This window comes from Rhopalosiphum padi, chromosome 4 (assembly GCF_020882245.1).
Source record: "Rhopalosiphum padi isolate XX-2018 chromosome 4, ASM2088224v1, whole genome shotgun sequence".
Taxonomy (NCBI): Eukaryota; Metazoa; Arthropoda; class Insecta; order Hemiptera; family Aphididae; genus Rhopalosiphum; species Rhopalosiphum padi.
This window is the reverse complement of record NC_083600.1, coordinates 44,697,014-44,769,102: the sequence shown is the minus strand read 5'-3', so window position 1 is coordinate 44,769,102 and position 72,089 is coordinate 44,697,014. Positions and strand designations below refer to the sequence as shown.

Below are 72,089 nucleotides of genomic sequence, written 5' to 3'. Positions count from 1 at the left end.
TTTTAAATTTAACTCAGTTTCATCCACATTTTTTGATTCATTTTCTAATGATAATTCTTGATTTAAGCTTTTTGTGGAAATTGGTGGCACAAATTCTTTAATATCAACTTTGACATTGTTTTCAGGTTGAAAATCAATTTTTGTATCATTTTCTATTTGTTCAAGAGCTTCAATAAATTTTTTAAATTTCTTTAATTTTCTTCGGGGCTTACCTAGTTTATACTTGTTTTCTTCATATAGAATGAGTACCTCTGATTTGCATTCACTGTAGTTACCAGTTCCATAAAAATATACATCATAAATTATTTGTGATTCACTGTTAGTTTTAATACCAGATATTAGAGCAGGCCAAGCAGGATATCCACGTCGTTTTACAAAGACTTTGTCTTTGACAGAAAATATTGTTTCTGAAGCCATTGAATATACCTAGAAAAAATAAATAAAAATGAATAAATTATTATTTATTTATTTACCTATGTACGGGTTTTAAAAAAAACCTGCTAACAAAAATCTTTTATCAAGAAATAGTTTTTGATACATTATTAGCATTATTATATATTGTAAATTTAAATTAAGTAAATAAATATTGTTTACATAATATTTAGAATACAGATTCAAACAATATAGAAGATAACAGGGTTAATAAAATAAAATAAATAGATTTATGTCTATTTCTATAGAGTATAAACGTAGTGCTATACAATTTTAAAGAATTCAATATTATATGTAGGTATAGAATATATATATATATATATTATATTATTATTCAGCTAATATGCTAAATACCTATATTTTATAGGTGTATATTCAAGGTTGTTTAGGTAGGTAGTAGGCATCTACCTATTTTAAAATAATTACAAATTATCAAAAAACGTAATTTAATAAGTTATCTAAAAATTAAATGAACCAATGATAATTGGTTAATTAGGAGTTCAACATTTATATTGAATGACATTTAATTGTCAATTAAATCGAAAAAATACATAGTATCTTACTTAAATAAGTATTAGAATGTATTAGGTATAGATAGATACAAATACTACAAATAATATATATTGTGCCCAAGTATTCGGTAATATATAAGAAGTATAATCATAAACTTATACTTTAATATTCTCCCATAACTGAGAGTGTCAAAACCAATAAATTATATCGATCCGGACTACGTCTGTGCATTAGATATAAATAATATTACCTATTTAAAGTAATAGTACCTACTTACTTAGTGTTTTAGTGCACGCGATCGTTCGCGAAAAACTTCGAACGTCAACGCTTTAAAAAGATGGTATTGACCGGTACGCGTTTACTTTGACAAAAATTGCGAAAACAATTTACGAGCGTCTATAATGGAACTACCAGAAAAGCGAATATCGGTCGATCGATTACGAAAACAAGTTGACAAAAATAAATAAGACGGAAAGTGAAGACTCAAAACAAGAACAACTTGTACATAATATTGTGTACAAAATTATTAAAGTCACGATAAGAATAACAAGTAAATTAAGCAAAACGACATCAAACAGATAATAATAACACTGTTGAGTGGAACTGAACTCTGACCCGAGTCTGGTCGACGAGTTCCCAACCAACACGACGGACAGGTCTAATTTTGTCCGTAAATCGTATTCAAAACACTCAAAACGGTACAGCGGCAGCGGGTCGCGGTAAACCCCAGTGTTGCCACATGGGTCATAGATGGGGAAAGATCCGTCAACTTACTGTTGTAGGCTGCACGAAATCACGACGATTATTGTTACCTGTTGGTGTCACATTGATAATTTATTTAGTTTTTTACAGATTTTTACAATAATTGATATTCTTACACAATATTGTTGTACCTACGGTCGAGACTCGAGACTTAAGACATCAATTTCACCCCTCAAATTTGAGTGATTAAAAAAAGTAATGCTTGTCTCATAGAAAAGTAACCCAACTGTACCTCAGGCATGGGCGGCAGCAGTAATATATGTATAGCACGTGACTCTGGTAGTCTTAGATTAAATTAATATAATAATATATACAGTGAAACCGACTTGGATCTAGACCATGAACATTAGAGATCTCTAATTTTCATGATCTAGACCCAATCGACACAGCATAGTCGGATACTCAGATGTACCAGAGCCCTCGCAATGACGGACCCAGTGCTTAATTTTGGGAGGGGCAAAAGTACAAAACAATTTACAACTAAACAACATCTACACAATATCCTGTAACTAAAATGCTCTGTTGCATTACAGTGGAAAGTACAGGGCAACTACGGTGTTTGGGGGGAGGACAAATGCCCCTTTTACCCACCACTAGATCAGCCACTGTTGTAGAGTTCAAAGCGCCTTCACGCCACACGCTGTCACATGCTCTTGTGTACTTATATTAAATTAATAAATAGCATTTTAAAAGTACCGTCGACTTTACACTTATTTCGAACCAACGACCGTAGCGACGGAAAGTAGGCACCCTACCAATAATATAATAATTTGTTGTTTGTGTGAGCGAGTGCATTTATATTTTATTACAATTCGTTATAACTTATAACATTAATGATTTTGTTATCGTTATTATGAACATGACATATTAAAAACCGCATCATTAACGCGAATGCAATATCATTTTTAGGAATACTATCGACCGATGTATTATTGTAAGTTATAATATAATTATATAATATTATATTGGCATGGCAAGTGGCAACAAACGATGTACACATCTGATAAGGACTTACGGTTAATAGTTAATACAGAGAAAACTCTTTATAACGAAACTCTACAGCGAAAAACTCTATATAACGTAAACATTATATAATAATGGTTGGTTTGCTTTATAAATATTTATAACCCACAATAGTCAATTCATTCTCTATAACGTATAGTCACTCTCAGTAACGAAACAATATTTTACGTTCCATAACACAATTTACCTGTTAAGTATTATAAATTATAAAAATAATCGGCAAAAATGCTGAAATTTCCAAGAACGATTACATTCTTTCATTATCTACTTTTATTATCGTAATAATACTATTAATTATTATTATCGATATCAAATACATTAATTTTATTATAGAGTATATAGACGTAATTTCTAACAAAAATTTTGTTTCTTTTAAACCTTCTCTATTACGAAAACTCTCTTTAACGAAAGAAATCTCTTGGTCCCTTCAGATTCGTTATAAAGAATCACTGTACTTAAAATATTTAAATTAATTTTGTACTATTGGCTATTTATAACACAAACATTGTAGCTATTATTTATAGTATTATATTATGTTATTATATAAACTCAACAACCGTTTTGTTTATTATGGATACGACGAAAATACGAAATAGATGTTATTTTGTCATAATATTTTGATATACGAGACACGAGTACACCTATACGACTAAAAATGTTTTGGATAATAATTATATTTATCGCTGATACGTGGAGGATTTACGGAGAAGCAGCGCCGGTGACCGCGGCAATCGCCGGACAACACGATCCGTCGTTCGAGATTTTTCTGGAAAAACGACTGGACGAAATAATGGCGGGCATGTCCACCGATCGGCCGGCCGTCGTCAGCACGTCCACGGGTCGGCCGCCCGCCGTCAGCACGCCCGACGCGTTGCCGAAAGCCGTGCCGTGGCATTTGTCCGACGGTTTTTTCGGCCATCACCGGCCGCAGCCGTATGCAGTTACGGCGAAAAAGCCCGCGGCTCGCCGTCGCGTCACGCAACGCCCGAAGGACGCGACCGGCGGCGAGTCGTCCACTGCCGGCGCCGCGGCCGCCCCCGTCATTTTCACCACCGAAGAAGAATGCGAGTCGGCCAATCCAGGACGGGCGTGCGTATGTCGCATGACCGATCTCCTGGATTTGGTCGTGCAACGGTTGGACGAGGCGGTGATGTCGGCGGCCGACGACGAAGAAGGCGGCGGCGAGACGGCCGCGCTGAAGTGTCGGTCGTTCAAGACCGTCCCGGCGGCGTTTGTGGTGTATCCCGCCACGGCGGCGGCCGACAGCGACGGGACGATTGCACCTGCCACGGACGTCCCGGTTGACGTGGTGGTCGAGCGAAACGGTGGCAAAACCGGCGGCCGTCTGAGCCGAGGCGGCAGTGGCGTCGGCGCCGCCGAGGACGCCGTCAAAGAAGCTCCCACGTGGAAACAAATTAATTTCAATGACGTCCTCAACTACCAACTGGAAAGGTCCTCGACAGACGGTAAGAGCTGCTGTGACCTTGAGGTGGAGTGAGGTGCCGGTCAATTTTTTTCTGACGAGCCCTCGGGATTTTATTTTATTTTATTAACGCGAGACCCGGGGACGAGACTAACGATGCAGAAATCAGAATTGTTTTATTTTTACAAAATTGATAATTTTACACATTTTCAAAGATATTATTATTATTATGTTATAGGTACCTATAACAATATGTACGTATGACTACATAATATATAAACTTGTAATAGGTCAATTATTTGAGGGTAAAAAGGGTGTCACCTCTTCTACCAGACCACCTCAATATATATTTTAAATACAAGAAATAATTAATATTTATTATATTTTTTATTGAAGAATTTCACTCTCGTACGCACACACCACACACGGCGCACATATCGATAATAATATAAAACTCACCATACGAAATTTACGGCAACTTATTGTTTTGAAAAAATTTCAGTCAGACGGAGTACTTGCCATTTTTAATTTTTAATGTTATTACAAAAAATATAATTTTATCAAATCCCTCTTTTTAAGTTACTATGTAGAGTTAAAAATTAAATAAGATTAAATTTCTTCGGTGTTTCATCGATTAGTGGACATTTTTCTGTTGTATATAAATCTTTTTTTCAGAATTAAATTCAAACACGTAACTTAACTTTAATTTTTTCAAAACTAAATCTATAATCTAATATTAATGTTATAATCAGCATTGTTAAATTATTATTATACAAGGCCTATAGGAATATCATAAATTATCCTTATTCTTTCCTCGTCGATTTCACTATTAATATTTTCATTCTCTGAAGAATAGGGGCTCTTGTAACTATATATATTATGTATCCATTATCCAACACGGTTTTTTTAGATCACTACGCAGTACAATATGGCCTAGTCGGAAGCGACGCCAAAGTCCAATGTGTGATCAACGGTAACGGAACAAAAATGAATTCGTTCAAATGGGACTTTAAACGGAGCAAACATAAAACTAGTAAATATGCGTAAACTATACAGTACTAATTTTAGGTGTTGAATGTTGATTAACTTACAGCCACTGCCCAATAGTCACTATACTCACTACTATATACATATTACAATATAGAATGTTTTGTTTTATAAGATTCTACGGTAACCGGCACAGATACGAATATCTTATTGATATTGGCCATGGAACCTGGAGATAGTAAAAATTATACTTGCTTGCCAAAAATAGATGTGGTCGGAGATTCTAAAAATGGCTCTTCCAACAAACAGTACAAGCATTACGTTATAGGTACATATTATGAATACGATTACGCCGTGAGGGTGATAATAATAATTATTATTATGAATATTATTGTTACAATAATAATAACACGAACTTATTTTTTCTACTTTAACTGAACACACATACTCAAAAAACAATTCTTTGGTCCTTCAAATAAATTTTTTATTAGGTAGGTATACTATTTAAGTTCTATAAATACATATAACGTGTTATATACGATATCAGGATGTAACAAAAAATAGCTGGCAAAGTGGCAACATTTATATAATTAATTATTTATACCTTTCTGGTTTGATTTTTTTCTTATATCCTGTACTATATTATATGTATTTACTCTGTACTCGTGATTTATTTGTCTAACAATTATGAAAAAGTAAAACATTGCGTAGTTGAATTAATGCGGCATCTTATAATGGCTACCGCGTATAGTCGTACATATATAGAGGGTATAATACATTGTAAAAACGTTCATCTTTTTCAATACTAATACATAACGTTTATAATTACATATAACATATATATGTAATATATTTACACAATTTTATAAAGCCGTTGAAAAAGCCATTTACGAGATCCGCGGATCAGCGATTTACAAGACTCGCGATGGCGGCGGTTGTACGCACGAGCTAACCGTTCGCGTACAAAAACAATTACCAAGTTCCATGCGTTCCGTACTGTGTCCAGAGGGTTCATCGCGCTACGCATGCAACGTCATCGTGGAAAACCCAAAGTGTGCCGAAGACGAAGTAATGCACTATTTATTATATTTATATACTAGGGTAATCACTAATCACTCATCTGATGTGTCCACCAAACAAATTTCTGGAAGGGATTAATTTCCTTGTTTACGTGATTGAGAGGGGAATATACTTAATATTGTACTTTCTTCTTTTAATACCAAAATATTATAACTGCACTTTTATAGCCACACTAGATAAAATCATATAAATATTATTTGTATTTCGTCACCACTTTTTATATTATATGAATATATAATATAATATAATATTATATATTATATTATATTATATTATATGATTTTATCTGTTATAATTTATAACCACGATTTAAGTCAATTGGGTTTATTTATACCCAGATACCCTCTTGGTTCTTGCATTGGAAATTCACACAAAGTATAATCATTGAATTATTATAAATATAATATATAAAGTATATGCCTTTAGTCTGTGGTTATTATTACAATTATAAACTTTTGTGCCATACAGATGCACATTAGATGTAAAGTTATAGGGAGTGCTAAAATAATGTATGCTACAATTCCTTAGAGGGTCCTAAAATCTTTCACATATTGAATTATTTTTTTATTAAATCAATAATACAGATAGTTAATCAATCATTCAAGATTAAGTTATTAAGTTTTTATTATATTTGAAAACAGAAATGTGTTGTAAAATTATTTATATTTTAAAGCGATTAAATAAAAAATTAAAAAATCCAAACCACCGTGAATATTTTTAAACCTAAATTACTCTATATGGCTATTCTAAATGGATAAAATAAAAATAAAACTACATATATTTTATTAAATAATGGCTAATTAGTAATTATACAATATATATTTGTCGCTATTTAATTATATATAATTAAATGTAATAGCTAATGAATAAATAAGTTCTAGGAGAGGTACTACACTTATAACACCTCTTCCCTCCACCAGAATATATAGAAGCCTATAAAATATTCATACATATTAAATATATACTGCATCGCTGTGTTAAACAAGTTTTGTAATTTTAAAATAGAGAACGATAGAAATAAAATATTTGGTAACGTTAAACGACAATTCTACGTATTTGGCTCGGATAAGAACGAACAAGAAAGGTCGAATCGCACTGCGCTACCAAAAACTATTGGCGAAAATATCGAGTGTCTTGGCTTCAAACCTTAATAAAACGATGACGGTTCCAAGTAAATATGAACTCTTTCTAACACATACTACATGAACAGAGGCATATTTAAGAGTGGCTAGAGAGTGCCGAGAGTGGGGCCAAGGGAAACTTTTTTAGTCGACCCTAGAACATAATAAATATTGAGTTAATCCAGATCATGTGATTAAAATATGTTCACTATAAAGGAGGTGTAGTACTGTATTTCTGTAAAAGCTCATAAAAAGAATAATACGAGTATTTTAACTGAAATATTACAAAATAGATTCGTAGAAATGGAGATTGTATACTCTATTGCCTCTGGGAGTTAAATTAATAAATAAATAATATTAATGAAGAATAAAAATTAAATATTACGACATATTTCGTACATTAAATGGATGCTACAACAGCATATTATGTGTTATCCATGTCTCCGTTTAACAAACGTAAAATATTTGCTTTAAGTATAAACTGTTTTTGTATCGTTAGGTTTAATATTAGAGAGAATTGACTTTTGATTAAAGGTAAGAACATTATCAATTATTTCTCGGCGGTTTTTTACGATATTTTTATTTATATACTCATATAGTTTATTTAAGTATACTATTTATGTTACATATTATTGTTATTGGAAAATATTAAATCAACTTATCATAATATTAAAAGTAAAATAAACGACTTTAATGGCTATATCAAAAAACATATAAAATAAACCGCCTCCGCTCAGAATCGTATTTTGCAGACAATATAATAATATATCGTTGAATTTAACTTAAACACGCCCATTTCAATGATCCACTTGACACCCTGCAATGTTACATCAAAGCGATACAGCATACTTGCCTACTTGTTTTTATCTTATCTATTCCCTTGCTATGTGCATTCCACATATTTTCAATATTTTTGTTTTTCAGTAATGTCCAAGTTGTCGTTGATCGAAACAAATTTTTCACCTGACCACATAAGTACAAACAATTTCATTTCTTGTTCACCGGGTTTCGGCATTCGGGAGGTGTTTTGCGCTGCTTGTCCGCCACAACATTACAGTCCGGACAAATCCATAAAATGTTTGAAATGTGCCAAAGGTTTTCATCAGCCGGTCGCCGGATCAGATAAATGCGTCAAGTGTACAAATATTTTTGCCAGTGGTTGTCACATGGTAAGTACCAGTACTACACTATTTAATAACGTAAAAGTAAAATCGGATCATTTTTATTAGATTGCTCATCTTTTTCCTACATAGTATGCAAATTATAGGATATAACTTTAGATTTTAGATTATATCTTTGTTATTACTAACTCGCGTAAAATATTAATATTTTTATTTAATTTCGTTTATAATAATAATAAAAGGGTTTGATGGTTTGAAAACGTTTTGGAAATATTATCGGATTATTAAATTAAATTAAAATTATAAAAGTTAAGAATGTTAAGATAAATAATAAATATGGAACAAATTAAATCTTTATGGTTTAATTAATATTCATAACAGTTACATTTTATATTGAAATGAATATGTATATAAATATATTTATATGTATCTAAAATTACGATGTTATATATTTTCATACTAAAACATTTATAATGTATTTGCAGAATGAAATTTCACCGACCGTGTATTATGTCATCTATCTAATTATTTTTTTGGTTCTTTTATTTATGGCTTGTTTCTGTGCGTTTTATGGCCGCGAAGATAAAGAAAAAAGTATGTTTGTATAACTAAATTATTATCTATATACAATATGCATACATTAGTTGTATAATAAGTATTCGTATATTATACTTTATACCACAGTATAATATTATAGTATAATTAAAATACTATATCAGTAACTTTTGTAACTTTTGTATCTTTAATATATTATTATATAATTAAACAAAAACAACATCATATTATACAATTTTAACAATTATACATTGTTTATTATGGTATTATATCATGAGCTTATCATAACACACGTTACACGTTTTACATAATATAATAAAAGAAAAAAAAAATGAAGTGTGTTGGATGACCGTTTGTCGCTAACAATGACGGTTACTAAATACGGTCCCTAATTCAAAATTTTCGTATAGTTTGAACAAGTCATTTTTATCCTTTCCTCATCAATAATAAAAATGCAAAAATATTTAGTCGAATACATTAATTTGTATGTGGCTGATTACACCAATTTAATTTTTATCTTTCAGGCATAAATGTGATACCGAGGAAAATTAGGAAAAGATTTAAAAAAAAGAAAAAGTACAGTTTGCTTTCCCAAACGGAAGATACAGCAACAACAGATAATAGCAGCGTTATAAGCAAAAACTATGGTAAATTAAAAAATCTATTAAAATTTAAGAAAAAGTCAAAACCTAAAATAATCAATCCAAAAATAACGTTTGATATCGTACACGAAAAATTTGGTCGACGAATTCAGAATAATCACGTTACCGAAGATAGTAGTACGACTAATTCAAACTTTTAATTTTCGTATAAAGTTTGTATATTTAATCAATGACCACACAAGCAGCAATCGACAACGGGTTCGCGACCAACCATTGACGATCGAACCATTACCCGCCGACTGGGGCGACAGGAATATTACGGGTTGTCTATTATACCGGAACACGGTCTATTGTACGACGAAGGCCGAACCACCGCACCACCTGTTATATCACCGGGAAAGCGTTTCACTGGAACGAATCGCCACGGGATGCTTTATCTCAATTTTTTTACGAAACTATCTAGGTACCACCTTTGGTGTAGACCAGAACTCTGACATAGATACTCGCGAAGAGTAAACTCGCGGATGATTCTGACCATATTAAAAAGTTATCGTGGTGAAATATCTTCAAGACACCAGTACACCACAGACAACCAGTACGAAGACAATTTCATTTGGACGGACATCTCCTCAATCAAAGGATGCGACATTGGACGACCAAGTCCTGGAATAACTATAGACTGTCCTTTTCATGACAATGGCGTACAAATCAAGTCCCCCCAAGCGCGCCTGAATAGGCCACGCTTTACCCGAACGGAGGTTGTGATTAGACCCAACTTATTTGAGCGGATCTAACTCAACCTTCCTGTTTCATATATTATTATACTGAATTATTATTTATTTGTGATATAATCCTTTTATATTGTAATACAATTTACGGAGTCTATGTTTACCGGACCACCAAAGTATGCTGCGCCCGACGACATAACTCCATCTCCAAATTCCAATTATTGTACATTATATAGAATAACTTTTATAGAAATAAACAACTTATATACAGCTTAAAACCAACGTGTTCATAATGTGTATACTTATAACAAATGGCAGCACTCTATTGTAACGTGTACCGTTTAAATTTGGGTAGAAGACAGTAAACTAAACTTTTTATTTTTTTAAAACCTTTTCCTAATATTTTCCTCGGAATTATCTTTATGCTTGAAATATGTGATAAAAATTTAAATGATGTAATCGGTCACATACAAATTATATTCTTGAACCGAACGCAGACACCGCCTGCCTATAATAGTTTTAACATTTTTGAGAAAATGTATATTGTAAGATTTAATTTAAATAACATTTATTGTTTTTATTGTTATTTTTAAAAAACAAAATCTATAATGGCCATCGATGATAATTTACGATAAATATCAAAAATAAATTATATTCGGTTATAAATATAAATTATAAATTAACTATAAATTTCTGTGTTTTAACAAAAAAAAATATTATTAGACGATATACATTTTATTATTGTACAAGATATTTTCTGCAGTTATATTTACTATTCATGGTTTTAAGAATTAAAATTATATACCATTAGTTTTTATTTTGCTTCCTGACAAAATAGCCATATATTTTTTTATTATTATATATTATTATTTAGGAATTTACCATTTCCTGTTATAATTTAACATTTTAGGGGGACGGGGTGGTCGAGCGGTTTAATTCGTCGGCTGCGGCGCAGCCGGCTCCGGTTCGATCCTCGGCCACTGGGTGGCATTTTTCTCCGGGCAAGTCACGGTGTCCGGAGAACAAGTGCTGCCATCCCCCCACCCCGGGGCATGGCAGAAACCTACGGGTGCCCCATTAAAAATTCTGCCAAATACACTCACGTGTAACACCCCTACTGTTTCAACCCTACTGTACCAACCCTACCAACCTACAGGCTAATGACCTAAGTTGTCGAAGCCTTAAAATAAAAAAAAAAAAAAAAAAAAAAAAAAAAAAATTTAACATTTTTTAATTAATTGAAAAACAATTTTCAAAAGTATAAATTGTTGGTATTTTTAACTAAAAAAATACGATTTTTGAAAAATCGAGAATTTTGAAGTTTTTTGGTCATTACTTCTAAGGTAATTTTGAGCGACTTTTTTGAAAGTACCATCAAAAAATACATTTTGATAAAAATATCCAAAATATCTCTTGGGAACACCTGCATTTATGCCACAATTCGTACATATTCATGATAATAAAATAATAAATTACCGGTACATATAAATCAGATCTTTTCAAAATGAATACGTTTTATTTATTATCTATATTATACTAAATTATATAATTTATTGTTTACTAATGCGATACCTAGTTGCGTATAATTATTGTTCAATCTTAATCCGCTTTTAAAATTGAAATGTATTTCAATGAATAATTGAAAGAAATTTAATTCATTTAAAATTCATTTAGATTGAAATCGTGTAAATTTGCTATCATCGTGTAATTTTGGGCCAATTTATTTATTTAAAATTTAAATACTAATATATTATCATTGATATATTATGCGATATACCTACATAAATATTATATTTAATTATTACTATTTTCTTCCGCCGATCCGCCAACGACCATACCACGTTGAAATGTTGAATACACCATTTCTTGTCCGATCACTGAAGTTAAGCAACGTCGGGCGTAGTTAGTACTTGGATTCTACAGCTGACATCTGTCGCGCCATGTCAACGTTTTTTCCGAAATATTGTCGCGAATCGTATCACGCGACGAGTCGTAAGTTTGTTGACGCATATATATACAATATACATGGTATTATAAATTATAATACGACACCCGGGCACAGATCTAGAACAAGTGGAGGGGTTTGATGAAAAAAATTACAAAAGTACATAAACGCATAGGTATAGAGTTTATATTTTAATAGTGAATAAAATATTCAACATTTATGCATATTAAACTCAAGTAATCTCAAGTAATGATAACACGCATTTAAATAGTACAACAAATATATAAATATATAGATTAATATTATGTCACACAATATTGTTATGGATATATATATAAATGATAATGTGTATCTTATACAGTTCTAAAAGCAACAAATTAAAAGCAGTTTTTATTAATATATTTTTAAAAGGCTCCTTCTTTAATAGCTGCCTTAGGGCCCCGAGACCCTAAGCTCGGCATTGTATGTTTAAAGTTTATACGTACGTATTTTTATATATCTGTGTATAGTACATAACGATTTCCAACGAAATTTATAGTATAGTATAAATCAACCAAAGACGTTCTATACAATAAAATGCAATTAATGCCTTATTCGTTGCACATATCGATTGTACGTCTTTTTTTCGTCTAATCTTTGAAATATTTCAAGTAGATACCTAAGGGCTTAGGAGAGGGGGGCTTCTGCAATATTATTCATACGAAAATTTAAAATGTCAAATATTATTTTATTTTTATTAATTTGATACCTAAATAATATATTAAACTGCTGTTTAGGTTAACCGAACCTAACCTAAAAAATAATTTATTTGATCATGAAAAAAATTGTTCATTAATAAGTTAGTTTGTGATAATTAGACATTTTTTTCAGATGAAATTTTATATTTTCAAATCATTTTTTAGTAGAATTTTCACGATTAAAATACATTTTTTTGTAGCATTATTGGTAATTTTTTAATTATTATTAATAAATAATATTACAATGATGTAGGTAGTAGGTATGTATTTTTTGTTGTTGTTTATATGTTTGTCATCAAGTTTAAAAACAATTATAATGTTTCTATCATCAATTCTTCAATTTTGAGTTTGCAAATCTCTAGTAAAAAATTTAATAAGTACTTTAGGAGAACATAAATTATAAATAGTTATTATTTTTGTAATAATTCAAGATAAACAAAAAAAAAAAAAATTAAGAAAAACTGGCAATATTTACGCAAAATCAATTTTTGAAAAAAAAATGAATATTGTTCGTTACTTCCATATTATAATTGTCAACATTAAATTCAATTTTCAATTTTATTTAATCACAAATTCACAAGTACATAATATATAACGATAAAAACCAAAAAAATACTAATATTTCAAATATCTATAAACAGCACGAGAAAAGCTAAAATGTTTCGAAATTTATATCGTGTCTGTATATAGAATGTCTAACTCTAATTTAAATACTTTGTAAAAATGTAAATCTGCTTTTTAAACAACAAGAAATATAAAATCATTCTCATTTTTTCTTACATTTTTGTTTGTTTATTTTTTATATAGCTAAGAAAAATACTGTCTATATTTACTCTTGACTTCCTAAAGTATACTTTGACTAGTTACTCCATAAAAATGTTTACGCTTATAGTTACCTTGTATTTTATATTATGAATTCAATGGTTACCTATGTCTATAATAGAATATTAAAGATTGATGTATGTTTTTAATACTTATAGATAAGTACCTATACCTACACCTATAGGTATATATTATAGTATGTAAAACGCCAGTGTGTTATTATGGAATTAGTTTACCTATAGCATTTATTTAGATTCTAATATTTTAAACTAAAGTCTGAAGGATACCTATATGATTTTCTATAGTCAATAAAATTACTCATACAAACATCGATGAAACAGCAAACGAGCACACGTACACCACACATGTTTAGCAAATATATCCACCTAAATAGACTAGGTAACAGGTAACAGCTTTATGATTGATTAATTCTCGTTTTGTTGTTTACCTATCTTTTTATATTATCGATGTATTGATAACAGCTGGGGCTTTCGAGCATAATTATATATAGGAGTATATGATCAATGTTTATTTAATAAATCATTTGGCAACTTGGCACTTGCGTTCATGTTTTACTTACCTGTTGATCAGTTTAGTTTTCTGAGTGTGACGCGTGTCCTATCTACCACTCACGTCACTATATGAAACATGGACTATGACACTATGTAGTTAGGAAAGATCAGAATGCAGAATATTTGTTTTTTTTTTTTTAATTTTAAAATTGAAATTTATATATTTCGTCATTATTACTCCAGGGTCCACTGAGTATAATAAATTGGATCCACTAGTTGAAACTGGTGAACATTTTCGAGCGTTTCGTTAATCACTTTACATTTTTATAGAGGTGGTTGATTTAATGTCATCGTCAAAATATAAGCATTATGTGGTAATTTTTCCAAATATTTTTGTTAAATAAAGCCAAGAGAGGTAGGTATAATAGTATAATACTCCTACATTTTAAAACGCACACGACAATAAAATAATCAACCTTGAAAATAGCTCAAAAATGATTGTAAACAATATAAGTCTAATATTCTACGCCTCAAATGTTTAATTTTATAACTTTATAAGGTTTAAAACTGATCTCGACGACAGAGTGTAATTAATGATTTTTCTTCCTTTTATTTATTGTGATCGCTTTGCTGATCTAAACCAGGGTTTGCAAATTTTTTCTATATAGGGTGTGTCCCGTAAGGATTTACCTATTGCGATATCTCCTGAAATAACAGAGATATCATAATTTTGATTTTTTAATAAGATTCACAGGGACCAGAAATAAAAAAATATTTAATTTTTTAATTTATTTTAATGTTTTTGGTAAAAAAGTTAAAAAATATATTTTTTTTATTAATTATTAAGAAAAAAATGAAGATACCCAATTTAAAGCATTTAATTTCATTAATCTCCTGATTTTTAATATTTTTTCTAGTTTCGAGTAAAGATGCTTATTATTGCGAGCCACACTGAAAACGTTCACCGGTCATACGAGCACATAGGCCACAAGTTTGCAGATACTCGTATATTACTATCGTATTAAATATTCGCAATTTTTTTCGAAACTAGAAAAAATATTAAAAATCAGGAGATTAATGAAATTAAAATGTTAAAACGTCAATATTTTCAGAAAAATTAACTCTACAATAATTACTATTGTCTTATTCTTGTGAATCTTATTAAGAAAACAGAATTATGATATTTCCATTATTTCAGGAGACATCGCAATGAGTGAATCCTCATGGGACACCCGGTATAGTGCCGAATAATAGTAATGATAATAAAAAAAAAATAGAGATGTGCCATAACAAATTAACACTTGTGTGTCAATGTGTCATTTATAATTATACATATTATAGTATTATATAATATATCTATTTCTTAACATTAATCATTTAGATTATTATTGCTATTTTACGTTTCATTTAAATTTAAATAATAGTACAATTGAGTTTAAAATGTATGAATTATGATAAATGTAACCCCCGTGTTAATGATTACCAAACAATAGATTTTTCAGAATTCCTAAAAATTAGGAATACCAAAAACCAGAGTTGGGCCTCATTTGAATTATTTAGATGATTATTTAGATAATATTTTATTCAAATAAGAAATAATTTGAATTAGAATTAGAAAACAATATTATTCGACTAATTTTCAGTAATTTTATCTTATAGTTATAACTTATAACATATGGTTGATATTTTGGAAATTAAAATATTTACGTATTAAAAAACAATAGTTAGTATTGTATTTTAAATGCACGGTTGTAAATCTTCTTTTTTTTTAAAAAAAAAGTAGAAAATATTATAAATGATACAAATCTAGAACTATCTAAAGAAGAAACTAGAGAGTAAAGAATTCGAATATATTTGTATTTTGTATTAGCACTATCTTTGAAAATAATTATTCAATTAGATTTTTATTCAAATAATTATCTAGATATTATTTTGCCCAACTCTGCCGAAAACCATAGGTTTATATTCTATATATTTTTATAGTAGGTATAACGAGCCGACTAGGAAATTAATAACTGTTGTAAAACTACTAAAACTATATGATAAAAAAATGTATTTGTACACTGATAACAGTGCAAAAGTTTTCACTTGTGTTTTTATTTTTAAATTTAAATGGTACAGTCATCCTTGTGGAAAATATATGTATGTACAAAGTGTAGCGAGACTCTTATATATCATAGATATAATAATATGTTATATACAAAAAAGGTATAACACGAAGAATCGTATATATTTATATAACGGACGAATATTAAAAATGTGACTAGAATGGTGAATCTTCGTATTATATTCTTTAAATTTTAAATGCTAATGGTCGTCGCCGTGCTGTCACGTGATTAGTATCATTGGTGGTAGCACCTTAAAGCTGGTAGTTTCGTCATCGATAGCGCGAGAAAGAAGAGTAAAACATTAATATACTTAGCTAAATGAAATATTCCACGTTTATTGTCTTCGTGGTTTGTATGATTTGTTCATCGATTGGCGACAACCTCGATGTACAAGCATAAGTGATCTTGTTCTCTTGACGACTCGAGTGTATTGCAAATGGATCGTAATCTGCCAGTCTTCGGTAAAAGTGTGAAATAATGTCATAAAACTGAAAACAATTTTAACTATGATAATATAATTATAGGCACGTATTGTGCAAAATTCAATCAAATCTGGATTTTAAAATAATGCCACTTGTCCAGGCCCTCCGCATGCATTTTCAACTACCCTACTAAATAACTCCAGGCTTATTGCAATTATTGTTTTATTTAATATAAATTCTAATATTGAATTTTTATTTTTAAAAAATAAACCTAAAATATTGATTACACGGCTTTTGTGGACTTGTTGTTATACACCTCTATAAAATGTCAGTTATTTTAGTTACCTTAAATAAATTTAAAAACACATACTTTTATTTGTAGTTTAATACATACAATTATACTTCTTTAAAAAGTATTTATGAATAATGATAAATAATGTAAATATTGTTCATTTCGATCTCATAAGATATAAAAATAATATACACATAGATTGTTACACAAAATTATGTAGTAAGAAATCAAACTATTTATATACCAATATTGATTATTGTATAAAGAAATATAAGATAATGATTGGAGTGACAAGAGTGTATGACTCATATTTTTCTAATTTAAATTAATAATATGAATATATTATGTTTTTTTTCTCGGGCTCCGAGCTAGAAAGCCCAGGTACCGGAACCACGGTACTAACTATCTCTCCCCCCTTTTGGGGGCTCTGCATGTGCCCATTTTGCTTATACAATGGTTGGTTTTAAAACCCCACTATCGTCCAACATTTATAGACCTCCTAATTGAATATTGTTTTTAGTTCGATAATTAAGAGGTTACGATAATTATTGAATAATTAAAAAAGCTTGTGATGAAAAAAAAATTGTTAGTTCTACTATACGGTACAACAATGAGTACTTTTGGTATTTTCTATTTTCTGGACTGAAATGATTCCTATAAAAAATCAAAATATTTGGTTTAAGCTTGAAAATCACTGATGAATTTATTATAATATTATTTTATATTATTTAATATTATTAATCAATAAGTCAATACCGACGGACTGTAGAATAGTTTGAATGGGTTCGTAATATTATAAATATAAATATTATAATATCGTTAATCAAAATGATAAATAGTTAATATTTTCAAAATTAAATTATGTATGGAAAATTAATAATTATTGATTAATTAATTATTGTATACCTACATAGATAAAATATTTACATAATAAATCAGTTGGCACCTATAGCGTCCTTAGTATATCATACGTACGTGTTGTTCTATATTTATCTTCGCTACCTATCACTACGAAACTCGTTTTCCAAAATATTCCAAGATTAGGAAATTTTTATATAATATTTTCAGACAGCCGATTCGCAATAATAATTATTGAAGGTAGCTGACTGGTGACAATCATAATGATTCACGCATATACAAACACGTCAAATAAATTAGTTAATACGAAAAAAAAGTTGTTTTTTTTGTAAACAAAATTGTACAATTAATAATATATAAAGTTGCTCTTCTGCGAATTGAAGTAGTTTTGTATCATAATTGTCAGGCCCATGTTGTGTATTTTCGACTGAATTATAAATGATGAGCATCTACCTTACAATACTCATGCTGTTTGGTATCCACATAGTTAAGGGTTTGTATGACTTTAGGATATTATGTTATATTACATAACTATTTAATCAGATGTTTATTCCATTATACCTACCTGTTTATTAGATAATTATTCAGAGATCAAATCACAGATATATATTACATAATACATAAATATATAATTAAGTTTTTCAAGGGAAACTTTTTTGAATTTTAGTTCATATAAAAGCATTCGATCAAGAAGATGAAAATACTGAATGAACTTGACAGTTCTGAACAAGAAGATATTAAACCACCCGAGTCTATCAATGAAGCCGACTTGAAGTTTCTCTATTCAAATTCGTATGTAATATTATTAGCCCATAGGTGAAATCGAGTAATAATTTTTAACAATATTTCTTAATTTAAATAAAATTTGATAAAGTAATAACGATATTACAAATATAATATTATATAGTATTAATAGTTAATAATATATACCATGTTATGTAGCCATGTATGTATAGTAAGCCAGTAATGAGTAAGGTATAGATTATTATTATTTTAATTTATAAGTACCATAATTAATATTCGTACAGAATTTAATTTAATTAAATTTTTCATAATATATAATAATATTATGTGTTAAAGTAAATGCTAAATTATAATTCAATTTTAGAAATTATTTGTATTGTGATTAATTGTTTTTCTGTGGTATAAATTACGAATATACAGTATTCATACCATTATTAAAATTATTTTTAAATTTTTGATAATGTTTTTTAATATGTTTAAATAGAGATCTTGGAAACAGTAAACGGATTCCAATCGCAAGTGGTAACGAATCAAGTATACTTGACTACTGGATACAAGATTTACCTTTAAAAGTTACTACTCACGGATGGCTTTCATCGGAGAAAAACAACAGTGGGGTGTTTGCCATTAACGCCGGTATGATATAACAAATAATATTATTCTGATAACTAAATAAAATACCTGTACAACATTTCGATTGATCTCAATAAATAATATTTTATTATTATATTCAATGTCAAACCATATTAGCATATGTTGACGTCGGCGGTTTCAATGTCATTTCGGTGGATTGGAGTTGTATTGCGGATGATCCTAAGTACCCAGTTCCTGCAGTTTTGACCAAAGCCGTTGGTTCTGCGATTGCTAATTTTTTGGACCATTTGGTTGATGTCACAGGAATAGACTCGTCGGATATACATTTAATAGGCCACAGTCTCGGCGCCCACGTTGTAGGATCGTGTGGTTATCATTTTAAATCGGGAAAAATCGGCAGGATTACCCGGTGAGCACTTTGAACGTACCAACATTTACGTTGAATACATGTCCTGTATACAATGCTTACATTAAATCATAATAATTAAAAAAATACAAAAAAATTATCTTTAACTATAACTGAAAAAATATCGGTTGTTCAGGGTTCAATTTTAAAAATAAACATTGTTTTTATATTTATACCTTTAGACTACTACTGGGATATATACTTCCCAAAAAGTTTCTATTAATCCAACGGTTATTTAACTTATTAAATCATAGGTAGCAGAACTTGTTTAACTAAAATGTATTATTTTTTTATGTAATAATTTTGTATTGCCAATTCGAAGAATTTAAAATTGGTATATTTAATGGGGTTAAAGTACCAATTTAAACTTACGAGTACGTTATTCAACCATTACTTTCATTTAAAGTTATTTTTTTTTATCTAACTTTATTATAATTTTAAAAATTATTTTAATTTTTCAGTATTTAACATAATTTAAAATATTCTTTATTTTCTATATTCTTTGTGTTTGTGGCAAATAACTTGCAATTTGTAATGAAGTGTTAGCTTAGGCATTTACCACTTTCAAAAGCGAAGCATTTTTCCAGTTAGGATGGACAATTATATAAAATCATATAATAATGTCCATATTGTGGCACGTGGTTATAAAATACTGTATTATGTAATATGTTCTATAGGTTTAGATCCAGCTGCACCCGGATACGAGACCATATCTGTTCATTTACCACACTTAAATAAAGAAGATGCCGAATTTGTCGACATTATTCACACTTCAGGAGGGACTATCGGCTTCTTTAAAAGTATAGGCCACGTTGACTTCTTTCCCAATTCCGGAACAGCACCCCAGCCGGGATGCTATTCATTATTCAAATTACTAGATTTCAGTAAGTATTCTGTCAATCTGGAAAAGTGATTTTAATTAGTAGGTATGAATTATATTGTTAATATTAAGTATATAGGTACTTATTATATATCAAACATCAGAGGATTTTTTGGGCGTGTACCAGTTGCCTTCAAAAGTACCTTTTTTTATACCAAATCCCCCAAACTACCTAGAGTAAAATGCACCAGTTGCCCTCATATGTTAATATAAACACGATTACAATATATAGCCCGTAAAATAAGGGAAGTAAATATACAAACAATAAATAAAATTATTTATAAAAATAATGTAAAATAGTATAAAATGATAGAATCAAATTTTGATATTTGCAATTATATGTATGATGTTGTATTTTGTAATAAATAACAAATATAATATAGTATACAAATAATATTATATTAAATTATTATATCTAATTATTTTTTTTTTTTTTGACAAATTATAACATTGAATGCCACATAATTATAATATTTAATATTTCATTGACTTTTTCATTTTATTTTGTTAGTAATATTATTAGCATATGTTTTTTTTCTATAATTGTATACTATTTTTTTGTTAACAAATTATCACATTTATTGCCACATAATTAAAATATTTATGATTTCATTGACTATTGTATTCATATTATTTTGTAAGTAATTATTAAAAAACACAATACTAGGTAGAGGTATACATAATTCCAAGCATATGCATTTTTTTCTTTCATTTTATACTATTTTACATTATTTTTATAAATAATTTTATTTATTGTTTGTACATTTACCTCCCCTATTTTACGAATTATATATTGTAATCGTGTATATAACATGTGAGGGCAACTGGTATATTCAGTTGGGGGCAACTGATACATTTGGTCGAGGGCAACTGGTATATTTTTAAAATCCCGATAACAGCCGTTGAGGACAACTGGTCAACACCCGATTTTTTTCGTATTATTTCCCGACAAAATTATTACCCGAAAAATCATTGAACCGTTGTATAACTATAATAAGTATTATTGTGGCATACAACTGCATTACAATTATTTTGAATTTGGAACATTTGAGTAGTGACTCGATCACATGTATCACATCATAATATAAAATGAATAACAATATTGTATCAATTATTTATATATGGTTATAAATTGTATAACTGATAATTCATATCCTGGCAGAGACCAATTACATTAGTATTATAATGATCATTTTAAACAATAAATTAACCAAAATTCCAGAATTTAAAATAGGTATTTAACTTAATTATTAAAGCGTATACAATCCAAACGTATTGTACATTTAAATATGATGAATTAGTTCAATAGAACACCAATAATATTTTATTTTTTTTTTTATTTATAAAAATTAACGCAATTTTGATTTTTCTTATAACTGTAGTACTACCTACCAATATAAGAAATATCACAGAATTAACAAATTTAACATAACAAATTATTCTAATTTAAGAACTTGCGTCTGTGAAAGTAAAAGTATAAAAGTGAATCATTGCGATAATTTAATACCTGAAACCAAATGTTGTTTGTTATATTAAACTGAACAAATTATTTACACGATAGAATAGTGTGGCCTTGGTACGAATGGTTATTGGTTGACATTGACTAAGCACATATAGTTGGGTAACTGATCAATTAATCAGCCATTGTGCTATTATATTATAATATTGAATTAATTGCAGTGCATTGCAGTCATTCAAGATCATATGAACTTTATGCAGACTCTGTGTACCATAAGAATTCTTTAGTTGCGGTAAACTGTTCCTCTTGGGAAGATTATAAATGTAACAAATGTGAGAACAACACTCGTGCGTTTATGGGACACGACGCATTACCCAGGTAGATCGATAATTTATATTAGTTACCAATTTACTATTGAATAATTGTCGATGATTAACAGTTAAGTATTGTTTTGTTATCCACTCTCGTTTGATCTAATTTAAGTAGTTTTCTTATTCATACAATTGTTAAGCATGACAGTTAGCAAAAAGTGAAATAATATACAGCAAATAATTCAATGTGTGGGATGTAATATAACAATGACCAATGTTCAAAACAAAAATTTTTCATTAAATTAATTTACACGCATAGTGAACAAAACATTAAAATGTATAGTGTGCGATAGTTCACAAAAACGAAACTTAACAAAGTTACATTGGTATGATTAATATAGTGGTATTTCTTCCTTATGTTAATATATTTATTTAAGTGTATTTTTCTAATCAATAACTATTACCGTTCTTATTTCCAGTGTTAGAGGCAATTTCTTCTTGAATACCAAAAAAACCAGTCCTTTTAGTACTAACACGGAATAGACATAATGTACTAATGTGTAATTTATTTTATATTTTTATTGTATTAACAAGAAACGCATATAAAATGAAAAATAAATGTTGTCGAACATCAAATATAAATATATTATTATATTAATATCTATGTAAACGTTTTTAATTTTAAATTAAAATACAATTGATATTCAAATCTAATGTTCCTGTGTTTTTGTTTTAAAAAAATGAATCAGCATTTACGCTATTATAATATATAATTATGTACTTATAAGTTTTTAATTCGTTGATTTTTGAAATCATAAAAATCAGTATTACAACATATTATATATAAGTACACTATCTATACAAAATATACTCAAGGAATAAATTTATGTATAATAAATTCATTAAAATCAACTAGTTGATAATTTTTGTGTACTACAAAATTAGTAGAATATCAAGTACCTATGCTATGTTGTAATAATTTGTGTTAGTCTTACTTGAGCTTATAAAATATTATAAGTACTTATAAAGAATAAATTTTGAAAATTCCGTGAAATAAAATTATTTTAAATAATATACTAACATATTATATCTATAGAGAAACAAAAAATCATGCCTGAAAAACTCACGAATAGGTAACACAGCAGCTGCAGTGATATCGGTACTCAAGTATAATACATCAGTTAAGATGATTTAAAAAAATAACGTATTTCGTCGTTATTCTAATTTAAGAACTTGCGTCTGCGAAAGTAAAAGTATAAAAGTGAATCATTGCGATAATTTAATACCTGAAACCAAATGTTGTTTGTTATATTTTATCCTCCATAATTTACAATGAAAGTATCGATTTCACACGCGCAACTGTTTCAATATTATTAGTTTCGATATGATAAAAATAACTCGTTTTATAATAATAATAATTGAGAAAATATTGGTATGGCTATACGACATGTAAAAAAGAGAAACCCATTTGAATCAATATTGGTTTTAATGCTAAGTCAATTAACTTAAATATATTATCTATCGTATCATTATACTTCATGTGTTACATTTGTCATTTTTAAAACCTGGTTTGATAACACTAGCCATTGGTGTCATCGTTATTGTTAATTAAAAATAATATAGATCCGCGTACAACAAATATGCGACATAAATCAACCAATACCATACGATTATTATAAAATCGGAAATATTATTTTTGGTTTTTATAGTTTCCGATGCAGAGAAATATAAAAAATTGTCGATCCCGTATTTTTAATCGTTTTTTACTTTTAGTATTATCACTATTATCTCAAAAAATAAAATAAAGAATTACCTATATTATATTATGCTGCAATATTAATCGTACATATAATTTTTATCCATCATAACCCTGGACCTTTCGACCGTCAATTTTTTTTTTTTTTTTTTTTGATGGAATGGGGAGGTGTAGCATTGTTCAAAATAAAATGGCCTAAATCCCGATTATTATTTTCACGGTCCACGGAAATGAATTTACAATTTAATTTGGGAGGCTACTGCAGTGTAGATGGGGCTAAGTTATTGGAACCCACCACTTTCGATGATTACCTATAAGTTTGTCTTATCCGAATAATTGGCTATAGACTTGTGACTGATCTAGGCCTTTAAAATCTTTAAATTATCAGACAAATCAGAAGATCAGATAAATACTTTTGATAATAATGATATGCAAATTGTTAAAATTTAGTATACAACACGAAATCTCTTAAAAATACCAAAAATCTGAAATAAAAAGTGTGTGTAATGTGTATCATATATCATTATCTACGCGGCTTTTAAGACTCGCAGTTCTTGTGTTTAGAAATACATACTTAAACAATTTGAGCAACAGGATGACTAATAAGTATTTTCTAGTATAAATGTATACTCCAAATCGAAGCTAAAACAGTAGGTATTTATAATTTATATATTATTATAATTGAGTATTACTTATTTAACTATAACCTGGTTTTTTTATATTATATATATCTAATATTCTGACGTCCATTTTTCAATTGAAATAAACAACACTATTTATATATTGAATTGGAAACAAGTCGTTAGAGATTTTTTTACAAATTGTTATACCGTTATTCGGGATGTTCATTATCAAAATAAAAATTTCTTTTTAATATAAATGACGAGTTACGATGATGTGATTACCTACGTAATATTAATTGTTTAAGGTACATAATATTATCACACACACTCATATATATATATAAATATAAATATATATATATATAATATAAAGCATATTCAATAAAATATACTCACGAAAATCAATGATTTAAACAAACACACACCACATGCTTAAAACATTGATCACTTAACTAGACTACTCGTACGTACCTATTACGTGGGTTTTGAATAAATCAATATAGTACCTAATACCTTTAGGTGTTCCAAGGTTATGTTGCGCCTAATATAGGAACTGTATGTAAACATTGTAAACTGCGACAAAATTACACCTTTTCTAAAAGTCAATATGTAAACTGCGGCAAAAAAAAAAAATTAACATTATACAATCTGCGACATAACCGATAAGAAACATTATACAAGCCGTGGAAATTTATTTTATATATATAATATATATATAGAAACTATCTACACACCGATATGATAACATATATAGGTACATGCATTATATATATAGGTACCCGCAGCGAAGATAGCCGTAACTCAATTTTGGTTATTTTTCAGGGTGACTGTTTTAATATTTTAAATTCAGTTTCTAATTCTGTTTTTAAAATTTTCTTATTTCTGTTTTTGCTACTGTCTGATCTCAAAACCCATCATTAAAATACTTATTTTACATTTCTAAGATTTTTTTATCAGTTTTCACTGACTTAGCTGAGATACTACCCTCAGTACCCTGCGAAAATAGTCTTAACTCAAGTTAAGCTAGTTTTCATAGGAATATTTTTTGAAATTATTGAACAACTATAAAAATAATAATAATGCATCATGTGTTATTATGAACATATACAGTTATCGTTTAATTAATATGATATATTGGATATAAATTTGTAAGGAAAATCTAAATTTATTTTTATGTCTTAACGCATTATACTAAATATCGGCTCCTTCACGAGTAAAAGATTACCACAAGTAATAATTCGTCGTTTAATATTTTATTTAATATGGAACTTACAAAAATATTTAACCAAAACGGCAAACAATTAATAATGCTAAATAATTTTAAATATAATTAAAAAAATAAGTGGTTATTCAACATGGAATAAATATTATATATATGTTACGGCTAAAGTCCGAAACATGGCTAAAGTGAACATTATCCGGATAATGCGCACATAATCCATATTAGATGGATAAAGTAAACACTTAACATTTAGAATCATAGTTTCGTATATTAACCGGATATTTTGTACATTAGTCATTGATTGATGGATGAAGTAACTGGATAGAAAAAATGTACAAAAAATATATTATTATATAATTATATTTTCAACAGCACAAAGTGTGATACTAAAAATAAATATAAATAAATACTATGAACTAGGTAATAACGAAGGAACGATAGAAAAACATTACACTAGGTTTCAATTTGATGTTTGTCCTTAGTCATTCATTACAGTAGACGAGGTGTCAAATACAAAAAAATTGTTAAGAGAAATCGCAAAAAATATATCATTATTGTTAGGTGATCAGGGTTATCAACGTTGTACATATAAATCATTGCAAAACAAATAAATGCAAATGCAAAGCATCTGGCATTTTATGCAGTGGCGTTGTTTGGACCGCACATGCAGGGTATACATATGCGTATTTAAAATCCAATATTGTAGTAATTTGGCCCATGATAATAAATTAATTGGCCTGTATAGTTGATAGTGGCTTGCACTTAAATGGCCTACTATATATATGCCATGCGTAATATTAAAAAAAAAAATTAAATGACGCCACTCACTGATTTTATGCAATTCTAAATGTCATCAAAGTTTACCATGTTTAAATAAATAATAAAAATAATGTTATCTAATAAATAGAAATAAAGTTCATATTGCATCAAATATAGTTTAATATTTACTTGTTAACTTATATTAATTAATTTTATTGAAATAAAATATTATATATTATGAATTTATTAATAATATTTTACATTAGCCATAACACGATGGCTAAAGTTACTTTAGCCGGGTAATGTATACATAATCCATTTCCTAATAGTTTTTATTCACGGCTAAAATCCGAAATTGGATAATATGCACATTATCCGGATAATGTGCACATTAGCTTAATTCGAACTTTAGCCTTAACATATATATAAAATAAATTGCCGCAGTTTGTAAAATGTATCTTATCGGTTTTGTCACAGATCGTATAATATTTTTTTTTTGCCGCAGTTTACATATCGACTTTTAGAAAAGATGTAATTTTGTCGCAATTTACCATCTCCCAATCTAAGCTAGTGTAAATAATTTGTTTGGTCTGTTTTAGCAACAGTCGTTGTACAGGTGGATTGGTTGATTACGACGACTAATGCGACGATTCGGACATACGCAAATAAGTATACACACGATAATTGCAGATAAATAATAATAATCACAAGATATGCAAACGTTTTTGAGTAAATCTAATTTAAATAGTTAATAATATATCAACAAGCGCGTTTGTTAGCTATAATAACGGTCTGTTGTATATAATATTATAGTCTTAGTCGTATTTGGCGGCGTATACATTTTCGTTTTCGTAAGACAATGAATGTCTCTACGGCAATAGTACTGTTAATTGTGTTCCAGTTGATCTATCATGGTTTGTATAACTATTTAGGATACGCGTCGATAAAGAGTTGTGATAAACGTATTACTGTCCATCACAATCTAAACGAAACTACCTATATGCCAATATATATATATATATATTAAACGAAGTATAAGAGTTAAGATGACTCATACGTAACGTTGATCAAAAATATCGTTTTGTATAAGGTTTTTTTTCTCGAAAAATTCAGTATTTGTCTAATTAGTTTTTTTCTGTTTATTTAAATGGGACATATTATTTATCATTCTCATGTTCTAGCTCAGTTTTTAATATTCGATGGAGAAGACGACGACGGTTCCCGAAAAGGGATTAAACGAAGGTCTGTCAATGGATCCGAATTGACTTTTCTCTATTCGAACTCGTACGTATACATTTAGCCGTAGTTGTGTTTCGTTTGTATACGTTATCATCAATGATCAATATTACCATATGAACAAAACAATAAAACATCAAAATTAAACACATGCAAAACGTACCCATATTATAGTTTCCGGATGAAACAAGAAATGTTTGAAAACGTTATTTTTTCATTTATAATTCTATAGCTTTATTTTCTATGACTTTTATCACTATGTTCATTATATTATAATATATTATTCTATAAACTATAATAGTTTCTCTTGAAAATTCATTACAAAAAATGAGACGAGACACTCGTTTTCATTTTCATTATTTCATGATAATAATATGTGTAGCTACTCGATAAGACATTGGAAAAACGTAGACTATTTTTAGTATGTACATTTTTTACACATCATATATTAATAGTACTTGATAATTTTAACAGGTAATGCTAACCACCAAATAAATAAATTAAACAATTAATTAAATATATATTACAAACTATACGTATCAAATTCCACTTCACACTATATTATATTGTTTAGTTTTTCAAATTAAATTTGTTAAGACCAATTACTCAATGTTACCGTAATATGATTAAATGGACTAGGCATATTAAATAAATAATACATCATTAGTCATCATACTTATTTTTTTCTAGAAGTATCGCCTATTACACAAAATATTAAAATTAAAATATTCAGTTTTAGATTTAATAGGCGATATTATCATTGTTTTATTTTTAAGATTAAAACGTATTGATAATAAACCATTTATTTATCCAATTAGTGAACTTGGAAATGATATGCCAATAGACATTGAATTTGGTGACGAATCAAAAGTACTTGATTATTGGATAGACGGTCTTCCTTTAAAAGTCATTACTCACGGATGGCTTGCGTCAGACGAAAATTTCACTGGAGTGTTTTGCATTAAAACCGGTACGTTGTATGTTAAGACAAGTCCGTATTACTCACGATTTATCAAGATATCGTAATAGAACCACTGAAATATATAAATGATAAGACGTAATTAATTAAACTATGAATTGATTAGGAGTACGACCAACAGTGCCTGATTTACCAATTCACAGGCCCGGTACAATTTTGGGTCCCAAATTGTCCATTTCTATTTTCTTCAATGCCAAAATAAAATTTTAGCGCAATATATTTTTAAATTAATTTTAAATGTAATTAATTACTTATTAATGAGTAGCTGGATCATAGAATAACATTTTATTGTCAAAAATATGATTATTTATTATACAAGAACACTTAACACTTTAACTGTGCCTAATTAATGTTTAATATATATTCAAGTAAGTAGGTATACATATTAAAAAGTAAACGTTTTTTTAAAATAAAAATTAGTATTTTGATTAATTTAATATCATATTATTACACTTATATATCAAACTAAACGTTTTTAAGTCTAATGGTCAAATTGTATTTCAGCTTTAAGGCCGTTACCATTAAACTTTATAACCCAGTAAAATATCCATGAAAATCCATACTTATTTTGTTTTCCCAAAGTATGATAAAAATGTATACAATTAATTGTAATACTATATAGTATATATGCCTGAAGTTGGCAATTGTCCCATTTGTCCTTGCTTAAATATGGCACTGACAACCAAGCAAACAATAATACAAAAGACAAAACGTTGTGCTATGCGTACCTATATAATATAAATATAATACCTAATAACCGATATCAACGCATGCAATATAAGTAATATAACGATTGTTGACATTATGTTTAAATAATATTATAGCTTATGTCGACACCGGAGGGTATAACGTTTTCACAGTAGATTGGAGCCATATCGCAGAAGATATTATCTACAGCAAACCGGCAATCCTGACCTTATCCGTGGGTAAACTGATTGCTGAATTTTTCGAACGTTTGATCGCACACACAGGGACACATCCGTCGGACGTACATTTAATAGGCCACAGTCTTGGTGCCCACGTCATGGGGTCTTGCGGCTCTAATTTTAAATCGGAAAAAATCGGCAGGATCACCGGTGAGCAAACTGGATGTATACCATTAAATAATGATCGAGCAATTTATTAATGTAATCGAAAGTTTGATATCGATTCAAAAATTGAAGTAAATATTATTCAACGTTTAAATAATAATTGATTAAAAATAAAAAACCAAAACCATCGCTTTGTTTGGAAATTAATATTTTGTGATCATTTCATCAATTTAAATTCAATATCAGTGAAACAGGAAACAGTATAGCAACGTTTTAATATTGAATATTTGACTAATATAATAGGTACTATACGTATAGCGTATAATGTATATACGTATTACTTATTCTATATAGTATATATATATACCTTCAAACAATTAATACCCATCTCTAAATAAATATTAATTTAGGTTTTTTAATTGAAATATTTATTCAATCCTATACGCGTTACAACGTTTTATGATGTTAATGATCAAACGGCAAGTTTTAATCGTTTATTAAACCTATATATCGTTACGGCATAAATCTAGTACTTAATAATTGTTCATTTTTTTTTTTTTGGCAGTTTAAGTTCACTATATTGTTTTAATGTATGTATGGCAATCGATGAATTAGGTTAAAATTTACAGTGCACGTGAACGTAATAGTATTTCATACCACTTTAATTTAATAGGTCTGGATCCAGCCTGCCCTGGGTTTCACTGTATTCCTTTGCAGAAAAAGCATTTGAATAGAGACGATGCAGAGTTTGTTGACGTGATACACACGTCTGCAGGGACTCTAGGTTATTTGAATAGTCTGGGTCACGTCGATTTCTATCCCAATGGCGGAATAGCACCACAACCGGGTTCTGGTGTCTTGATATTAGAGTTCTGTAAGTACTTACGTATCGACCACTTTTAAGTGTCTAATTAAGAACGTTATAAACGAACAATTAGTTTGTCCAATCGTGTGCAGCGTCACACAATAAATAAATAAATAAATAATGTCAAGTCAAAAATTGATAAATCGTTTAATATAATAAGTAAAATAAATAAACATTTCCAGAAACATTTATAAATAATAAAACTAATTTTTTTTACGTTTGTATCTATTTTTTGATGAACAAATTCATTTCATATTTAAAAAAAAAAAAAAAATATAAAATCCAAGAAATTATTGAAACATACAATATGATATTTTAATAGTATGCCGAAATGGTAAATGTTAGGTATGTATACTAAATAAATCGTATAAACACATTTATAGATTATATTTATGTCAATGTGCACGTCATAATAATATGTATATTCTAATGTATATACTATATATATTACGATTCACAATACTTTTATAAGTGGACAAATTAATCGTAGGTATCTACTATCTATCGTGGATAACACCATAAAATACACTTTTTTCAATTATTAAACTATTATTGAATTGATTACAGTAATTGGCAGTCATTCGAGAGCGTACGAACTCTATGCGGATTCTGTGTACAATAAAAAATCTTTAGTCGCGACACAATGTGGTACGTGGTTAGACTTTAAATCAGACAAGTGTGAAAACAACACTAAAATCATGATGGGACACGATGCAGGGAAAAATATTAGGTAAATATACAGATTGAAAACTGTCGGACAATTGAAAATAATTTATTTTTAATCGTTAATCCAATTCGTCCAAAGCGCTTTTTTTCGCGCGAGCATTATAAAAATTTGAAATCTATAAATTGTTAATGATATGTTGATATATCAACGTACGTATTTATCTTTGACAAAAATAATATGATCGGGTGCTTAGCGACGAAGCTATGTCACACATACTGAAACACGTGTTCCAAAAACCTACAGTAACAAATATAAAAAAAACCCTCAGATAATAGCCTATGTTTTCGAAAAAAAATATTACGGAATAACAATAAATTACTTACTTATAATATTGTATAAGAAAATATAATATTTTAATAATAATTCTGATTTTGAATAATTTGGATCAAATAATATAATAATTTATACATGTAATAATTACAAATCTGTCCGACAAATCGAAATAGTTACTCAAAGACCACTATTTAGATTTTAGCGTGTTTTATTATAAAAATCACTTTTTATATCTTATAATACATACTTTTTGTGCACCTATTATGTGTTAATAAATCTAATTATTAATGTTACTATTTTCTAGTGCTATGGGTGATTTTTACTTGAAGACCAGCCGAATGAATCCGTTTGGTATTTTATAAGCTTATTATTCGACTACATAATATATTATAACTAATATACACTATATGGCTACAATGCTACACCCACACGTCTAAACTTGTTATACTATAATGATCACTTGTAAGTATACAAGCAATAAATACAATATATTTTTATTACATGTGTACGTATAGTTATTCATTAGTATGGCAATACACAATATATTTTATTCATATAATATTATGTATTGGTTATTGAAATTCTTCAACTCAAGACAACTAATGAACGAAATTTAACTCTTAGGTTTTATAATATGTTGCTGCATTAAAGCATGCTCCACTCGCAGGTCAATAATTATCGTCAAAGGTTGAAAATAGGACCTTATCGTTGACATATATTCATTATTCGAATATTGTTATTTGTTACCCCTATTACAAGAATCATAATGTCACAACAAATCCTCATCATAAATATATAAATACATGACTTTAGACAACTTTTTACTAGTGGCATCAAAACGCTTACGATTGTAAAACGGTCATTTGGTCATAGTTATAAATAATTTAAGTAATAAAACTATATTATCACTTATTAGATATTAGTATACTATTAGAGTGTATAGATAGTCAGATTAATTCATATTTTATGTTTAAGGTTTTAGAAAACATTTTTGAGACATTAATAAGATAGTTTGAAACTATCTAATTCTAAGAAGCTCCTATAATAACTTTGGTAAACGTGTAATTTATATTTAGAAAAAATTTTATCCCCCACCCCTCTCCATCCTCAGGAATAATATTTCTTATATCCCTTATAGTCCTTCTTATACATCAGTTATTAATATAAGTCTTAAATAATATGTTATAATGTTGGATATACATTAGATAGATACTTGATGAATATTCACAGTAAAAAATTTAAACAGGTAAAGTAATTCTTATAATTTTTAAATGTAGACAGCTGCTAAATATTAAATTATTATTTTTTAATCCTTCTTTAATAAATTATATATTATTGTAAAAACATTAACAAAATAACGTAAGGTGGTAGAAAATACTGCCGTCATAAACTCAAAAGTAACAACACGGGAAATTTATATTAAAATAAAAAAGAAATACAAATAGAAATTGACAGTCTTCGCTCCGAATCGTTTTTCATCGTACACATACCTACAATAACTCATCATTGAAATTTTATCAATGATTGTATCATTGAATTCAAATTGAAAACATCCGATTGCCATGCCATTTACCTGTTCAATAAAGAGGTAAACGCTCGACACACATCATTCTATAAAGCAGAGCGATTTCTTTGTTGTTTTTTTTTTTAAAGTTTAAGTAAGTTATTATTATTTATTTATAGTTTATATTACTTGACATAACGGATAGCATTGATGGCAAATAATTGATTGACGATTAATTCTTTAATAGAGCAATCGATTAATTTATTGTGCACTACTGCAGTTAATCAGACTCAAATCAGAGAATGATTCATTCAATTTATCGATTCATTAAGTGTCTAGTACTCTAGTGAATGTTCTTGTTGACCTGTTGATACCCGGTACCTATTATATTCAGAAAAATTGTATCGACTACAGTTTGTTATTATTAAAATAAATTTAACTGTAAAACTATGTAATTTGTTATTAATTTATTATAAACATAAAGTTTAAAAACGACGGTATAAATTATCTTATGATTTATAACTAAAATAAATCTAAATAATTTAATTTTTTTTAAGAAACGAAAATAATGCATATTGTTAATTAATATTTACCCACAGTAAATGCAATCTAAGATGCAAAGACAAATTAAAAAAATTATATTTAAAGGATTGGCCCGACTATAAGACGTATAGCCCTCGTTTAAAAAATCGTATAAATGCGCGTAAACGATACATTGGCATTTCGAGATATTATGATTTCGCGATATGACAACAGGCGGGGGCTGTGCTTGAAGTTATTTTATTAAATCGTATAAGTTATTAAAATGTACCGTTCGGACGGCTCATACGCATAATATATTATAATACACCAAACGTGATTTATGAATGATAATCGCGCGGTCAATTAGTTTAAGAAATAATAATTACAACAACGCGTAATGCCGTACAACAATAATAATATTATATCGGCTGTTCGAACGTATACATAGCCGAAACGATTTGGATAATTAATGCACATTAAAGTGACTATCTCGGACCATATTATAATTGCTAACGTATTGCCAGCTATTATTTTAATAATAATTTAATTTTCTCGACAGTCGGCCACCGTAACCGGATCGTTGATAAGTCAAAGACTCTGACAGTCGGCCGGTTCTCGTTTTCGCAGTTCGTTACATATTTTCATTATACGAATACACACTCACTTATTTGCATTTTGTCGGTGCCACGAGTGAGGTATAACATTATCATTATTATTGATATATTATAATATTATCGACTATTACGCGATAAACAGTGGTACCGGAAAAAGATAATTAGCAGAACTTTATAATATATTATATGCTTCGCGACGGCGTCGGTGTTGTTCAATATTGTGTCGAGTTCAGAAAATACCACGGAATGATAATTGTTGTAACAATTATTGTGTTATTATCAATCGTTCTGCGCATTGCGGTGATGTGTGAAATATACGCTTCGTACTTTACTAAACGTTATTCGTATACGTCGCACACGTCACGCAAATGTGTCGTACCGCGTAAAATCCGAATATGTGCCTACCGATTTCGCCGTAATGCGTTGCAATAATAATAATAATAATAATAATATTGGAATAATTTATCTTTCGAATGTGTTTTATCCCATTGTTCCGTCGGTAAAATTTTACGACATAATGATACTGTAACACAGACCGTCGAACCGTAATTATTGTATTACGCCGCACGCCCGTCGCGTCGGCGTAAAGCTAAACAATTATTTATATTTTTTTTTCGTATAAAATTAACGTCGAAAACAATAATATGTTCGAAACGATGAAACCGACCGTGTGCAGCAGTTTGGATTAGAGTCGTCGCTTTTTACGCGCGCAGACATAGATGTTTCCGTATCCGGTTTTCGATCACAAAGTCGTTACTATCGCCTCGTCAAATGCGCCGAACATTGCTGCTCAACATCACCACAACGATCCTCATGCTTGTAATCCAACAGAACAACGGTAAATCGGTAAAACGAAAGAAATACGTCATGGTCATAGTACACATATGGTCTCATAATCATTTGAATCATCGTAATCAATTTACATATAGTAGTCACATTATTTTATCTTTGAATTTTTTTTTGTTTCGGTGGGGTATATAACAATTGTTATAACGTCACAGTGGCGTCATTTAAGTTTTGAATAGGAGGGGGTATACGATTTGACCAATCCACAATATGACTGAATAAAAATACACTTATCGACTGTATGAATATATGCATACTTTCAATTATCACACTCTCAACTTCGAAACTCGAAAACATGATTTATAATGGTCCAATATAGTTGAATGGCCGAATGAACAGGAAAAATTAAATTAAATCGCGCAATTTAAAAAAAAAGTATTTATCATTTTTTATTGTTTTATCAACTTCCCTCCCCCACCACTTGATATATAACATTCTCATATCATTTTTTATTGCGGTATAATTTGGTTAGTAAATTATATGAGTTATACCAGCTGCCTCGTGTTTAAGTTTGTATGGACGGTATTAGGATAAAATACGAATAAGTCAATTTGACCAATTAGTCAATTATTGTTTTAAATTATCTGTCAAAATAAAAACGATACGTTTTTTGTTTTCAGAAAAGTAGTGATTTTGGACTTTTTCCCTTTTATCCATTGCGTGCCATTCATGCATGCACCTACGGTATAAATTATAGTATTTAGTGACATTAAAAAACTTAAAGGCCCCAACCGAAAAGGAATTGAATATTTAACAGATTTTACTACTTTACTGTGCATTATATACTCGTATCTATATTATAAAATTGTGTGCCTATTACATTAGTGTTTTATGTATGTTTGTCCGCTCTATAGCATGTTTCGTGAGGACTGTTATGCGGTTTGTGCAAAAAGCTGTCATCAGATGGGATGGGTTTGATCAAAAATACATACAAATGTTGTCCGTCAACGATAAAAACGTGGACATCCAATACTGGAATTCGTATGTAACACCGCAACGTAATAATATTAATAATAATAATATTAGTAATAGTATAAGTGAATATAGTACAGAGCGAAAAAACATACGCATCATGTCTTATACTCCTATAGGCTATATGATTACTTATTATAATAACATAATTGACCAACTTCAGCCACATTGAGATTAAAACATATTGATTCGGGTATCAATTCCATTGAAAACCTCAGTGTCAAATCAATCATTGTTATTATTTTTAATTTAGGTAAAATACAATTATTAATTCACATTTGAACACAGTGGCAAAGTGACGTAGGTATACGATTTAAAAGAAAAAATATTGATAATAATATAAGATTGACTATTGAATAAGCACGCCTGTCACGCTGGATGATTGTTATGTTTAATAAACGCATCGATATAATTTTAACAAAGATTGAAGATCAATATTAAAGTATATTGTAGCAAATTGGAGGTTCAAATTTGTAGATAGAATAGATAGATTAAGGGTTTTCTTGGCTCAGATAAAAAAATCTGTAAATTTATGTAGGTATAACATAATTTACATGGTCAAGGCGTATTTGTAAATAATATCAATAATTTAAAATAAAATATAAACAGAACTTGAAACAATTTTTAATTTATAGTTTATACTGCAGATAATATTATAATATTAAATTGAAGCTGCAGATAATCAATAGAAAGCTGGTATTTGCGCCACATCTTAATTTTAATTTTAGAAATTTAAGCCATGACAGAAAATGAAATAGCATTTTATTATGAAATATAATATATAGTTATTAGAATATACCTGCAAGTTTTATCGATTAGTTATAGTACATAAAATGTGAAATAAATAAATATCTATAGGTAACATAAATAATTGAATAATAAATTAAAATACTTCTTATTTCCTTACATATTTTATTATTAATTAAAATTTTAATAGTTAGGTTAAAAAAAAAATTATTTTCAATTATTTTAAAATGACACAATTTACAATTTTAGTAATGTTAAAAATGGTGTAAATTACTATTTTTGTAAGTACGAAATTGCACATTACATAATGCTCTTTTATTTAGTTATACGTGGTGCAAATAACCAAAATACAACAAAATAACTATAGTATGAGAAAAGTTTTTATATCAGCATACAAGTTAAGATCAAATGTGGCTTTCGAATTTAGGGATATTGGTAACGACAAATCGATAAAAATAAAATTCGATCACGAGTACGACATATTAGAACATTGGATTCCGGATTTGCCTTTAAAAGTAATTATACACGGATGGCTCGACTCTATCGTACACGAGGATGGCGTGTTTTGCATCAAAACAGGTAAAATATGTTATTATATATAAAAATAAAAATAAAGTTAAACTATCAATTTTTTGTGTCCACACAACATGTATAATATACTGATTCAATTTTCTTCTGCCCCATCATATACAAGGTGATTTTTTAAGCATGCTTACCCCATTTTTATGCTTAAATTATGCATATATTCAAATTTTGATTTTTAATAGTTTCAAGGTGTTAAAAAACAACGTTTTTATTAAAAAATTATATTTCTAAATATTTTTTATCCTTATATTTTTTTTAGGTTTTTTACTTTTTTGAATGATAACATTAAGTTTTAATTTAATATTCCAAAGCAGAATATTTTTCTGAATATTTTAATACATAAAAATCGAATTTAGATTGAGTAGTTTATGAGTTATACGTATTTAAAGTTTTGATTGGCGGAGCGGAGTGGTACGGGGTTACCCCGCAAAATGTTTGTCCACTATTCCGCTTGTCTATACTTTAAATACGTATAACTCATAAACTACTCGCTCTAAATTCGATTTTTATGTATCAAAATATTCAGAAAAATATTTTGCTTTGGAATATGAAATTAAAACTTAATGTTATCATTCAAAAAAGTAAAAAACTTAAAAAAAATATAAGGATAAAAAATATTTAAAAATATAATTTTTTAATAAAAATGTTGTTTTTTAACACCTTGAAACTGTTAAAAATCAAAATTTGAATATATGCATAATTTAAGCATAAAAATGGGGAAGCATGCTTAAAAAATCACCTTGTATATATATGTGTATATACATATAGTTGGCTCACGATACATTAACATTTTAATGCATGGCAAATAATACATATGGGTATTTTGTATTTTTCAAATAGCTTACATAAATGTCGGAGGATATAACGTGATAACCGTGGACTGGGGTGGCATAGCGGGAAACCGGAATTACATGTTGCCAATGTTGATGACGTCAAAAATAGGTGCCAGACTTTCCAAAGTGTTGGATAATATCGTGAGTCTCGGCGTAATCAAACCGGCGAACATACATCTGATCGGTCACAGTCTCGGGGCGCACATCGCCGGCGTGTGCGGGTCCCTGATGAAGTCAGGAAAAATCGGCCGGATAACGGGTGAGCAATGAACAGAAACACGACTGTTCGGCAGTCGATATCCGAATAAGAATTTAGGAAAATAACGTCTCGTCTTAGGTCTCGATCCGGCCGGACCGGGCTTTGAGTTTGCAAAGTTGCAGAAAAAAGGACTGAAAAAAACTGACGCTCTATTCGTGGACATAATCCACACGTCTGGTGGTTCCACGGGCATTTATCACTCGGCGGGTCATGCGGACTTCTTCCCAAACGGTGGCACCGTGCCTCAATCGGGCTGCTACGACGGTATGAAGTTCGAAAGGTTAATTGGAGTCGGTGAGTATAGAAAACAACGCTAAAATAATAACGTATTCGGGAAAGCTTACTGCGGCAAATACCGGAAGACGATTTTTGATTTTATCGACTTATTATTGGTCGTTGTTTATTTTGACTCGCAGAGCGCTTTTTATACTATTATAAAATCAAACAGAACCAGTGGCGGATTTACGGGGAGGGGTCCAGGGAGTCTGGACCCCCCCTAGACACCGATATATACATATATAATTATATAAGAAGACTAGATTTTATTTTGTAAATTTTGAAGTTTAGGTTCACATGTAATATAGTATAATATTTAGGATCCCTCTCCTAGAAAAATTTTGAAAATCCGCCACTGATCGTGACTTTAAAAGTATAAAATTCGTAATTACGCACACCGTCCGAATGCGGAATACCGAAATACGGAATAAATAATAGTACCAATTAACGATTGTGCTGTTTTGACTTTACCTGACAATTTTCTTTTGTACGCAGTTGGCTGCAGTCACTCTCGGGCGTACATGCTGTACGAAGACTCCATTTACAATGTCAATTCTATGAAGGGGGTCAAGTGTATGTCCTGGGATGATTACTTAGACAACAAGTGCGACAGTACCAAGGGAACGCCGATGGGACACGGCACTTCATCCAAGTTAGTAGAAACCACAACACGTTAATAAATAATGTATTTCTTAAATGACTTATCTATTGTATACGTAACATATAAAAAAAAAATGTTTCTTTCTTTGTTTCCAATCACAAAAAATAAAAATTTTAAAATAAAATACTTATAAACATAATAATTATTACAATGATTACTTTTACGATTTTAAATCGTGGTATTCTCTTTTAATTATGGTCAAGAATCATATTTTTGATTTAAACGCATAAACACGAATACCAATCTTAACGATATTATATTTACTTTGTCTTTTAAGCAACCCTTGAATTTGTCTCCAGTTTTTCGTGTTTACATAAAAAACAATAATATTATGTTGGTTACCATAATATTATTCTTCGTCTGTTTAGCGGTTCATTCAGGAACAGTGCTGCCATAAAAATCTCCCTCCATCTCTGTTTCTAATACGATGTCTATAATGTCACGTTGATAAATTGTTGGCAACAATGTGACAATTTGTCAGGTTGAATACCATATATACGATTAACTAATTTTTGCTAAAATCTTTGAATATGTTATATTATAAATATTATTGTTATAATATTCAATATTTTATATTATTAATAATAAGCAAACATTGTTATTAACTTGTCAACACAACCGGCGCACTATCCAGAAAACTATAAATAGCTTAAAATTTGTGTAAATATTTTTAAATTTTCATTATCAGGGCGAGAGGTGATTTTTATTTGAGGACCAAAAGTGCTGCCCCTTTCGATGCTCTGGAAACAACAAAAGAAGACCTCTAAATTTATGTCATATCTTTATATTACTAACGATGCGCGACGTTAAGTAACCGTGGACGACCATTGAACACTTCGATTTGTCAACATTTCAAGTTAAGATTAACAGCAATTTTATTTTATAATTAGCACAAAGCATAAATTATTAATATTTTTATGTTTGTTTCAAGGGGCTTTAAATTTTACTCGTGTTGTTAATCGATTTGAATTATTGCTATTATTTATAATTTTTGATGTAATTTATTATGATTGTTATTTAATGTAAATGGTTTAAAATTCTATTATTTTTGTTAAAAATATTTTGTGAATTTATATAAGTTGTTAATAAATTTGAGTACCTATAACGAAACATCGTTTTATTTTTATTTTTTAATACATTCAGAAGACTTAGTAAAATTTCATATAATGTTCTGGTGCAATGCGTGGCCAGAACTTCTTTATATATTAAAAAATAAATGGCCACACGAATAATTTTCTATGGATAATTTTCGTATACATTGTTATTTGTTGTTATCTTTTGAGGAGAGTTCTGATGACTGAGACTTAGTAGTTAGTACTTGTACTTCAGTGGTGTTGTAAATGTTATGAGCGTAAAATCGTACAACCCAGCCAGTTTTTCACTTCAGTTTAATACTTTTGAAATATTTCAAACGCTTAAACGCTTTGTTATAATTAAATATTACAGCATAATATAAATTATGTATACAAAAAAAGGTGGTGTGCAAAAAATATTACAATGACACGTCATAACAAATAATAATTTGTTTATTGTAAAACATAACATAGTATGGTAAGACAAACAAAAAAATTACTCAATAGTAAGTATATATTCACTCTGAACATTTTAAATAGTAATATTAAAATAATTTAAAACACATTTTTTTTAAGAACACGATTACGATGTGAATATTTCTATCTATACAGTGGAACAGCAACACTTTGTGAACATCGTAAGGGCAAATAAATTATTATTTTTTTTATTTCTTCATGATATTTACGATCTATTTTATAAAGACCGAAAAGTAAACGTGAAAAGAGTAAAAAAATATACAAATCAAACTTTTGATTATACCTAACCCGTTGGTGTCACTGTCTACATATTTTAACAATTATTTAGAATCTATTTTATTTTTTATTTTTGTACATATAATGTTATTTTGACCATTAAGATTGCCACGACATACCAGTTGTACCGCGATAAAGCTTATGTAGTTTTGGTAAAATATTTTATAGAAAAATGTAGTTTCATCTGTACTGACCCTAGATATTTATGTAGTACATGCGGTTATAAACTTATACATTTTGGGACTTTGGAAGGAGTATTAGTTATTTTTTAACATTAATATTTTTAAAGTTTTGAATTTTGTTGGATTTTTAACTCATATAAGTTGTAAAAAGATTTGTATATTCACGATTTGATATTTTTATCTTCAAATTACTTTTTATACATATATAATAATATGTGATCGAATAATTTATATTATTTGTACACAATATAATATAATAATAATTTGCGTTAAAAAGTGATCTCACACATAAATAATAACCATAACCGATAACATAATGATGTACATCAGAAAAAACCATTTATGTGATACTTAAATGATATAATAATATTATTATTATAATATTATAATACCATAAACCCTCATAAGCCTGTTGCATATTAGGTTTAGATTGTTTTTGAGTGAGATTTACCGTTTGTTCAGCTTGTACCATATGACAATTGTTGTCAGCGCGTAAGTGCACAAGAAAAAGAAACACATGTACAACAGTTCAGGATTAATATTCACATGATCGAATGACATTTCGGTTAGAAACTTCACTGGGTTCTTGTAGTGGCAGTACATCTCGTCGGAGCACGGTAAAACTCCCCTGGTGAAGCCGTACAGCGTGTACAAGACACTCTGGAATGACGCTCTAACGAAACTGAAATGATGCAGCCACACATACATGGCAGGTATGTCCGAAAACCTTATCGCAAACCCGAACATGGAGAGTAGCGCCAACGATACCGGTCCAACGAACACAGACATCTGAAACATGCAGAAAATTACTAAATAAATAAACCTACGTAAGACTAATTAATTGTCTGGTATATTTATTGACATTTAGCATAGCTTTACGTTCGTTTTTCACTACGGAATAAATAATAAAATCAACGATTAAACATTAATTTTTTTAGTAAGCACTCACAAGAAACATCATCTGTCAACGTTTTCAAAAAAAAATAATTTAATATAATTTATACAAACGATAGTCTATACAATAATATAATTATATACTGTTACTAGTTTTACGCAAAATAAAAATGAATTAAAAAAAATTTTGTTCGTTTTAAATTTTGAAGTCCGGACGATTTCAACTGGGATAGGCATAGGGCGAAAACGTTCAGTTTTCGATCGCAGTGTCAGTAAAAATTTGTATCGTAGAACTAACCCCGCAGTCGGGGAAACAAACCTTAAGTGGCATAGTTGCGCCGCACAGGAATCCTGCGCTCTGAGACGTCAGGGAAGTGGCCACCAGGAAAACGGCAAAGTAACCGAATCGCATCATTTCCATCGGTTGGCCGGTGATAAAGTACGCCGGTACGACGTAGGCGAGACAACACAATATCTGCGACGAGAAATTAAAACAAAATAATAATTCAGGGAACCGACGAGCCAGGGGAGGGGAGGAGTTTCTCAAAATTGGGACCCACGACGCCTGCCATCGCGTTTCGCGAACTCACCTGAAGCGGTATTTCGACAAGCAACACGGACACCATGTACGGGAAAAGCGTGTACCAACCGTTGAAGTGTTCCCTCTTCAAGACCAAGTACTCTAATGGGACTGCAGGGCACGCAATCATATCGGCGCGGTCAAAAAAATATAATATAATACGTGAGTATAAGTTTGCACGTCGAAGGAATTATTTATAAATAACTCGGAACTCTTAATAATTGTATATATCGTATTAAATGCTCACAAGAAACGATGACGGCCATCAGACCGGTGTAAGCCAAGAACAAATTGGTGCCGTACACGAACTTCATGTTGTTGAGCACTTGAGCCGCGTCGTTGCCCACTCCACGGTATATGTAGCTGACTATTAGGGCTACGGCGAAGTGGACGGCGATCCGCAACAGCGCGTTGGTCTGAAAACGTTTCAAACGACGCATAATTATTGCGTCTTATTGACGGTAATAACTCATAGTTGTAACGTAGTATCGCGGGTTTCTGACGTTTTATGTACGAGATTCTGAGCTAGGCGAGAGATGCATTTTGGTTTTCCGACGAGTTTTTTGGGTTTTTTTTTCTTCTATCGTATTCTCGATACTGTTTTTGAGTAAATCTGTTTTTTACACTACCTATAGCTCTTATACGATGGGCAGTTATATCATAACGTAGTATATGACGAAGAAGTGTTAGCGTAACTACCATTCCTACGGGCGGCTTATCAAATAGATTTAATTATAAAAAACATATTATATTAGGTTTGTTGAAACATTTTATATATATAATATATATACCCACTAAGAATATTGTACGCACATTGAACCTTATATATGTGTTACTATATAATGTGTTCGACATTAGTCACGTTGACAATTTTACCGGCACTCGTTTTTCAGAGGCACAGCGTTTTATCTATTTTTCAACAATAAAAATAAAATATTAACATGACATTATAAGCTCAAATTGAATTTATGCTTTACTATTAACTATTAAGTCGTATAAATTTAAAATAAATTTTAATTTAATTTAACGCTTGAAAAAGTTATGCAATTTTATTACAACATAAAAATTGGTTATTAAATAATATATAATCAACAAAAGATCACAATATATCCTTTCGCAAACGGTAAATATTAAATTGTTTTTATGCTCAGTATGGATTTCGTCTGCGTGAATGAGTAATAAAGACAATATTCACAGTGGTTAAACTATGGATTCATATAAATATGTATATTGTCCCTATAGTCTAATCTAATTAACCATTAATATTAATTTATGTACATTTTCGACAACATTATACGAACAAACTATATTAAATTATTCGTTTTAATACCTACAATACGTAAGTACATAACTTAATAAATGTCTCATGATATCATAATCTGTATACACAGTATAGTTAAGATTGTAAAGTATGTATGAAAAATAATACATGATTAATAAATACAAAGGTAGTAGATTTTTAAACACTATAGGTAAACACTGTTGTCGTGGCTAAATAATAATAGTAAATTAATATATTTGACATAATAGATACGCTCTTATTAACGACTATATACCTCCCGAACCGTCTAGAAATGTTTTTTTTATCAAACTTGTTATAGCAACTATAAAGCGCCAGATTTGTTAGATGTATGAAAAACCGAATAAATATCTGTTAGACATATATTATATAAAACGTATTTCGAATGCAGTGATTTAATCTATCAACGAATTTATAATAACACGCCGTTTTAAATATATTATGACGGTACCTATGCCCTTATATTGTGAAATGATATCAGGCGGCTATTTTTGTATTCTGTCCTTATAAAATATACATAACATCTTTTTACCTAATCTAGATGCACAGGTCACAGGTAATATAACTATATGAGAAAACTATATAATATGACTAATGAGTCATTACCTATCGTTATTTAAAACCCGATAACATTCACTTGATAAATAGTTAATGTCTAATGATTTCATTACGCATTTAAACGACAATATTTACCATATCATATCAACGTTATTTTATTATTATTTACTCACTTTGTTACGTTTGTTCATGATTACATTTCGCCAATATAAATGATAGGCTTGTACATAAAACTGAGGCTTATTTAAAAGCTCAGATTTATACGATAATCGTTTGTTATCGACATTGATGTTTTCCTGGCACGCGCCTACAAAACGAATAGATTTGCTTAACAATTATTATCATTGCACCTATTATAGAAATATTATATAACACGTGTTACGGAATATCAATATCAAGAAAACGTACCATTTTCAAGTTGTGTTTCGCGGCCTCCGCCAGAAATTGTAGGATATTTGTTGCGGTCATTTATGTATGTGATTTTTGTTGTATCGAACAATTTGACAAGTACATCAGTACCATATTCGCCTATGGCCACTTCGATCACTAAAAAACAATATACATATACCAACAGATTATTTTACGCATAATATAAATTTGAAAAAAGTGAAAGAACAATTGTCATTTTATGTGTTTTTTATCGTGAAAAGTTATGAATTCAGATGATTAATCGATTAAAACATTTTAATTTTAAAACTTGACATGAAATTTCTTAAAATATGTGTTGTTATTATTGGCATTTAGTTTCCATGAAATTACTTGGTGTATGAGTACACTTGTGAGTTGTGACATATAGGTACAGGATATATGCTTTTCAACTTTTTTTTCAATATATAACGATTTTAAATCGTGTATTTATTATCGTCATAGCTGATACACCGAAACAGGCACGTATAATTAGGGTTTTTTTTTGAGGGGGGAGGGTTTAAATAATTTTGAAAACAATTTTTATCATTATTTTTTTTATACGACTCATATGAACCCCCATGGATACGTGCCTGCACCGAAAAATTAATAAATAATTATAAGATTATATACATACAAAAATCGGCTGGATTATGGTACGTTGGACATACGACGGAATGTTCAGCAAAGTAAGGAATAACTAATTTAGGTGGTCCTTGGTAGATGCACCGGCCTGAGCTCAACGCATACACTTGGTCAAACTTTTCGAACAGTAAAGCACTAGGCTGGTGTAGTGTACACACCATGGTACGACTTTCATTGTGAGCTAAGTTGATCATCAGTGATACCAAATGACTGCAAGATTGACTGTCTAAACCACTATACGGTAAGATATTTAGATTTAATACATTATGGTATGATACTAATTATTATTATTATTATTAAAATAAATTTAAGATGTATATAGATAGGTAGATTGTATTTAAAAAAATATTCTGTGCTTTGTAATGTGTACCTAGCCAAATACTGATCAAACGGACCTCTTTGCTTAATATACGAGTATTATAGCTTCAATAAAATCTTCTTCAATTTGGTACATAATCGAAAGTAGTATAGATTACCTATGTGTCTATAACAATTTAATATATAAATTCGACGAGAATCACCTATAACACTTTCAGTGAAAGTATTATCCGGTATACTTACGTAGTGGGCTCGTCTAAAAATAATATTGACGGGTTGGTTATGAGCTCTAAAGCGATGGACAGTCTCTTTTTCTGGCCTCCCGAGAGCTGTTTGGTGATGGTGTCTCCGTGAACGGACAAACCCAACGCGTCGAGCAAGTTCTCCACTTGGCTGACTTTTGATAGAGTCGACACGGTTGTCGGTAACTTGAGGTGCGCAGCCACCGTCATCGATTCCCTGACGGTCAACAGGTCGCGCACGTAATCGTCCTGCTGTATGTAGCAACTGATGTTCGCCATTTGTTTTTCATCTCGCAGCGTATCGTTCAAATACACTTGGCCCGAACTTCCACTTATCCTGCAACGTATATTTAAGTCACGTCAGTGGATAATTGAAAGAAACATAGGTATAGCTCCAAAAAAGCGAAGAATAAAACTGTAAAAGACTTTTTTGATAAAAAAAAAACCAAGAATTATACATAATATATTACCTACTAATACTACATGAATATATGATATGTTAAGTACCAAATGTCTCGCTAAAATAATCGTTATAATTTCATTAAATTCATTAGTTCATCAATAATATTTTAATTTATCTATGCAGTATAGTTTAATAAACAGTATGTATTATAAAAGCAATTTGAGCCAAACTTTTTAAATTCCTACTACACCGACACGATCGTAAACGTATTGAACAATATAATAATATAACAACTTTAGCTAGGCGAGATGCACACACTAAAATACAATAATGTGAAAATTCTTTTTAAAATTGAACTTGGTCAAGTAAAGGTTTTAAATTCTTACAATAAATGCAAAATCATGGTTCTCCTATAACCTACACGATGTGTGAAATAATAGTTATGCCTTATTCTCTATATATTGCTCTATGATTATAGATAATTTACGAGGATTTTCCAAATACCTATACGAGTAGAACCGGTATAAAATATCAACACTAATTACTATGAATACAATGAAGATAAAAAATATTTTTAAAATATAAATACTTATTTTCCTATTATAATAAGAAATATTTTAAAAAAAAATCGAATGTTTCAAAGCACCTTTTTAATGTACCGAGTATCTTACTACATAATTTTTTATGACTAATTACATGGACTAAAAATGTACCCACCTATCATAATTTGCAATATAAAATATTTAATACTATCCCATAATTATATCGTGATATAAGGAACAACTTAATTTAAGATACATTATTATACATTATTATGTTAGATATACAAGCTACTTGTATCGAAAATACTGCCCAAACCTGAACTACTAGTTGAAAGTTAAAATGTTGAAAAATGGATTCGTTCATTTTTAGTTCACACAAAACGAACCTGTTCGGCTGTTCACTGATCTTTCCCGATTATTATTAAAATTGCAAAGGATTCGTATTAGAACTTAAATATGAGTGTATAGTATACGATTGCCTTTTGCAATTTTTCTATCTTATCGAATCGTCACGCAGTTTGATTAATTATTCTCCATGATGATTACAATAACCGTGCCTAGTCTGCAGACTACAATGGTTTTAACGTAATCTTAACAGTTAGCCATTACACACCGCGACACATAACTACATTTATTAAAACATTATTACTTAATGTAGATACTCACGAGTATCCGGCGAGTACGTTGAGTAATGTGCTCTTGCCACAACCCGACGGTCCCATGATGGCCGTTAGTTGTCCAGACCGGAAATTGCCATCGATGCCGTGCAAGATCTCCTTTTTCACTGAATAATCGAAAACGATTACTGATTATTGATTATACGCTTGGGTAATTACGACCATTACAGGAGTTTAGATGAGTAATCTTAAAATCAATATTGTTGTTCATACAATTTAATAAAAAGCGTTTAATGATTGAAAATAATTATATTATTATTATGTACAGTACACAACACTGCAGGTGACCATCAATGTGTATTGTGTACATAATATCAAAATTAATATAATATAATGTATATATAGGAAGTATGATATACTCATCACTCCTACTGTGATCTGATAGTTTATACATGCACATTGCACATTGCATAAAGTATTATTAGAGAATCAGTAAACAATAAAATACAATGGGAGACTTTTTAAATAAGTCGATATTTATTAAAATAATGCAAATTCGCTACAAATACAATTACATTAAACGTGTCCGTCAAAATTCACTGTGTTGCCAAATCATATTATGTGTACATATTACATATGATATATATTAACATTTTATATCTACATTTTAACAAAAAAATGTTTATGTTTTCGCATGGTACGATGATTGTTTTTTTGTACAATTAAAAAAAAAAAGTTGCAATTTTTGTCTATACATTTAAATATTAACTGTCAGAGTCAGACAACTCATTATCAAATATAATATTCTGATGTATATTTAATATTTATAATTTATATGCTTGATGGGGTGATTATAATAAATTTTAGATAATTTATTAAATAAGTTGATACTATAGCTATACTAAGATATGTCTTATATTTATTAATTAAATTATATTTTTAAAATACTAATGATTTATGATTAAAAATTAAAATATTTATCTACTATATGTCTACATGATTAAATTAACTGAATTAAACTTAATATTTGAAGATTAATTATTAATATATGTATAATTGTATGTTTAAGCATTACTGAAATAAGTTGATAAATTAAGACAGGCCTATGTATTTGTTATAAGTTTAATAATATTAATGAATAAAATTAAAAGTATACTGATTAGAAATATAAAAAGTAATTAGTTTGTTCAAAGTACAAATTAGTTAATAATAACAAAATATTGTTGATAAATTTTAACGAAAAGAAAAGTAAAAATATTATACACTAATCTTCTATACAAAACTTAATTATTTAAGTTTTTATAGTCTTCTCTCAAAAAGTGTAAAACATAAACAAATAAATACAATAAATGTTATGTACGTGTATAATATGTATTATTATGTATGCATAAAATATTTATATTATCGTGGAACACATTAGGTATGCATTTTTTCATGGGGAATAAGTTTAATCTTATTATTTTAAAAATTAACATTAATTTAAAAATTTAGCTTGAACTCACTTCGATTTAAAAATAACGTATATAAGGGTTTAATAATCAATAAACCTTGAATACGTAATATTTTGAGATTATATATTATACGATTTCCAGTTATTTTCAGTTAACGCAATACAGTATACTTATAAAAATAATCGTAAAAAAATTGTCATCACTATACCGTATTATTTTAGATACCCGAGTAATAATATTTTTTATTCGACATTTTTTTTTTTCGTACCCATAAACAATAAAAATGAGTTAATTATAGGCTAAGTGGGATGTAATTTTTCAAGTAACATATATTAAGATTTATTCCTAGTTTATTAATGTTAATTATTAAGACTTATATTAATACGATATTGGTTTTAAAGAATATTGATTATTGAACAAAAACCTCATCTTAAATTATTTAAGAAAGACAAAAAGCTATGACTATTTTTAAGGTTGTACATTTTATATATATAGAATCTATAAAAATTTAATTTTTTTTTTTAATTAATATCAACTCATTCGAAACATGTATTATAATAATATTCTATAACTAATTCAGAATTTGTTCACGAAAATCAGTTTGTTAACATTTTTAGAATAGTACCAAATCAATATTATTATTGTTTTTATATCCGTAATATTAATAATAGTAAAGTATACACCACTACGCACCAGACCACTAGAGTCAGTACAACCATTTCCTTTTTCTCTCTTATATATCATCTTTATTTTACATTCGCATAGTATCAGAGGTGGACTGGTACTGAGCCATATTAATACGAGTACATACAGATATAATATATACCTACTCTCTGCTAATAAACTAATGTCAGCTGGTAATTATCTATGTAATATTGACATATTTCGTACATCAATCACCACACTAACAGCATCATTGTATTTATAGTATTTAAAAAAAAAAATGTTTTCACTTTATTTGTAATCTATATTTAGTTATTATATAAATCTCTTGTCTTTTATTTATTTATTTTTGTTATTGTAATTTAATTATAAATTGTATTCTATTAGTTTAAGTTAAATCCTCAAATTATTAAACTTGTTCATTTAAATTTTAAATTTAATTTGGAGTATAAAAAAAAAATATTGTCATATTATAAATAATTGAAATTGGAATATTTTTCCGTAATAAAGAATATTATTATTATTATATGGGCTGCCTATTTTAGACTGAACCTAGAAATTGTCATCAACAGTTAAAATGAAAAAATCAAGGAAAAAATTCAAAAATTTTAATTACTTATGAATAGCTTGAAATTATTTAAATTTTATTGAGTATTGAAAATTTTAATTTAAATATCAGTAGAATGTTTTAACTGTTTTAAGTTTCTAAGATCAATATTTTTTTTTAATATTAACTAAGTAACAAAGTTCAGTTGAAGACGAGTCTATATTACCTATATGTTTACTAAAACAGTAAAAAGTTGTAACATTTGAACTTTAATCATCCATAAGAAATTGTGATAAGTGATATAACACTACTTTTATTTTTTAATTTAAAGAAAATAAACTTATGAAGAATCATGTATCAAAATCTCAAATCTTATGTAATAAATTAAAAATTTTATGAATTTTGCACTATAAAATAATTTTCAAAAATTTTCATGATTTTGAAGTTTTTTTAAAAAATTGATCATTGAATGTATATAAAAAAAAATGTATTTTCTGGAAAAAGCTTATGAAGTACTTTGTAATTTGTATTATATTTTCAAGGTTAAAAATGACTAAAAATTAGTCGATAATTATTGCAAACATATAAATAAAATCCAAAAAAACTTTTTTTTAAAACTATTAAATACTTAGTATAATCTTGTATGACTATTTGGTGAATATTTTAAGCGTAATGTTAAAAAAAATATATTTTATTTTGTCTCCATATACTGTGTAGTTTATAACTATGTTTTAAATCAATTGTTGACCTTTTTATTTTTCGAAAATTGTGTTAACATGCATATCTGTATATTATTATTATATGACCTCGTATTAAACATTGAGCCTTGGAAAATATTTTGTTTTATTTAATTTTAACAACGTTATATTTTTCCAGTAAAATAATATAATCTACATTTTAATATTGTTGGCTACCTATGTTATATATACAGGATGAATTAAAATGTATGTTACAGTAATTTCATCATACAAATATAAAATATTTGTAATAGAAAAAATGTAATACGAACGTGTTTTTATTTAGAAATATAAAAATGGTAAATAATTTATTTACAATATTTTAAGGCTCCCCTCCCCCTTATATTGGTCAACTTAGAAAATTCAAATAGAAACCTATGCATTGTTGCAATCATAATGTGAAAAACTTGTTACGGAGTATTTGGATACATAAAAATCGAAATTCGGTCGAGTATAGAGTTTATGGATTATAAGTATTTAAATGTTTCGGTGAGCGGCGTAGTAAGCCAACATTTTTCGAGGTATCACGGCGTACCACTACACTCTGCTCATCAAAATGTAAAATACTTAAAACTCATAAATTACTCGTTCGAATTTAAATTTGTATGTATTCAAATACTACAATGAAAATTCTTCACATGAAGATTGCAATAAAAATTGTACATTTGAATTTCTAAATAAAAAAAACTTTCGTATTTAATTTATTTTTTCCATTACGAATGTTTATATGATAAAGTGGCTATAAAATACATTTTGAATCGTCCTGTACATATATACGAGTATGTGTGCGTGTGTGTGTTAATGTTGTACGATATATAATATAAAAACAGTAATAAACGGCGCGTCACGGATAGTGACGGTCGCCGAAGCTAACCTCTTTTTAGCTTTTCGAAGGTGTTCACAGTATAGGTGAGACTTTCGAACGACAAGTGAATCTCTGGCTTTTTCGGAACCGATTGCAGCCCGGTAGTTCGTACGTCTTCGTTGTTGTTTTCGGTCTGTCGGTATTTGGCGTGGTTGAACATTTTGGTGAGATTCGGGAGAGAGAAAGAGAAATAGAAAGTTGTAGATAAAGAAATAGAAATGTAGGAAAAGATCTACAAGAATCGCTACAACATCACACCACCGGCGCACTGTGCAGGCCGGCAAGCTCGTGAAGTCGATGTGACGATATTATTTCAGAAATACGACTCCTGGTGGCAATACATATAATTCCCATCACGAGTCGGCCCAGCGTCCAAATATTATATAATATTAAAATGGGCTTGTATATAGTCGAGCAGGTGGGTAGGTACCCGCGTAATTTTATTAATTGTATTAACGAAAAACGAACTGTGAAAAAAAATCGATTTCCACCGAAAAACTATACGACCGAACGCGTGTTGTATAATATTGTGTTTATAATATTCTGTCGCGGTGTGCGCAAGTCTTATTATTCCGCGGCGGCGGGAAGTCGCTGGGGGAAAACGTTAAAACGAATTTTCTGTCAAAAAAATAAAACGCCAACGCGGTGATCGACCGCCTGCCGTCATCACTGAACTGTACATATATTATTAAAGAGTGTTCGTCCGATGTTGATCGCGTGATAAAATATTATATTTTATTTCTCTACGGCAATGTTATCGCACATTTTATATCAATATATTGTTACACTGCGCGTACAAGTCGAGTAGCACACCACGCCCGCGCAACGACTCGCGTCTATGACGACTGCCTATAAATTATTAATTATAATAATTATTTAATACAATGTAATTAATATACACGTGGTTAAAATAATAATTATTATTATAATCATTGGCAATTTATTGTTTTTAGCGATTCCGCAGAGACTCGTCTTTTTCACCGAATGTTAAATTAAGTTAGACTTAAACGACATCGCCATATCAATTTTAAAAACGACTTTCGCCATTTTTTTCGGGACAAACGTAGTAGGTATCTATCTAATCATCAGCGATTATAAAGGTATTATCCTGTATAATTTATACTTCATGTAAGCATGGTGACATAGTATTTAATTTACTCTTGCACTTTTATCACGATTGCCATTTTTTACCAAGTACTTTTTACAAAGTACAACCCGAATGAAATAAAAATTATTTAGGAATTTTCTGCACAATACTACCATAAACGATTCTTACTGCAGTAATTATGAATAAAATCCTATAAAAAATTATAATTGATCAATATGGTATAAACAATAAAAGGAAATATCAGATAATTGTGTTAAATTCACTCTCGATCCAAATAACTCAAGATTTGAGTTTATGGCACTCAAACACGTCCTGATTACAACTGCCTTAACAGAGTATCATTCAAAACCTCTTAAAACTATTAAAGCTGACAGTTCAGTGTATTTTACAAATTCATTTTCATACTCCGTGAGTCACCACCAGTGGCGGATTCAACGGATTCAAGGGGACTCCCTTAACAGTTATATTATGTATGTAACGCTTAAAATAAAATCATGTTAACAAAATGATATATGATATGAATATAATAATAATATGAAAAATGTTTTGGCCCTCACCTCAAAAAAAAAAAAAATCTTACATCCGTCACTGGTCACTGCTAAATAATATTTATTAAATATATGTATTATTGTGATATAACTTACAGCAGTCGGCATCCGTTGTCAAATGCGAGTTATGCATAATTTTACAACATTGTTTTAAGTACTATCCCACATATAATACAATAAAACACAAATACCAATTAAACAATAAATACATAGTGTGCAAGAGCGAAAAAAAATACATTTAGCATAATTCAAAACAAATTAAGTGCTTGAGATATTTTTTCCAAGTACTTCTTCAAAAGTATTTGAATACTTTTACTCAAGTACTTTTCAAGACTGAATTCTAATAAATTTGGTTTTTATTATATCAACACACGGTATCTGTCGTTTTTATTATAAATACCGCCGCGCTATATATAGGTACTTACTGATCAACAGGATTATCTCATATATATATATTATATACTATATCTATAGTTTTCGAGTCGTCCGCGTCCTTGTTTACACGCGAAGTGTCTGTCGGTGCAACAGGTGAATGTTACTTACCGAAGAATATAAAGGTATTGAAGCAATACATTGGATCGAAAGCGCATCGTCAATGCGCCAATTACACACGCACTTCGTGGTCATTGGGAATAATGCATATTATGTATATTTTAATTATACGGATGTTCCATGTGTGTGCATTTTTTATCAAATCAGAGGAGAGACATCATCAGATTATTGAAGTTATTTGACGAGCAAAATTCTGGTCAGGTACTCAGCCACTCAGGTCAAAGCTTTGGCCGTAATATTTCATGTAGGCACCTAATGTAATGTAAAAAATTGATGAGTCATAATAGTCATATGAATGTATTTGATTTAATAATTATAATATTATGTATGGCTATTTAGAGTGGTGATCCAATAATGTATGCCTATTCGAGTATTATGTGTATTATCTTCGCGTAATATTCCACTGTAGTTTTATCATTATAATTTATAATTATTGAACATTACCCGTAATATTTTAAATAAATAATTACTCGTTTTACTTTCTTATCCGTCTAGTGCTTATATTATATATTATTAGATGTATATTTAAGTGAAGCTAAATCTAAGTTTCGAGGAGCCAACCACTCACCTTGTTCAATGTTCGAATGGGCGGGTGGGTGGGCTTGTGATAAACGTAAGGCGAGCATTGGTATATTGATTGAAAGCTGATTTTTAAATGTAGATACACTGTACATTGCTGTAATATATTTTGCTTTCAATAAATGTTACTTGTGTTGGTTAGTACAAAATCTACGTACACTCAATTGCACAGTACCTATATTAATATATAATAAGGCAACTACAGTTTGCAACATAATAACTAATTAACATACCAAAATAAAATATAAATTATAATTTATAACTAAATATAAATGTTTGGTTTCTTTGCATTATTTAAGAATATTGAATATAAATATATGTATAATTATTTTCTTATGGATACTTGAAGTTCATATTTTGTTATAATCGGATACGAGTAAATACAAAAAATGATTTTTCTTTTAATGGTTTTAACTACTTTGTAGCGCCTACTTCATTAAAAAAAATATTAAAAGTGATGACTTTAAAGTTGAAACTAATTTGCGCAATTATGTTTATTATTATTTTAATATTTTATAATTAACACAATTAAATTCTCAAAATATTTAAGCTAAATAAGAATTAAATAATATAATAATATGAGTGACTGAAACTAAAAGCGGGCAAGTGTCAGGTATAGCAGAATTACTATTTGAACGACCATCTAAAGTGACTATCACAGGCAAATTAGCTTGAAATTTCATTATTATTATGTCTATTTTATTTTTTATTTTAATTGCCTATACAATACTCCGTAAAAATTGTTAATGTTATTGCATTATATTATGCTATTCTCGTGTGCCATGTAACAATGTAAAACGTTATAAATATGAAATACAACTAAAGAAAACTAAGGTAATTAAATAAGCATTTCAACATGATAATATAAAATAAAAAAAGGTAGGCAAGTGAGTAATGTGTTGCTATACATTAGGTGTCGAGTGGGTTACTGTTATGGGTGCGTGAATTCAATGACATATCATATTATATACGAAAAAACGATTCTGAGCGAAGACGATCTGTCAGTATCAAACGATATAAATATATTTTATAATATATTTAAGTCGTATTTTACTTTTAGTATTATGGTAAGTTGATATAATTTTTACCGAAAATATTGTATTTATTATATTATTAATATTTAATAATATGTATTTATACCATATTATATCAATTTATTCAACTTACTTAACTTAATATGTAATAACATGTTTCTGTAAATACTGTAAAATAGCAAAAATATGTCCATCGTATAAATAGATAATATCTTAAAATAATATAATACACGTAAAAGTTTTAAGTTCCGGGAATCTTTTTAAATTATATAACAAAATAATTAATATCGTTATTTATCGTTTAATTTCATTCAAATTGGAACTTAAAATGTCTATAAAAATATTAATTATCTATTTATTTTTTTTAGATTTTATTGTTTCAATATGAACTACTCCTAAAGATTGTTGTATTCAATGTTCAAAACTTAGATAAAAAAAATAAAATTTTTATGAATTTCTAACTACAAAATAGTTTGCAATTTTTATGAAAAATATATATTATTTATTCGTACTCTGATATAAGTTATTATTCATTACTTCATTAGTATTAATTAGTGATTAGTGATTACACTTAGCAAATATTGATAATGAATTATTTATCAACGTTAACCAGCTGTAACCTGTAGTTCAGGAATTACCTTGTTTATACATTTATCAGTTATCTCTTACCAGTGGCGTAATTTGGGAAACATATCAGGATTCAGGGGATGCAAAAATTATTCAGGGTGCTCAAAACCCGTGGGGGCTTTTCCTCCACAGTCCACATCCTCAACATTATAAAACCAAACAATGTCTTAATATATTATATATATTATTAAAAACTATATATTTAAAATTTTTATAATTAATATATAGTACACAAACATTAATTTTATTTAAATTTTAAATAATATCAATCGTTTTTAATTTTAAAATTGTAAGCTGTAGCAGTCTCATTGATGTTCTCTATTTTAATGTATTTATAGTAATGATTAATACATTTACCTTAATTTGTATTTAATTTATTATAGCGAAATGTAATCAATTATTATATATTTATATTATTTTCATTGTTGGGTTATTGATAATATTTAATCTCAATTTTCTCATTCTTCAACATTTTTTATTTCATAATTAATTAAGAGAACATAGTACCCTATGTGTTGTCTCCGTCTTACATACTTCCGATAAAGAAAATTTTCGTTTACAAGTTTCAATATTGTACTGTTAGTTTTGATATAAGAGTGAACTGACCTATTATAAAATGTAAAGGTAAAATTATTATCCAGGATACCACTTAGCCTTTTATTGATATTATTATTTTTAAGTAAATTATGATAATTTTTAAATGTCCTGGATAATAATCTTACCATTCTTATCTTTACATTTTATAATAGGTCAGCTCACTCTTTAATTTAACTAACAGCTAATACAATATTGAAACTGGTGAACGAAAATATTTCATATCGTGAGTGTATAAGACGGAGACAACACGTGCGGGTACTATGTCCTCTTAATCAAATAATTACTTACTTATTTTACTTATTTTTTACTATCTAGCGATAAACCACTTATATGAACATTTCAAGGATTACAAAATAGTACTTTTGTAACCCCTAGATTATATTTTGACCCCCAATTACGCCACGGTCTCTTACTATATATTAAACTACTTATTTTTTTTAATTCGATTTAAGATTTTTTTTTTCATGAGAATCAAATATTCCAAAAATACAACTTTTATAAAATTTTAAAACTTCTTGTATCGGATTACCAAGATTCTGTAATTGTATAAACTATAAAGAAATACAGCCTATGAAAAAAAAACCAGAAATACCATCTCTGCATTGGAGTATGTACGCTCACGATTAATGCAGTTTATTTATTTATACAAATAAGAGTTTGAAAATAAAATATCTGCCCGTCAATCATACGCGTACATCGTACGTTTCGAAGACAGTCAAAACTGAAGGTTTCTGTCTTCGAGTGTCTTTTTTGCGAAATAATACGATGTGCACCTACTACAACATTATATACACGTGACCCACTACAAACCTCTTTACATTTGGGCGCGGTCTCTGAGACGAGGACTCGACGTACGTTGCGATATTACAATAATATTAAAATTGCCATGACAGCTGGTACTGTAATTCCATCAGAGCATTAGTGTAGTAACTCAAACATCGATTGTTTTGAGTAACGTGCGATTTTATTTTATTTTTACGATTAAAAGTTACGTTATCGAAAATATCACATAATGTATTTCGTAGGCGATAAGTAGGTATTCAAATTTAAAATTTTGGCTTAAAATATATTTTTTGTTATGTTAAAATTCGCCGTTCTGTTAAATCTCCGAATTGTATTATTTAAAAATCCAGCTGAATCTAGATAGATAAACGCCGCACCGGTGTTATGTAAATGGGTAAACAAAATAGTATAATATACGTATAATACAATAACTATCCGTCGTAGTTACTTTTCGCTCGACGAATGGAATATCGATTCGAGTCGAAACATTAACAAATGCTTATTGACATAAAACGTAATAATATTGTGTATTACAAAAATATACGGCGAGTAAAAAAACATTATAATATTATTATTATTATATATATATATATATATATATATAGCATATCAAACGGTATTGAAAAACTTAACGTATTTGTGACAAACAAATAAAAAAAAAAAAATAAGTGCCATAAGTACGTTCCTAAATAAAACATTTTTATAAGAAAACAAAAAAAAAACAATTTTCTATAGGAACTTAATTACGAGATGAGCGTGTTCTTCTATATAGCATATTATATAGAGCAACGTCGTTCAAACGAACATACCACGGGTAAACAATATAAACTTCACGTATTATCAGTTATCACAATAATTTATCTTTGTATTGTACATTACAACAATAAACTATATCAATATAGTAGCATCTTATGTAATATTATATACACTGTAATTTATAAGATATTTTTACATATAAAAAACATTAGTATATTAGCAATCATAATACACCATACATATTATTACGCATCCAAAATAAAATATTATTTTGCCACGCAATTTACAATTACATATATACAATTATCTGTGGCCTAAGACTCATCAGTCCTATTGCAAATTTCGAGTCAGATCTACCGTTTGTTCAGCCTGTACCATATCACTGTTGTCGTCAGCACGTAAGTGCAAAGAAAAAAGAAGCATATGTAGAAAAATTCGGGATAAATGTTCACTTGGGCGAATTCCATTTCGGTGAGAAACTTCATTGGATTCTTATAATGACAGTACATTTCGTCGGCGCACGGTAAGACGTCTCTGCCGAAGCCGTACAGCGTATACACGAGACTCTGGAACGACCCTCGTACAAAACTGAAATAGTGAAGCCACACATAGATGGCAGGAATGTCCGTAAACCGTATTGCAAAACCAAACACGGACAAGAGCACCACAAACACTGGTCCGACGAATACAGACACCTAAAACAAAGATTTATTTTATTTTCACGCTTTTTTTTTACACGACAAGGTTAGGTTAATAATCGTATTTAAAGGTTTTTCATTATAATTTTGGATAAAATATAATATTATGCGATCTAATCAAAAATATGAAATTAAGAAACATACTAAAAATATTTGAAAAAAAATTATATTTCAGACATCTTGAGACATGAATCGTATATTTCGTATATCAATATACAAGTTATTGATATAGTATCTATTGTGTATGTATAATAATAATTGTAAAAAAGTGTTAAAAATAAATAAACACATATATTATGAAACAATATATCGTGGTAAAATCGTTTGATAATGATTAATTCACACCAAGATAATATTATGTAAATAAGTAACCCTGGCATAATACAAATTTATTGATTTAAATAATATTTTCTAACCTTAATATCATTAATAATTCCAATACTCCGTAGAAATTTCGTAGTATTTCGATTGGAAACTGGTGAATGGCCAGTATTTATTAACAAAGAGAATAGAAGTAATATAATAAAATTTACCTTGACTGGCATAGTAGCGCCGCACAAGAATCCGGTACTCTGCGACGTCAGGGAAGTAACTACCAAAAAAATAGTGAAGTAACTGAATCGCATCATTTCCAGTGGTTGGTTCGTCATTATATACGACGGCACGATATAGACGAGGCAGCACAGTATCTATGATAAAACAAAAATAATTAATATTATGATCGGTGACAATGCACATTTATATGTACTATTTATTTCTTAAAGGGTCATAACACCATAGACAAATAATTATAGACTGAGTTCCACTTAATGTCAATATACGTTTATAGAACGAGAATCAATCGTTTATTGGGATGAAAAGAGAAAACCCTAAACCAAATTTTAGACTAGCATGGAAAATATAAAACACAACGCTCAAGTGAAATCTACTACCACTATTAACAGTTATTTTCTTTATTGATTGATTTATTTATGTATTTTTAACAATATGTTTAATATAATAATATACGAGAAAAGGGTAATTAACAAAACACGACTTATGAATTCAATAGGTTAATAAAATCCATTAATCATAATTCACCGATTTTTATTGTATTTTGTGACCTCACCTGAAACGGTATTTCAACCAACAGTATGGATACCATGTACGGGAAAAGTGTGAACCAACTGTTAAAGTGTTCCCGCTTCAAGACCTTGTATTCTAATGGAACTGTATAGACAATAACAACGGTTTTTATAAATATCAATACATTCACACAACAAAGATAACAGATATTATTTAAAATACCATACTAATATTATATACTCACAAGACACGATAACAGCCATTTGGCCGGTGTAAACCAAAAACAAATTGGTACCGTATACGAACACCATGTTGCTGATCACTACCGACGCGTCGTTGCCCACACCACGGTATAGGTATCCAAAAATAAGAGCAATGACGAAATGCGCGATGACTCGCAGCATAAGGTTTGTCTGAAAATGTTTAAATAATCTACGTCAAGACAAGTAAAGTGGATGAACTTTCTTTTTATGATAACCCCGAAAATAAATTTTTAACATAAGTGAAGTTGACACTACACTTGTAGTACATTTACATCAAACACTTCTAACAAGTATATTTGATGCATGTTAGACACTGTAGTAGATTTGTTAGAGTACTTTTTACTTCAACTTTAAAATCGTTAGACATGACTATCAGACTGATAGACTCGATGTTACGGAAAACGATTTTTAGAAATCCTAAGATTTATTAAGCGTTATAAGAAAAATTTGACACTACAGACCTATAATTTGGTAAGTTATAACTAACAAGTTCTAACAACGTCCAACAAGCAACAATAAACTTGTTAGACGTGTATGCTATCAGTATAGTGTTTACTTCGGGGAAACACTTTTTTTTTTTATTAAATTACTACGATCAGCATTATATTCGCATGCTATATTTATATACAGTACAATTGAATAAATATTAAATATTGTTTAACCGTGTGTTATCATGTAATTCATACACAATTGGTATTAGTTATATTTTACTCACTTTGTTACGTTTGTACATGATTACATTTCGCAAATACAAATGATAAGCCTGTAAATAAAATGGTGGTTTGTTCTTGATCTTGGTTTTAAGTGGTTTTTTCTTATCAATAATATTATTATTTTTCAAGCACGTGCCTAGAAAACGAATACATTTATTTATGAATTATCATCACCGCGATTATACATTAAAATTAAGGTATAAAGAAAACGCACCATTTTCTAGTTGTAATTCTTGATCACTGGAAATTAAATGACAATTATTGTGTCCGTTAACGTATGTGATTTTGGTTGTATCGGCCAGTTTGTCCAGTACATCAGTACCATATTCGCCTATTGCCACTTCGATCACTAATATAAATTAACAAAATAATAATAATATACAATATAAATAAATTTAAAATACAAAAATCAATAACTCAAATGACTAAATTAATCTTAAATAAGTTTTTATCCCATAATAAATCAAATTAAATATAAATAAATATTATAACATTAATTTTGACGATTTATGTGCACTTAATCTGGAGTTTGAATACGTATGATAATTATTCACTCTAATATATTCCTAAATAATTCAAGATAGAAATTTTAGTATCTTATATTGGTATTATGGTTTTCAATCAATACAAAAGTGTAAATTTAAAAAATAATATGATAAACTTATTAACATTAAAAAATATACGTCTCAAAAAATATTATTTTTTAAATAGTACAGCTGAACAAGTTGATAAAAATTATCTAAGTCATCAATTTAATTTAAAATTACCTAAGAAAATAAATTATTTTTTTAATTGGTAAACATGAATTTTTCAAAAAGTGCTTTGAAAAAAATGAAAAGTTATGAATTCATGCGATCAATTGATTAAAACATTTTAACTTTGAAACTTAACATAAAATGTCTTATATGTGTTGTTATTATTGGCATTTAGTTTCCATGAAATTACTTAGTGTATGAGTACACCTGTGACATAGGTACAGGATATATGCTTTTCAACTTTTTTTTCAATACATGCCGATTTTAAACCGTGTATTTATTATCGTCATAGCTGATACACCGAAACAGGCACGTATAATTAGGGTTCAATTTTTTTTTTTGAGGGGGGGGGGGGTTAAATAATTTTGAATACAATTTTTATCATTATTTTTTTTATACGATTCATATGAACCCCCTTAAATACGTGCCTGCACCGAAAAATTAATAAACAATTATAATAGGATTATACATCGTATACTTACAGAAGTCTGCGGGATTGTGATATGGTGGACATACGATGGACCGTTCAGCAAAATAAGGAATAACAAAGTTAGGAGGTCCTTGGTAGATACACTGGCCCGAGCTCAACGCATAAATTTGGTCGAACTTTTCAAACAGTAAAGCACTAGGCTGGTGCAGTGTGCACACCATGGTACGACTTTGGTTGTGGGCTAGGTCGGCAATCAATGATACGAAATGACTGCAAGATTGGCTGTCCAAACCACTATAAAAATATTTTTTGATTTAGTTCATGTTGTATCATAATATAAATTAAATTAAATAAACGTCACCCTTAATATTTTTACTATATTATACCATACTTACTAAGTATACTTAAACATGTATAACATTTTGATTCGACGCATCAGAACTATCTATACTTTTATGAGACAGTGTAATATTATATTGGTTTAAATTTGAGTATATTAATTGTATTTGCTCTACGTTTTAACATGGGATAACCTACAAGTAACGTGTCTCAACACACTCGTACTAAAAAATAAGTGTATAGTTATGAATTATACTACGAAAACAAATAGAACGATTTTGTTTTAAATTGGATTCAAAATTCTAAAATGTGTGATGTGATCATAACTATAATATATATTCCACTTTAGACCAATCATAAACCGAATATATTAGTATATAAGATTTCATTAAGGTGTTGGTATCACAGATGGAAAAATATCAGTATTGTTGAAACGTAGCCAAGTGAAAAGTCCCGATGTCACAAGATAAAAACACACAAAGAATTTGTTTTATGCTAGAGATCATCCGTTGGCGTTCTGGATGACGTCATAGTGAATGAATCAGAGTAATTACAATGAAAATAATGATAATAACATACGATGAAAGGATTGTTCCGTGTTGAACAACAAAACTGGTCCAATGCTTTTGTACCGTAATAAATAATAACAAATCAACAAAAATATATACGCAAGATTACGTAATGGGTTTTAAACGATCGTTTTATAAAAACCTGTACGTATACCTACTAGAAGTTTGATTCTTTTTATACGAGAGTTCATTCGGTTTTATGCCTCTTTTGTGTTTTTTACCGTAATCATTCATCAAAATCAAACACTGAAGACAACACCTATATCAGTTATATGTTACAGGTATACAAATGAGACGTTAAGAAAGTTGACCTTCAAAAAAGTCACGTCGTAACTGACTCGTGAAAAGTGTTATTAAAGAAACCACTGTCGACCAATTGTATACATATTAGATATATACATTATACAATAGCCTTATTTTTTAAGTGATACTTGTAACTTAAAAATTAAATCAAAATCATTTTTGTGTCTGGCGAATTAAAAAAAAAAAATACCTATAGAATGATTATTTTACTAATATCATATTATCTAGGTATCTACTAAGACTAAGTAAATGAACGAACAACCGGTAACCAAAACGTAGTTACACAAATAATTCAATACTTATAACTTACGCGGTAATAAGTTATAACTATACGTATTTCATGATTAAGAATAGGTACATACAAAGTTTATACTGTATTTCCACATAGTATTTTGTAATTGTTTTTTACAATGTGTTATTATTATTATTATTAATTATTAATTATTAATTTATTATTATTATGTATAAGTTGACAAAATGTTTCAATTTTCAAAAATGGAAGTGGTTTTGAATATTAAATTGAATCTAGCTTTTGCTTTAGAAAGGGTAAACTTAAAATTCCTAGTACATATTTTTATAATTTTAAAAACAAACAAAAAATTAAGGAAAATCGAGAATTTTTACGTAAATCCAATTTAGACAAATTCGATTTTGTTTTTGATGAAACTCGAAAACAAATAACCGTAGATATGTGAAATTTTCAAAATATTTGGATTGTTTTTAAGCTATTTATGTGTATGAGAAACTTTCAATTTTTTTTAGTTTCTGTTTATTTAATACAAAACTTAAACTTTCAAGTTGTTAACTTTTCTATTAAAAAATATCAAAAATCTATAGTCAAGATATGTTTTTATTAGCGTTTTTAATTAGAATTTTGACAAAATTCATAAAAACCGCAAAAATTAGTGAATTATTTTTTTTTGGTTCGAAATTCAAAAAAAAAATGTTTGTTTTTATACCTAAGATTAAAAAGTATAATAAAAAGTTCTTAATTAGTTTTTGATATGAAAAAAATCTGCTTACCGAAAAGCCAAATTAATTTTTTATGAGCAGTTTAAGTTCAAAAGATGTTCACTTATTATAGTTACTCGACACCTAATATGTATACAGCAGAGCGGTATCCACTTACCTATCTTTTTAATTATGGATATACAACATAGAACAAAAATACTTAAAAACTTTCATTAATTAACTTTGTAATAATGGTTCGTTTAAATCAATAATAATAATAATAAAAATGTAATTTAAGTATTAATATTAAAAAAATATTAACTCCGAGTATATATAATAAATAATATACATTACTAAGGTTCTTTTCTGTCCCTATACTAATTTATTTATTTCTATTCATAATTATTTACTTAAAAAAAAAATCAAATACCCAATTTATTTTAAGGAAAATTAAATTTTTACTGAAATAATAATAATAATAACACATTATACTTATTGCAAGGTGTGTACTCACGTGGTGGGTTCGTCTAGGAACAATATTGACGGGTTGGTTATGAGTTCTAAAGCGATGGACAGTCTCTTTTTTTGGCCTCCGGATAGCCGTTTGGTGATGGTGTCTCCGTGAACGGACAAACCCATTGCGTCAAGCAAGTCCTCCACTTGGCTGGCCTTTGATATAGCCGACACGGTTGTCGATAACTTGAGATGGGCAGCTACCGTCATCGATTCCCTGACGGTCAACAGGTCGCGCACGTAATCGTCCTGCTGTATGTAACAGCTGATGTTCGCCATTTGTTTTTCCTCTCGCAACGAGTCGTTCAAATACACTTGGCCCGAACTTCCACTTATCCTGCAATTTATATTTAAATCACGTCAGTCAGGCTATTTATTATAACGTATCGGTAACGATTCGAAATCATGACCCTGAAAGATCAAGCGCTTGTGGTCTTATATCAATAATAAATTATTTACAAAATCGCAACTAGAGGGAAATTTCAGTGGCTTTTGAAGTTTGTCAATGGAAAAAATATTCATACCTACAATAGAGCAGATATAGATTTGATATTTATGTAAGACATACAGGTACTACTTGTAAAACTTACTTTGATAGAGATTCAATCGGTTTCGTTTTTTTTTTTTTGGATGGGAGGGGGTCAAAACTAAGATCAATTAAACACGTTTACTTTTGTTAATTTAGGTATCTCAAGTATTATTTCAACAAGCAACAAGCAATAATACATAATATACAAAACGCACATATAAATAATGCAAACACAGTAATAAATTCTATAACAGAAATGAAAAAAATTGTTATTGAATATCTTTAATATAATAAAATGTTGTTATTTTCGAAATTAGATGGGTAAGATTAAAAATTAAAACTTACTATTGACTCCAAAATAGTATTCGATTTAATTATTTTTCAATAATAAAATGAAAAATTGTGCCAGTATAATACAAGTTTTAAATTAATAATACTCATTAAATATGCAAGTTTTTTTGGAAGACATGTATTTTTTGAGCGAGTTTCATGAAGTCACTTATTTCATTTTAATTCACAATTATAAATTATAGTTAATATTTATTATTTAATTCGCATTGTAGGTATAACAATACATTTTTTATTATTATAATGTATCATTGTGTATAATTCATCAATAAAATACTGCGGAAATATTAAGTTATTCCTCTTTATAACTGGCAATTTGAGTGCAGATGTTGTCCAAACTATTTAAAAAATGCACGGAGCGTTGCCTCAGTGTGATTTTAATTGACCACGCCGTCACACGCGGAAACTATACTCGGGCTCCAATTATTGATATTATCATATATGCAAAGTATTCATATTTATGTAACGATTAACAAAGATATATTACATTATTTATATTATATATATAAATTAAATATGACTTCCTCGGTAGTAAAAATTGTATTAGAACAAACAAATTAAAAACACCTATAGTATAGCAATACTACTCTAAGACAAAGTATAAAAATAAAACTTTTTAAATTTTTCCATTTAAGAATATGGTATGTATTATAAGAAATTTACGTTAAAATTATTTAGTAATATAGTTTTTAGGTTAGCATTCGATTTTTCAAAAAAATTTAAATACCCTTAATGTATATAAATTTATGCCATGGCCTTCGTGTTTTAATGTGTTTCAGCGGTCAAAATCTTTGGATGTGCCTTGTGCCTATTACTAAAATATATACGAGGATAATTCTATAAATATTTAAAATTAAAATGTTTAACAATTAGACGTATTTAAACATTTTTTAAATTACTTGTTAATTGTATAAATATTTGTTTTGAACAAGCAAAATAACAATCTAAGCTACACAAGTATAATTTAATCATTTATTATGAGGTAACTAACTAATGTGTTGATTTGTAATTTGTATACATAAAATATTACACGTGGCTTATTATTCACGTACCTAAGTGTTTACCTGCATGGTTATCGAATCTTGAATAAAGAATAATAATATAATAACTATTGTTTATCGGGAATTAATTCGAAATCATATTAACCCATCAAAATACAAATCATATTTTGATAAGTATATTGTTATAAAATAACGAATTTTTTTTCTCACAGTGTTCAATATTATACAAAGATATGTAATAAACTATCTTGGTTTGTGTTTACATTGAAAACTAACTAAACACATGATTAATTTAATTTAAATACACTGTATACAAAATTGTTTGTACAAGTGCTACGCTGCTATATATATCGAATGTGATTGAAAAACTATTCAATTATTGTATTTGTATTTTTTTTTTTTTACAATAACAATATAATCAACTGACAATTATTGTCATGAGTGTAATTAAAAAATAAAAGTCAGTGTGACATTGTTATTTCCCTTTATTTGATTTATACAATCTATACAAATTTGGTATAATAAGCATAAGTGATATTTACTGAAAACAGTTCGATAATAAATAAAACTTGATCTGGAGAAGCCGCTATCGCTATTTATAACACTCCTCCAACTCCTTGGTTTTAAATAAAAAGAATAATGACGTTGAAGTGTGGGTTACGACATTAGTTTATTTTCGACTTCTAGAGGAATAGGCAAGAATTTATTGAGATTATTTTTTGATAAGATAATTTAAAGACATGATAACAAGTGTAAGTCTTATAGCTATTTTTGCAATTGTATTAAGATTTTAATTTTTAAGTATACATAATATAAAGTTTGATTTGGAACATAAAATATTGTTCTTTTGATAGGCCAAAAAATCTTTTAGGAAGTATGAAATGTAGTTATTTTAAATTTATTTAAGTTGAATTATTCTAATAGAGTTAAAATTTGTATGAATTTTGTCTAGGCAGATTTAAGAAGGAGTTTGTAAAGATTTAGTTTTAAAAGAAGTGTTAGCTTAGATTTTAAATGGATAAATTGTTTAAGTGAACGCATGGGCGTGAAATCGTATTTTTATTTAATGATGTTATACATTTTGAGTTATTTATTAGAAATACAATAAATTTAAATCTTATTGCAAGTATAAAATACTTCTAAATATTGGTGATAATTTCAGTACATTTTTACCCAACCATATCGTCTACCATATCGACTTTTATATCCAGGTATTAAAACATATATTTTTGTCGCCTTAAGGTCGTATAGATACAACGCAAACCTACAACCAAAATACTTGATGTCTTGTTTAACAAAAATTACATTTCCTACTTAGGTTTTTTACTCCAATAAAACAATAGCCCGTAAGCTAGTATTTATTAATAGTACATTTTAATCTATTCATAATACTGAATTACACACTATGATACACGACGCTTATTAAAATATTATTGCTTTAATGCACTCACGAATATCCGGCAAGAACGTTGAGTAATGTGCTCTTGCCGCAACCCGACGGTCCCATGATCGCCGTTAGTTGTCCAGACCGGAAACTGCCGTTAATTCCGTGCAAAATCTCTTTTTTCACTAGAAACGAAAAACAAGTATTTACAAACCATGACACTTTTTAATTATACCTATTGTGATACAAAGCTTAGGTATATTATTATTAAAATCATAGATCACTTGTACAATAGATTAGTGATAATACATAATTATATACGTAACGCGCGTGCAGTGTAGTCAAACTTTTATGGAATACACTTCACTAAATAGCGTCAGCGATTATATAAACGCAATATACTATATCGTATTAGAGAAATAAAAAATTAAGATTTAAATATATCAGATAATCATTTCAGAAATGTATACTTAATACTTATAATAAACCATCATATTAATATGACGCGTTATATACGTCAAGTAACACACATATACTTTAAATATACTTTCGACTATCTTAAATAAAGGTAATAACAAATAAATAAGTGCATATTATGTCTATAATACTTTAAAAAATATAATTGCCAATATGTCTACAATTATTAAAAAAAAAAATTAAATAATTCATATATAATCGTAGTCGAATTTTATTAAAAACCATTGTGACTTGTTTTAATTATAGGAACATTATTATTTTAAATTATGAATAAAGTTTAACCATTCTAATTTAATCCATTTTTATTTCAATTTTTTTTTTTCAAAATAATTTTCAAAATATTTTATCAATAGTATGAGCAGCACCTACCTAGGCTGGAAAAAAATTGGAATTAGAAAATATTCGTTTGACACGAAAATGTTTGATACCTACAAGAGAGTATACAATTCAGTATACAATTTGATAACTTACATAGTAATTATATTATATTTATTTTGTGCGTGCTATTAAAAAAATGTTGAGCTTTACCAGATACCAGCAAAACTTCTGATGTCACCCATAGTCTCCTCGACCTGGACCTTAAAGTTTAATTTAAAATAAAAAAAATAATCGATATGTCTGGGTTTCTTTTGTGAGAAGTCAAAGGTCGTTTTAGATTTATGAAACAACAATGTCACCGAAGAACGAAGCGACAAGTTGGATTGACAGTTTGTTGGGGCGGAAACGAATTTCAAGGCGGAAATCGCTCGTTATATCATTTGATATGTACTTATATAGATATTTATAATATGATTATGTATCACTCCGCGTCAGATAGATACGGTTTTACTAAACATTTTATTCTACTCGCAGGTTCACCTTTATTTATATTGCACATTCCAAGGCTACAACCACGGGTGACATACACATATCTGGGTATTCCTTTATTTATTTTAGTATTTTGATAGGTATAATTAACCGATTTTTTTTTTTTACACAAAGTAGTTAATGCAATATTTTTTCGTGATATAGTTTTATCATTATTAATCAATGATATGAAATATATTACAAGTGATCGAACAAATAATAAAATAAAATCATGGTATTTTATATTTTCGAAGTATTTCCGTATAATTATTATATAGGTATTTTACTCTTGAACGATGCTCTTCGTCGATACTGCACGTTATAAACAATTTATTGTTTTGTTTTGTTTTGTTCAATCAACAACAATATTAGTAATATTACATCATATTATTATTATATTATAAATTATGATATTATAATAAGTAATATAAAACAGAAATAATCCAATCAATTATCGCAGATCGAACATGAAAATTATTTGGGTCATTCGATGGCCGTGACACTCAACTTGCCTAGTTTCCCGCATAATGGTATATGCTCTGCGTTCGCCTCCTTGTACGTATAATATTATAATATTGTTTGGATCGAAGGCCGCCGATGCGCGACGGCAGTTACGCTTATCCTGAAATTATTTTGCTACTGCCAATTGATATTTATAAATAACTATTACAATGATATAAATTACAATTACATCCTAGTTGAATAGTAAAACTCCCGTGGGGTGATAATTGTTTATAGTTAATTGTTTACAGTTTTTACAGTGTATTCTTCACCGGAAACCATCAACTTGATCTTGGATTATAACACGAAAGAAATAAAATCTATAACTATAGACTTAGGTTTTTAATTCTATAATTGCCATGGCATGTCATCAAATATGACACAGCAGCAGGATGTGAGTTTATAACATTATCGTTGATTATATTTAATGATATTATATTATGGTTTGTTTTTTATTTTAACTCCTACGAAACATTTTATCGACTACCATCAAAGTTATTATTTTCATTACTAAATAGTAAATAGTAGTACCTATACTAGCTAGCATACAATATATTTTACAGTACGTATTATGTTTAAATGTATTTTGAACATACACGATAGGTACATAATTTTTAAGGATTTCAGTCATTTGATAAGTTTGGTCCATAATAAGCAAAAATGAAAAATGTATTGAAAATTAAAAACAATAATGATTATCGCCAAATTATTTTCCAAAACAGCTGTGAAAGTATGTGAAAATAGAATCAGAATGTTGATTGTACTTGTAAACAATATTATAGTTTTAAATAATACACTTTTAAACTATTACTATATATTATGTAATATAGGTTAATACGAGTAAATATCGAAAAACTAGTAGAATTATATGATCAGTTATCACAACATAATGATATTAAAATAATTTGAATAATTGTCTACTATATCGGACATCTATGATATTATCGTTTAATCCATGCGTTTATTTATTTCTTTTAGGCTTAATATATGAATAAAAAATTGTAAGTTTAATTTTCAAAATAGTGAGTCTAGCGGGGTTAGGAATTAAAGATATACTATAATTTAAATAACAATTACTAAATAAAAATCCTTTTGAATATCCAATATAAGAAATAAATTAACAATAGATTAATATACAATAAATAGAAATATTAATTTATTTACAATAATTTAATATGTATAGATATTTATTACTCGAAACCATTTTTTATTTAATTGGTCATTTTAGTAATTGTATAAAACTTATCACTAACTTTAAACTGTTTTTTGTTGACTATAAAAAGATTAAATTATCATCTCGATTTGAAAATTGAAAATA

General features: G+C 28.7%; 7 protein-coding genes across 10 annotated transcripts in view; 4 read left to right on the top strand and 3 right to left on the bottom strand.

The window, feature by feature from the left end:
- LOC132930526 (PC4 and SFRS1-interacting protein-like) overlaps positions 1–1,605 on the bottom strand; it is a 5,635-nt gene extending 4,030 nt beyond the window's left edge. The window contains exons 1-2 of the mRNA XM_060996453.1: positions 1,223–1,605; positions 1–426 (exon numbers count right to left, since the gene is read on the bottom strand). The exon at positions 1–426 is cut by the window's left edge and continues 228 nt beyond it. Of these exons, the coding sequence (XP_060852436.1) occupies positions 1–417 (417 nt within the window). The 5' untranslated portion in view covers positions 418–426; positions 1,223–1,605. The remainder of the gene's footprint in view (positions 427–1,222) is intronic.
- A 1,630-nt stretch (positions 1,606–3,235) lies between these two features.
- On the top strand, positions 3,236–10,815 carry LOC132930939 (uncharacterized). Of its 3 annotated transcripts, XM_060997063.1 has the most exons (8): positions 3,238–4,196; positions 5,064–5,186; positions 5,316–5,468; positions 6,012–6,208; positions 7,226–7,391; positions 8,266–8,510; positions 8,948–9,056; positions 9,542–10,815. In XM_060997063.1, the coding sequence occupies exons 1-8, from the start codon at positions 3,386–3,388 to the stop codon at positions 9,817–9,819; spliced, it is 2,082 nt and encodes a 693-aa protein (XP_060853046.1). In that variant the 5' UTR covers positions 3,238–3,385; the 3' UTR covers positions 9,820–10,815. The 3 variants fall into 3 exon arrangements, with proteins under 3 accessions (XP_060853048.1, XP_060853046.1, XP_060853047.1); XM_060997065.1 differs by lacking the exon at positions 8,948–9,056 and having other exon boundaries at positions 3,236–4,196; positions 9,542–9,648; XM_060997064.1 differs by lacking the exons at positions 6,012–6,208; positions 7,226–7,391.
- A 7,628-nt stretch (positions 10,816–18,443) lies between these two features.
- Positions 18,444–23,151, top strand: LOC132929788 (pancreatic triacylglycerol lipase-like). The gene is made up of 7 exons (XM_060995351.1): positions 18,444–18,536; positions 18,711–18,835; positions 19,272–19,423; positions 19,538–19,787; positions 20,463–20,671; positions 22,348–22,504; positions 22,917–23,151. Exons 2-7 carry the CDS (start codon positions 18,738–18,740, stop codon positions 22,978–22,980), a joined length of 930 nt encoding a protein of 309 aa, XP_060851334.1. The 5' UTR covers positions 18,444–18,536; positions 18,711–18,737; the 3' UTR covers positions 22,981–23,151.
- Positions 23,152–27,557: 4,406 nt separating this feature from the next.
- Positions 27,558–32,408, top strand: LOC132929787 (lipase member H-B-like). Its single transcript, XM_060995350.1, has 7 exons — positions 27,558–27,711; positions 27,979–28,081; positions 28,852–29,003; positions 29,837–30,088; positions 30,717–30,917; positions 31,476–31,638; positions 32,213–32,408. Exons 1-7 carry the CDS (start codon positions 27,657–27,659, stop codon positions 32,268–32,270), a joined length of 984 nt encoding a protein of 327 aa, XP_060851333.1. The 5' UTR covers positions 27,558–27,656; the 3' UTR covers positions 32,271–32,408.
- Positions 32,409–34,542: 2,134 nt separating this feature from the next.
- On the top strand, positions 34,543–40,837 carry LOC132929786 (pancreatic triacylglycerol lipase-like). 2 transcript variants are annotated; one of them, XM_060995347.1, is made up of 7 exons: positions 34,543–35,386; positions 36,249–36,375; positions 37,541–37,692; positions 38,539–38,790; positions 38,869–39,084; positions 39,562–39,718; positions 40,416–40,837. In XM_060995347.1, the coding sequence occupies exons 1-7, from the start codon at positions 35,320–35,322 to the stop codon at positions 40,492–40,494; spliced, it is 1,050 nt and encodes a 349-aa protein (XP_060851330.1). In that variant the 5' UTR covers positions 34,543–35,319; the 3' UTR covers positions 40,495–40,837. The 2 variants fall into 2 exon arrangements, with proteins under 2 accessions (XP_060851330.1, XP_060851331.1); XM_060995348.1 differs by having other exon boundaries at positions 34,543–35,394.
- A 404-nt stretch (positions 40,838–41,241) lies between these two features.
- On the bottom strand, positions 41,242–53,214 carry LOC132930842 (ATP-binding cassette sub-family G member 1-like). Its single transcript, XM_060996921.1, has 10 exons — positions 52,512–53,214; positions 48,289–48,406; positions 46,679–47,014; positions 46,110–46,351; positions 45,476–45,613; positions 45,241–45,374; positions 43,457–43,625; positions 43,220–43,320; positions 42,949–43,104; positions 41,242–42,524 (listed from the first exon to the last, which is right to left on the bottom strand). Exons 1-10 carry the CDS (start codon positions 52,660–52,662, stop codon positions 42,183–42,185), a joined length of 1,887 nt encoding a protein of 628 aa, XP_060852904.1. The 5' UTR covers positions 52,663–53,214; the 3' UTR covers positions 41,242–42,182.
- Positions 53,215–58,882: 5,668 nt separating this feature from the next.
- Positions 58,883–72,089, bottom strand: part of LOC132929673 (ATP-binding cassette sub-family G member 1-like) — a 23,711-nt gene continuing 10,504 nt past the window's right edge. Inside the window, exons 2-10 of the mRNA XM_060995185.1 lie at positions 69,015–69,132; positions 65,687–66,022; positions 63,063–63,304; positions 62,040–62,174; positions 61,828–61,961; positions 61,094–61,262; positions 60,893–60,993; positions 60,318–60,473; positions 58,883–59,781 (exon numbers count right to left, since the gene is read on the bottom strand). Of these exons, the coding sequence (XP_060851168.1) occupies positions 59,440–59,781; positions 60,318–60,473; positions 60,893–60,993; positions 61,094–61,262; positions 61,828–61,961; positions 62,040–62,174; positions 63,063–63,304; positions 65,687–66,022; positions 69,015–69,132 (1,733 nt within the window). The 3' untranslated portion in view covers positions 58,883–59,439. The remainder of the gene's footprint in view (positions 59,782–60,317; positions 60,474–60,892; positions 60,994–61,093; positions 61,263–61,827; positions 61,962–62,039; positions 62,175–63,062; positions 63,305–65,686; positions 66,023–69,014; positions 69,133–72,089) is intronic.

What these genes read in the sequence shown, in the direction of transcription:
- LOC132930939 (XM_060997063.1), top strand. Translation starts at nt 3,386, where the DNA reads ATGTTTTGGATAATAATTATATTTATCGCTGATACGTGGAGGATTTAC. An exon ending in ACGGAGCAAACATAAAACTA is followed by an intron (nt 5,187 to 5,315) that starts GTAAATATGCGT and finishes TTGTTTTATAAG; the next exon opens with ATTCTACGGTAACCGGCACA. An exon ending in TTGCCAGTGGTTGTCACATG is followed by an intron (nt 8,511 to 8,947) that starts GTAAGTACCAGT and finishes ATGTATTTGCAG; the next exon opens with AATGAAATTTCACCGACCGT.
- LOC132929788 (XM_060995351.1), top strand. Translation starts at nt 18,738, where the DNA reads ATGAAAATACTGAATGAACTTGACAGTTCTGAACAAGAAGATATTAAA. An exon ending in AAGTTTCTCTATTCAAATTC is followed by an intron (nt 18,836 to 19,271) that starts GTATGTAATATT and finishes ATGTTTAAATAG; the next exon opens with AGATCTTGGAAACAGTAAAC. An exon ending in ATTCAAATTACTAGATTTCA is followed by an intron (nt 20,672 to 22,347) that starts GTAAGTATTCTG and finishes AATTAATTGCAG; the next exon opens with TGCATTGCAGTCATTCAAGA.
- LOC132929787 (XM_060995350.1), top strand. Translation starts at nt 27,657, where the DNA reads ATGAATGTCTCTACGGCAATAGTACTGTTAATTGTGTTCCAGTTGATC. An exon ending in GTTCCAGTTGATCTATCATG is followed by an intron (nt 27,712 to 27,978) that starts GTTTGTATAACT and finishes CTCATGTTCTAG; the next exon opens with CTCAGTTTTTAATATTCGAT. An exon ending in AAAAATCGGCAGGATCACCG is followed by an intron (nt 30,089 to 30,716) that starts GTGAGCAAACTG and finishes TTAATTTAATAG; the next exon opens with GTCTGGATCCAGCCTGCCCT.
- LOC132929786 (XM_060995347.1), top strand. Translation starts at nt 35,320, where the DNA reads ATGCGCCGAACATTGCTGCTCAACATCACCACAACGATCCTCATGCTT. An exon ending in AAAAATCGGCCGGATAACGG is followed by an intron (nt 38,791 to 38,868) that starts GTGAGCAATGAA and finishes GTCTCGTCTTAG; the next exon opens with GTCTCGATCCGGCCGGACCG. An exon ending in GGACACGGCACTTCATCCAA is followed by an intron (nt 39,719 to 40,415) that starts GTTAGTAGAAAC and finishes TTTCATTATCAG; the next exon opens with GGCGAGAGGTGATTTTTATT.
- LOC132930842 (XM_060996921.1), bottom strand. Translation starts at nt 52,662, where the DNA reads ATGTTCAACCACGCCAAATACCGACAGACCGAAAACAACAACGAAGAC. An exon ending in CGAAACACAACTTGAAAATG is followed by an intron (nt 45,375 to 45,475) that starts GTACGTTTTCTT and finishes TTCGTTTTGTAG; the next exon opens with GCGCGTGCCAGGAAAACATC. An exon ending in GCGCAACTATGCCACTTAAG is followed by an intron (nt 42,525 to 42,948) that starts GTTTGTTTCCCC and finishes TGCATGTTTCAG; the next exon opens with ATGTCTGTGTTCGTTGGACC.